Source organism: Microplitis mediator, chromosome 1 (assembly GCF_029852145.1).
Source record: "Microplitis mediator isolate UGA2020A chromosome 1, iyMicMedi2.1, whole genome shotgun sequence".
Classification (NCBI taxonomy): domain Eukaryota; kingdom Metazoa; phylum Arthropoda; class Insecta; order Hymenoptera; family Braconidae; genus Microplitis; species Microplitis mediator.
This window is the reverse complement of record NC_079969.1, coordinates 8415921-8473740: the sequence shown is the minus strand read 5'-3', so window position 1 is coordinate 8473740 and position 57820 is coordinate 8415921. Positions and strand designations below refer to the sequence as shown.

The following is a 57820-nucleotide window of genomic DNA, read 5'->3' as shown; positions in this document are numbered from 1 at the left end:
GCATTTATCTAAATATGCATTTTTGAATTTATACTTTACTTACATTTTATTCATTTATTTAAAAATTTGAAAAATTTACTATCGTCTGCTACATTCACACTCATAATTAATGACAATCAAGTTAGCAGTCATTTAACAATATTTAGATTTTTTTAACAAAAAAATGAGTATTCAAAAAAATATTTTGAAAAATTGTAAGTTTAGAGTATCAAATTTTCTACATGTGCATTTTTTTAGAAATATTTTTTTTTTATTCTTATCTGTTAAAAAATTTATTTAAATTTCAAATGTCTGCTAACTTTACTGTCATCGCTATCGCTAATTATGGTCTTAAAGTCAACAGACAATTTAGTATTTTTATATAACAAATCATTTATAAAAAAAAAAAAAAAAAATAAAAATATGCACATGTAGAAAATTTAAAAAACTTCAGGTGCAATTTTTTCAAATATTTTTTTTTTTCATAATTTATTGATTAAAAAACATCTTTAAATTATTGGACGTCGGCTAAATTCAGTATCATGACTAATTTTATTATAATTTTTTAAAAATTAATTTAATAGTTTAAAAAAAAACTTTAATTAATTCATTTGTATTGAAAAATCAATCGATTAATTAATGAGTTTATTGAGTAATTATTTTCTCAAGTCATTTATTTACTTATTTTTTAAATGACTAATAGCAAATTAATTATTGACTATATTTAATTTTAAAATAAAAATTAACAAGATGGTCGTTCGCGCGCTTTTTCACCAGAGTCAAAATGGCGGATCTGAGAATTATTCCCGCGAAAAACGTGGAGAGACGCTTTGTTATTCTATTGAATTGAGGTTCTGTACAGTTTACTTGTTGATTGTGTCGTCTTACTTGTGCCTTTTTAAAATTAATTTATCGATTATTAATAATATAAGTAACATTTAAATTATAAAAGTAATCAATTATTTAAAGTATTTAAAATAAAATGGATTTAGCTGATTTGCAAGTCCGTCAAAACCGCGTTAAAGATGAAATCGGTGTTCAATGTCAAAAATTATTCCAAACATTCCTCGAAGAGTAAGTTTTGATACATAATATAAATATTTGAAAATTTTAAATTTAGTTTTTTTTTCCTTACTGATTTAAATATATAGTTAATTCAAAAATTTTTTAATATCGATTATTAATCGTTAAAGCTCGGGAAATATGATATTCAAATAGCAGACATTAATTAATTTTATTTCTTTTATAGAAATATTTATAGAAAAAACTTTTAAAAATTTCATATAGAAAGCTTTAAAAGATCTTTGTGTACACAAATTGAAAATTATATTTTGTTTACGAGTTACCGGATTATGAAAATGAATAAATCCACATCACGATATTTCAGTTTTCCAAAAATACTTATCATAAATTTTCAAAATCTACTTTATTTAAATTTTTTATCAGAAATTCTTAGTGCTCTTGAAATTTCCTCTTCAACGAGTACCAACATCACGATATTTCAATTTTCAAAATATCCTTTTTGTAAATTGTCAAAATCTACTTTTTTTAAAAATTCTCATCGAAAATTCTTAATGCTCTTGAAATTTTCTCGTCAACGAGTACCCACATCACGATATTTCTGTTTTCCAAAAATACTTATTATAAATTTTCAAAATTTTCACTAGAAATTCTTCATGCTCTTAAAATTTCCTCTTCAACGAGTACCCACATGACAATATTTAAGTTTTCCAAAAATACTTATTATCAATTTTCAAAATCTACTTTTATCAAAATTTTCATTAGAAATTCTTCATGCTCTTAAAATTTCCTTTTCCACGAGTACCCACATCACGATATTTTAGTTTTCAAAAAATCCTTTTTGTAAATTGTCAAAATCGATTTTTTTCAAAATTTTCATCAAAAATTCTTACTGTTCTTAAAATTTCCTTTTCAACGAGTACCCACATCATTAATTTTTTTTTTTGACAAAAAACACCATTTGCAAACTCAAATAATTTTTTTCAAAAATTAAATTAAAAAAAAAATGAATTTCTTTAAATTTAAATTTCTGATTCTTCAATCTCTTACAATTCACTTTCAAACGAGTACCCACATCGTACATTTCTCCAAAAAAAAATCTTTCAAAAACACCTTCTGCAAATTTTTCAAAAAATTGAAACTTCTTTCAAACTCCGTCATGTGAGTACTCATTCCACCGGAAATTTTCTCAGCTTTCAAAATATCTTATCAAAATTTTAAAAATCCTTCCAGAACTTCCTCATTATCGTGCAACTCATAATCAATTAATTTATTTCTATGTCCAGATTTAAAGAAGATGACGAACTTAAGTATCTAGAAGCAGCTAAAGAACTAGTGAGTCCAGAAAGAAGTACTTTGGTCGTATCATTTGATGATGTTGAAAAATATAATCAAGTATTAGCTACGACAATTATTGAAGAATACTATCGGTAATTAATTAATTAATACATAATAATTTTTTTTTTTATTATTAAGTCGTTTAATTTTTTTTTTTTTTTTTTATAGAATTTATCCATATTTATGTCAAGCTGTTTGTAATTACGTTAAAGATACTGGTGAATTAAGAAAAGAAAAAGAATGTTACGTTAGTTTAGTTGATGTACCAACGAGACATAAATTACGTGAATTGACGACTTCGAAAATTGGTACATTAATTAGAATATCTGGACAAGTTGTAAGAACACATCCAGTTCATCCTGAATTAATTCTTGGTACATTCGTTTGCGTTGATTGTAATGCGACTATTAAAAATGTTGAACAGCAATTTAAGGTAATTATTATTTATAATTATTTTGGAATGGGGGAATAATTTTCTTTTATTTGATGGGATGACTATGGGTTTAATTTATTTTTTCTTACAGTTTACCAACCCGACAATTTGCCACAATCCCGTGTGTGCTAACAGACGGAGGTTTGTGCTGGACATCGATAATTCGGTCTTTGTTGACTTCCAAAAAGTCAGGATTCAAGAGACGCAGTCTGAGTTACCTAGAGGATGTATTCCGAGATCGTTGGAAGTTATTCTGAGGGCTGAGACTGTGGAAACTGTTCAGGCTGGTGATAGGTAATCATTTTTTTTAAATTTTCAATTGTAGACTTTTGTAGCTTTTTAAATTTGCTTTCGAATGAGTACCAACATCGATATATTTAAATTTCTAAAAAATTTCAAAATTACATTTTTTCATTTTTCAAAAAAGAAAATTTTTTTTAAATTTGACGGTGAATTCTTGAAGCCTTTAAAATTCTCTTTCAAACGAGTACCCACATCCACTCACTTGGAAAATTTTTCAAATTTTGATTTTGTCAAAAATTCACAAAATTTTTTATGGACTCAAACCCTGTCATGTGGGTACTCATTTTACCGGAAATTTTCTCACTTTGTCAAATTTCCTACTAATAAATCTCTCAAATCAACTCCGTAGACCCAATCGCTAATAATCACTTCCGCCATTTTCCAGATATGACTTCACTGGTACCCTAATCGTCGTCCCTGACGTCGGTCAACTAAACTTACCCGGCGCGAAAGCAGAAATAGGATCTCGGCATAAATCCGGTGACCAAGGTGAAGGAGTTCGAGGTCTAAAATCTCTAGGAGTCCGTGATCTGAATTACAAATTAGCGTTTCTGGCCTGCAGTGTCACCGCGACCAGTCTCCGCGTAAGTAAAATAATTATTTATTTCAAAATTACTCACATCCTTTATTTCCCGCGTAAAATATAAATAATTATAATAAAGAAAATTTTTAAAGTTCGGTGGAACCGAAATGGCCATGGAGGACATCTCCCAGGAAATGATGAAACGTCAAATGACGGAAACCGAATGGAACAAAGTATACGAAATGTCACGTGATAAAAATTTATACCAAAATTTAGTGTCCTCCCTCTTCCCCTCAATCCACGGCAACGACGAGGTAAAAAAAGGCGTGACCCTGATGCTCTTCGGTGGCGTAGCCAAGACTACCCTCGAAGGCACGACCCTCCGTGGTGACATAAATTGTTGCATCGTCGGGGATCCCAGTACCGCAAAATCCCAACTTCTTAAACAAATTACCGACATTTCTCCCCGCGCGGTCTATACTTCCGGTAAAGCTTCCAGTGCCGCGGGTTTGACTGCTGCCGTAGTCCGTGACGAGGAATCATCAGATTTTGTAATCGAAGCTGGCGCCCTGATGTTGGCAGACAACGGAATCTGTTGCATTGACGAGTTCGACAAAATGGATCCCAAAGATCAGGTGGCGATTCACGAAGCCATGGAACAGCAAACAATTTCTATAGCAAAGGCCGGAGTCAGAGCGACTTTGAATGCTCGTACTTCAATTTTAGCTGCCGCTAATCCCGTCGGAGGTCGTTACGATAGATCGAAATCGCTTCAACAAAATGTCCAACTTACTGCTCCGATTATGTCGAGATTCGATTTGTTCTTTATTTTAGTTGACGAGTGCAACGAAGTCGTAGATAACGCGATTGCCAAAAAAATTGTTGACCTTCACAGCAACAATGTCGTCACTATCGATACGATTTATGATCAGGCGGAAATAATTCGTTACATTAATTTCGCGAAGCACTTCAAGCCGACGCTTACCGTCGAAGCTGCTGAGCTATTGGTCGAAAGTTACACGTCGCTACGTCAGAGAGAGGGCGTTGGTAGCAGCAAATCAACATGGAGGATCACAGTCAGGCAACTTGAGAGCTTGATCAGATTGTCCGAAGCACTTGCTAAGCTAGAGTGTGCCGACAAGGTCACGGTAAAACATGTCCAGGAAGCCAGGAGGTTGCTGAGTAAAAGTATCGTCAGAGTTGAGCAGCCGGATATTGATTTGGACGAAGACAACGTTGAGGAAGGGATGGATTTGGATGAAGCTCCGCCTCTTATGGAAGCTCTCAATGCCTTGGGTGGTAGTGGGGATACTGCGCAAAATGGGGATCAGAATAGTGGGGAGAACGGCCATGGTGGGGATGGAAATGAAGTATTTGAGCAGAAGAAGAAGTTGACGATGTCCTTTGAGGAGTATAAAAATTTGTCTAATATGTTGGTGTTGTACATGAGAAATGAGGAGGAGAGATTAGAGATTGAGGGTAAGGAAGGAATTAGAAAAACGGAATTGGTTGCTTGGTATCTTGATAAAATTCAGGATCAAATTGACTCGGAGGAGGAATTGCTGGAGAGGAAGGCGCTTGTGGAGAAAATTATTGACAGGCTAATTTATCATGACCAAATTATTATTCCGTTGACTACCGGCGCTTTGGGAAATAGAGATGAGGAAGAAGATCCGATGCTGGTTGTTCATCCTAATTATGTTGTTGATGGATAGATTAGGTGGCTTTGTAATGATTTTTTTAAATAAACTTAAAAGACATTTTTTTAATGAGAATTTTTTTTTTTAACTTTGTTGGGTTTTTTTTTTTTATCCTAAACACAGTTTGCTTAGCAAAAGTTTACTTTCAAAAGTTACCTTGAATTTTTCGTCAAATGTCCGTCAACTTCGGGCTTTTCTGTTTTTGACGACGGTTTGTATAAAACTTGCTATACAATCTGACGTAAATTTACTACCCGAGTTAGAATGCGAATTCACTTCAAAAGTTGTATGAGGTACCCGTGGGTAATAAGGCCTGTCGGGTAGTAAGTCCTAAGTGACAGAAATGATATTTAAAATAACCGCCTCCGCTAAAGGCTACTCCAGTAGAAGGGTCTTGCATCTAGATGTTACGACAAGTTAATAGAGTCCCGATACCACGTTCCCTGTCTTCTATATTTCATCATCCGGCATATGATGTCGTAGCGCAGAAGAAATCATAAAAAATATTCTAGTCTTCTGACTCTTAAAAAGTATTGTCGCTAAATTTAAGTAATGATTCATCTCTAATACCAATTTTATTAAGTATAATTAAACTATTCCAGTTTGTTTAACCCGTAGGCCTTATTACCCTACCGTAGTAAAATAAGGCCTATTCGTATCGTTTTTGTAAAAACTTACAAATTGTCGTCAAAAACGGAAAAGCCTGAAGTTGACGAAAAATTCGAGGAAACTTTGATTAGTTTTTTTTTAGTAAAAAAAAGTTACCTCTAAATTGAAGAAAAATTAACCGCAAATTTTTCTTTACAATTTTTGCTGTCAAATTGTCGGCTAATTCGGGCAGCAAATTTCGGTAATTTCAATTATCAAATTGATGTCAATTTCAAGCTAAAGTAGTTAATAGGGTAAGAAGTATGAGGTTGTGATTTTAAATTATTGAATAAAGAAAATTGAGTATTTTTGAAAAATTTGACGGTTAATAAGTTGTAAGTTAATTGGATGACTTGAATTCGATGAGCACTGATATTTATTTGGAGTGTGACAAAAGTTTACAAAAGTATTTTAAATTTTTAAAAAATTTTTGAATTTTTATTAAGATAGTAGCTTTTGAAATTTCTTCTCGAATAAGTACCAACAACAATATATTTAAAGCATAAAGAGACGTTCTAAAAGACCATTTTGTAGTTTTTTTAAAAATCGCAATTTACTAGTCATCATTTTATTGATTCTCCTTGCGGTTATTACAATTTACTTTTATCCTACTTTGTATTTTCTTTTCTATTATCTGCGTATCCTACTTTTTTTACCTAATAAAGTGCGACTGCGGTCCGACTTGTGTCTATGGTACTGCCTCACTACGTGATACCAAATAGAAAACCTATGCCAGGGCAGTCGGTACGAGCGAAGCTCCTGTGGTCGATAAAATCCTGATTTTACCGATCACTAGATCTTCTCAACACGCGCGTAGGAGATCTCCGCTCAAGATCAATGCATGGTTACCCTGATAGTCAGACTTCCTGGTCAGAAAGTTGGTGACAATTAGTTGTGATTAAGTTGACGACAACTTGTAAATAACTTTCAGCTTTTGTAAAAGTTTACAAGTTGTTACGAACTTTCTGAGAAAATTGAAGGCAACTTTTCATCTACTAATGAGATGCCAACTTTTGCCAACTTGACGACAAGTTGCTGCCAGTCTGTCACAAACTAGACTATCAGGGTAAGAGATCACCCAACCAATTAGTAACCGTGCAAATTTATTTACCCCGATAGCCAAGTTGGCAGCAGACTGGCGACAATCTACTGCAGCAACTTGTCGTCAAGTTGGCCGCAAAAATTGCCATTTCCACAAGTTGATGGCAACTTTCTGAGAAAGTTGGTAACAACTTGTAGTCAGCAGTTGCTAAAGCTAAAAGTTGTCGACAACTTGTTGTCAAGTTGGTCACAACTAATGTACATCAAATTTCTGATCAGAAAGTCTGACTATCAGAGTATTTAAATATATTTTAGTAGCTTCTAAAATTTCTTTTTAAATGGGTATCAACTATTATATAATTAAAGCGCAACGTTAAAAATCACCATTTAGCAGTTTTTCAAAAAATTGAAATTTGGAATAGAAATTTTATTTTTTAAAATCTTAAGGGGATACGGTACCGGATCTCTTTCTCACACTCAAAAAAATAAACGGGACTGTCTTTGTTGCACTCGTAGAGTAAATGAGAATTTTAAAACAATTTTTCTCGGAGACGAATTAGAATTTTTGAAAATACGAAATTTCTAGTTCTTGGTAATTGTTGACAATAGCGACTCCACGCATTTTCCAAAGTTCCAAGTGCTTACACATCAAAGATCTATAATTAAACTTTTTCCACGTGTTCTGCTACACAGCGGAAAGAATTTTCTGTATGTATTCATGTCTTTAACACAAGATATCTATCCGGGCCTTGTAACTAAAGTGTGCAAAATTGATAAAAAATGACATAAATTATGCTAATTTTCCAAAATAAATTTAATAAATTTCTAATAAATACAAATAATTAATTTTATTAATACCGTAAGATGGACGGTGGCGATAGAAAGGTCTAACTAAGAGTTACAAATATTTTTTGAGCTTTTGTATAGTGAAAATTGGCATATTTCTGTTATTTCAATACACTAACGGTGTACAACAGCTCACCTAGCACTTAGTTGCAAGTAGTTTGGACGGTATCCGCCTTCCTTTGCTAGTATAGTGTCTGGCTGAAGCCCGCAACACAGTTTCACGCCGGCTCGTACTAGTAAGAGATGTAGTCTAAGGCAAGAGTGCGTTAACATAGCCTTACTGACGAGTCCGTTAACGTACTTAGGACGAAACTACAGAAATTATGGCAAATAGGCATATATCTTAAGTTTTGATGGTTGACTTAAGAGTCAATACATAGAATTAAAAGAAAAATATGTCAAATGGTGCAGTGTAGCACGGAACAGAAAAATTTCAAACTAAATCTGTAAATCAAGCTAATTTTATACCTTTGGTATACACGTACTATTTATTAATGCTTAAATAACACCTAAATAAGCAAGTACATCTTTAATCCGCCGACAAATGCCAGAGAATGAAACAAGTCTCTTGGCAATTTGAATATTTTTGGATTTTTGCTTGATATAAACAGGTGGAGCCGCGATTCTAAACAGTTACCTAGCTCTTTGTTAAGGCTTTAAAAAACGCTAAAGACTCTCTATTTTAGGTTTCTAATGTTTGTCCGTAAATTAAATTGAATTGAAAGTCGGTTACCGTTACCCCTTAATAGCTTTCAAAATTACCTCTCAAATGAGTACCCACATCATGATCATTGCAATACTTTTCATAATATGTAATCATAAAAAATACAGTGTGTGACACAGAATAAAACACGATTTCAGACTGCGGTCGTTTGGAAATCAATTGGTTTCATCCCTCATCACAACATTATTAATCACAAAAAAAAAAATTAATTTTTTAATAATTTAATTACCAACAAAATTTTGAGAAAATAATTAAGAACATGAATCACAAAATTACGATTCACTTTGCCACTTGATACGTATATATATCTTACATCTAGTATTAGCAAATAAGTCGTAGTACTTCCAAATATTTTTGTTCACTTATATGATATTCATTGTTACGAAAATAATCAGTGTTTTTTATCTCTGCATAAAGTTGATCATCAGCTTTTATTTTTATTTCAATAAGTTCATCATGATTTTTATCAAATTTCGACCACTTGGATCGAAGTATCTCAATCAATATTTTACACAGAACTGGTGAATCAGACACATATCTTGTTCTATCCCATAGTGCATCTATATTACATATTGATTTGTATATTTCATCCTGGCATTCTATTAAAACTTTATAGTTTGACATCTTGGTTTTTTTTTTGCAAGATTCTTATTTTATTATATAATTTATCTGGCTATTAAAATATATATATGCTATAATTATCAGATATCAATAAGTAAATTAATAAAATTAAAAATACCTTCAATATAAGTATAAATGTAATGATCTTGATGAAAATCAAATGTCGTTATATCGTTATGTACATATATAGCTTGTCATATATTTTAGCTTAATAACTAAAAGACAATTGAATTAATTATACATGAAGTTAGTTAGTAATATTTTCTTAAATTTAGCTTTTTAAATTCTCATTAAAATTAGTACTTATACTCATATATTTATTTTTAATAAAATTCTTATAAATATGAAGTTTAAATAAATAAATATAAAGGGTACATACACGGAAAAAAAAAATAGTAGTGGCTACTCTCTGGGATAGTACTGAGTACTTTCTGTAAAAAAAAAATTTTAGACAGTACTGTATGCTATCTAGACTGTATCCACTACTGTCTAGACTATATCCACTACTGTCCGGGATAGTACTCAGTACTTTCCAGAGAGTAGTGGATACAGTCTAGATAGCATACAGTACTGTCTAAAATTTTTTTTTTACAGAAAGTACTCAGTACTATCCCAGAGAGTAGCCACTACTATTTTTTTTTTTCCGTGTATGAAAATGAAATATTTACTAATTAGAAAAAATATTAACGATTTATTATTTCAAATATGAATAATTATTTGTTATTTTAATGATTAATCGTAAATATGTATATATATATATATATATATATATATTTTTAAAAAAATTTAAATAATGATTTTTGAGCATGCAAATTAAAAGAAAATTGGAAACTCTTTAAAATGGGTACCAACAAGCCCCACTTATTTTAAATATTCCAAACGATATAAATTTCATATATACTAATTAATATGTATATTTTTTTGATTGTTTTAAATAAATATGGCATGTTGGTACTCATTTTAAAGGTCTTTTAATTTCCTATCGATAAAACTGTATATTTATAATCGACATTGAAATTTATTATAAAAAATTCGAAAAATAGCGAGTAGACTGTAAATAATCACCAAATTCTTTATCAGCTTTATTTTTAAATTAAAAAAAAATAAAATAATTGATCTACTTAACAATTTTTTTTCCATGTGCTTTTTGAAAAGTGGAGCCATATGATATGCTTCAAAATCATCCAAATTTTATATAGACCATATATCTATACATATATGCATGGAATTATTCAACATGATTTAATCTTGGAACGCTGCCTTTATAAAATAGAAGGTCATTCGCCTCCTTTCTCTCCTTCTATCTTCTAATAATGATATGAATAAAGAGATTTAAATATGTAACATTGTTAAATCATACTTTAACGTCCGAAATGATCATTAGTGTAAAAAGTTATAATTAATCCGATTAAAAATGCTTGTACAATATATACTTTAGTAGCTTTAGATTATAGTCAAAGGGTTGATTAATTAAATCAACCCTTTGTAACAAAACTAAATTTTTGAACTTAAATAAAATGTCTTTTTTTTTGTGAGAATTAAATTTTTTTACGTAAAATCGCCTCCATCTATCGGATAGATGTCACTTGATGGTTAATAAAGAAAATTTTAATTGTTTTAAGTCACTTTAAAATACGTAATCAAGCAAAATAACGAGGGTGAATTTAATAGACAATGATCTAAAGCAAAATCTTCATATGTGCTCACCCTAATCGCTAATCTGTATAATCTTTCCCCCAAATGAAATAGTTACAATTCTTTTCTCTCTTTATATGTAAGCAGCTGGATTACACGGTCTTTGAATACGAGGCACTTGACCTGGGGGAAAATTGTCATTGACATCAAGGATGATATGCGCATCAATACAATAATACACACAAGGGTGACTTACACTTGTATTTAATTCAACTTCCCCTTTTAAATTTACTATATCACATATTTTTTATATTATTTATACTAAATATTTGTCTCAAATAATTATTTATTGAATTTTATGTCAATGTTTTGTCCTTTTTTACTAGAAAAAAAATCATTCTTGTTTTTTCAATATCTAGCCCACCCCCAAAAGTTGGCAATAAAAATTTTAGTGTTTATGGTAAACTATTTTTCATGAACTGCAAAAACAACTAACTCGAATCAAGAAGAATTTACCTGAGTCAAGAATATCATCATGAAGAAAAATTTTTTTTTGGTTCAAGAATATTTTTAACTTCCCGCTAAGAAAATCGACGATTTTCGAAAAATTGTGAAGTTATTGTTTTCACCCCGATTTGCGAAAATCGAAATTTCATCAGATGTCGACGTTTTGAGGTCCTAGGAAGCTATTCTGACTATTTTCAGAATCATGTCCGAGTGTCTGTATGTATGTATGTGTGTATGTGTGTGACCGGTCTATAACTTTTTAACTAATGAACCGATTTGGATGGTTAAGGCGGCAATCGAAAGAGCTTGTTGGCCATCAACTTTTCTGAAAATTTCAGATCATTTGATTGAGTAGACTCGAAAATATTGGTGAATTACGGAAAAAATTTTTTTTTTTTTAGTTTTTTATTGATTTCTCAGAACTATCGACTTCAAAATCTAATCAGATCTAAAACTCAATAAAACACGTCGATTGCCGCCTCAACCATCAAAATCGGTTGATTCGTTCGTGAGATATCGTGGGAGAAATAAATGCTAAAAACGGTTTTTTTCGAAAACAATGGAATACAAAAGTATTTTCGAGCTCGAAGAGCTCGAAAATGTATTTACAACAATGTTTTCGAGCTCAAGGAGCTAGAAAACAGCGGGAAGTTTTGGGGCTGGCCCACAGGGTCAACCAATAGACAGATTTTTTTCTTAAAATTGATATCCTCGATTCAAGAAAAAATTTATTCGATTGATAAATTTAAATTCTTGACTCAAGTATAATTTAAATTAAATTATTTTTTGTAATCAACTGTGTAACTTCCGTTTTCTACAGTTTTTACACTTTACATATTTTACATTACATAGTCTTTAGGTTTCATTGCAAGCAATTCAAGTTACTATTATCTTGGGTAAATATTTCCCTATATTTCTACCAAACTACTAAACTTTTCGGATTATGTTTCCTGGCCATCTTTTCTTTTTATTGCCTTTTTCTATTTCAGACCTCATTATTAGATATCTGTTCTCATATATTTTTTTTTTCATATTTTTTTGCAAACAAGGAGTGTGTTAGTGGGCAAGATTGCAGACAGGTGGCAGACTGGCGGCTATATGGAACGAACTCCACAAGACAATGCATTATATCAACTTGTGAAAAATAATTCATTTGCTCTCTGTTGGATTCGAACCTAAGCCTGGCCAGTACTTGAGTTCGAAGACAAGAGTGTTATCCACTCGATAACAAGTACTGGTTGACTCGAGTATAATTTTGTTGAATTGAAAAAAAAAAAAATATAGTTGTGATTAGGGAACCTCAAACTCTTGCTTAAAATGTATCACCGATTTGTAGACAGAGTGGTAAGAACTAAATCCAAGCATATGTTTCTTGGTTCTAAAATATACCCCTACTTGACTATCCAAATTATGGAAAATATAGACTTCTGTTTCGTTTCCATAGTATTTATAGTTAAAATTTGATGTCCAATATCTCGGAACCATGTTAGCCTAGTGGATAGCAGACAAGTTTTCTAACTCAAAGGACGCGAGTTCAATTCCGTTCGAAGTTAGTGTTTTCACAAAATAAAGTTGGAACTATAGGGTCCTCTAAGAGATTTTTATTCTTGCAATAAGAATATCGCGCCATTGATTAAAGATTCAAATAACTTGGTTCAAAATATTATAATTATTGATTTCATAATAAATTTTCTTTAACTAAGATTGAAGTACTTAAATGATTAATTTTCTCATTGTTTATGCAAGAGTTCATTTTCTCAAACTAAGAAAACAGAATAACTTGAAACAAGAATTAAATTTTGAATGAAGAAAAATCCTGATTCAAGTTGAATTTTTTATTTGTATGGAATCACTAATGATAAATTTGTCCGAGTCAAGGCTTAAGTCAAAAAAAAAAAATTTTTATTAAAATTTCTCAAGCGTCATAAAACCTTTAAATATAAATATTTATAAACATATATACATGATAAAATTCACTTTATATATATCTGATTTTACATATTTTCAAAGCATTCCAATATTTCGTCGAAATACCGCGAATATTAAAAAATAAATAAATAAATGAAAAAATATATATAATAACGTTAAAAAAAAAGGTATAAATTCTCCACAATATCCTCTCTCGTTTTCCTTTGTGACTCAACTCAATATAAATATACATGAATATATATATATATATATTGTTTGATTCGCTGTGTGCTTTTTTTTATTGCATTTGCAGGAAACAAATAAAAAAAATTTTTTTTATCAATGTTAAAAGTCACTTGCACCAATGAAAATTGGTTATTCGATAAAAATAGAATTTGCGCTTTTAACGCTTGACAATATAACCATCCCCCTACTGAACAGCAATTTTTATTTATTTTTTATTTTATTTTTTTTTATCGTTGTGTTGGTTGTTGGCATTCAAACACTCTCTCTCATCTCTACTGTCGCTTTTAGATTTTCCGGTACTCTCTTTTTCACCCACCAACCAGCATATCATCACCCTTCTACACGTTCTTTTAGTACGTGACACTGGTAGGGGTAACAAGGATAACAAGGGGAGAAAGAGGATGTCGGATGACTTTTATTGCCTTATCTGATGTTATGAATGCGATCAACGCCCAACAAACTATGTAACAGAGATCCTTTTATCCTGTACAAGTGGTTATGGTTTTATTTATTATTATATTTTTTTTTATCTTTTCTAACCATAAATCGATTTATCAACATCAATTATAAACCACCGTTAAATTTTTTTCTATCACAAATACTTAAGGACTCATACAGCAAATATCTAGTATACTTAATTAATTCATTTATTACTTAAAAAAAAAAAATTACTAAAAAAACTCAAGACGGGATTCGAACCGCTAACTTCAAGTTCCCAAGCTATCGCAGGCTGATGACTTTTAAAAGACCGTAACTTTTTAACAGTTGATTTTACGAAAAATTTCAATAGGATAAAATTTGTAGAAAATTTAATAAGCTAAAAAATATGTATCTATACATTTAATCATATTTTTGATATTTAAGAAGACATTAATCATCAAAGGCAGAAGTATTAAATTAAATAATTTTCTTTGAATCAAAACTTGTGTTTAATAATGAAAAATCATAATAACATTACAGTTGCAATAAATAAGAGTGGTTTTAAATGAAAGACACGAATATTGGTCACAGCCAAATTGACGTTAATAAAAATTTTCATTTATATTTGGCTAAATATTATTATTACAAAACTTATGATGATATAGTCAAAGGATTTTAATAAAATTTTATTTATTTATTACTTAACATAATTGTTTTTCTTTTACAATTCAATTTATAAAGTTATATAAATTAATATATTTGATATAAAAGGTATTTGATAATACTATATAAATATCAAAAGAGCAACCGCAATTAAAGTCTTTATTAAATATATAAGAAGATATAATAATTGAGAAAATTTTTTTTAAGTCGAGGGTCAAGAGAGTTAAGATAAATTGTAGTAAATATATATATGTATGTATATATATATATATATATATATATATATATATATTTGAAGATAAGGTAAAAGTAAAGTCAGAGCTTTAGAAAATAGCTTGAGCTTTCATAACGCAAGTTACGCTATATATATATATATATATATATATATATATATATATATATATATATATATATATATATATATATATATATATATATATATATATAGTGTTAAGCTCCGCCCGTTTACGTTTTCAAAAGGTATAGAGTATATACAAGACTGGAGGACTTCTACGACGGGTAATATTTACCCTCTATATATATATATATATATATATGTATATATATATAGCATCGTTGGCATCCACGGCATTCCAATTAGCTCGCGAATCAAAAGAGCCCCACTGCCTTTGTGGGGTAACTCACCCTCCTCTTCTATCTCATATATATATATTCATCTCTCTTGTACTATTTGTCTCACTCTACTTATATACACATATATATGAAGCCAATATTCAATTTGATCTTTTTTCTAATTTTGTTATAATTATCATAAATTTTTGTTATCTAATTTAAATTAATAAACTTTGAAGGTCTTACATAATAAAAATAGGGTTTAATTTTATACATATATATTTTATTTTTTTTTTATACATTGACATAATTATACAATTTAATAAATAAATTATTTATATTACTTTTTATATACATTGATAAATTAATTTTAAAAAAACATTTGGTCTTTAGTAATATACAATTATTATTATTACTATTAAAGTATTTTTTATTTATTGTAAGTTAGTATTCAAGTATATATTTAATAATTTTTTTTTATTATAATTATTATACATCGATATTATTTGTTTATCAATCAATTAACGTTATATGAACGGAGATAAAAAATTACGACTGAGAGTTTTTTTAAATTAAAGAATTGAATTAGCAACTTTTTTTATTTTGATGTAAATATATTGCAAAATATTTAAAGTATATGAAAAGTTGTTGAGACATATCATGATGGTGATTAAATTATCTACAAATTTTATTTGACAAAATTTTTTGTAAACTCAACAGTTTAAAAGTTATTGCGTGTTAAATGTACCGGCAGTTCATGAACTTGAAAGTCGCGGTTCGAATCTCGTTCTAAGTTTGAAAAAAAATTTTTTTTTATCTTATGACTGAATCAATTGAATGATCTTTTGAATTATAAACATTTAAATGAACAAATTTCAAAACAAAAATTATTATTATTGAAAAAAAAAAAAATAGCAAAATTTTAACTTCGTAATTTTTCATAAACATCAATAATTTTATATGACTATAATATTTACAATTTCTAACGTATTTATTTATATATATGTATATATATATTAGGGTGTTTCATATTTAGGCGATATTTTTTTTTTGCTGTCCCACCTGAAAAACTAACAATTTATAGAACAAAAAAAATATTCCCACTTAAAAAAAAATTCTAAGTCAATTAGGGGCTTAGCGCATCGAAAAATTCGATTTCCCATTTAAATAACATGGGAAAAAAATTTTTTTTTAATTTGGAACTTTTTACCGCGGCAACGGCCCATTATACGAATAAGCCCAGCATTTATTTTTGTAGGGAATTTAACGCTCTACAAAAAAAGTCTCTTATCATTTTTTGATAAATCCATCTGTTCAAAAGTTATTGGACCTCGAAGTCAAGTTAAAGTAAATGTCGAGATCTTTTTACTTTTTCGGCGAAACTATCGGACTTATCATAAAATGTCATAGAATCTTTTTTGTAGACAATTTTATTTCCTACAAATTATCTCTGATAAATTTTTTTTAAATTCTGCATTTTTTTCTAGTTATATCCATTTTAATGCCAAGCTCTTAAAAAAATAGTGTTCTGATCGATTTTAAGAGCTTGGCATTAAAATGGAAATAACTAGAAAACAATGCAGAATTTAAAAAAAATTTATCAGAGATAATTTGTAGGAAATAAAATTGTCTACAAAAAAGATTCTATGACATTTTATGATAAATCCGATAGTTTCGCCGAAAAAGTAAAAAGATCTCGACATTTACTTTAACTTGACTTCGAGGTCCAATAACTTTTGAACAGATGGATTTATCAAAAAATGATAAGAGACTTTTTTTGTAGAGCGATAAATTCCCTACAAAAATGAATGCTGGGCTTATTCGTATAATGGGCCGTTGCCGCGGTAAAAAGTTCTAAATTAAAAAAATTTTTTTTTCCCATGTTATTTAAATGGGAAATCGAATTTTTCGATGCGCTAAGCCCCTAATTGACTTAAAATTTTTTTTCAAGCGGGAATATTTTTTTTGTTTTATAAATTGTTAGTTTTTCAGGTAGGACATAAAAAAAAAAATATCGCCTAAATATGAAACACCCTAATATACACCCTAATAAATATGTATTTATATATATACATATTTATTTATTTTTCATAAATATTATACTATAAAGTATTAAAAAAATATATATATTATGAATAATGATGATTATGAATTTCATTGTACACTAAAAACTGTTAAATATACATCATAATTAATAATGATAATTTTTAGAATCTTCTTGAAATTACAAAATTTAGATTAAAAAAAAAAAAATAATAACTTTTCGAATCAGTAAATTTAATTACAATAAAAATTATTTTTTTCCAGGATAGAAATTGAAAATTTCCATAATTAATTTTATATTTGTTAGCTTGTCAATACTGTTATACAAATAAATCATACATATACATATATATATATATATATATATATATATATATATATATATATATATATATTTACAGATATACTCAAGGCAAAATGAGGCACAATTTTTTAAAGCCGAAAAACATTTTTATGTTAAAATCGACCCGGATTTTGTATTCATTTTGAAATTTTGAAGTCAATACGAAAAACTGCTTTGGTAGCGTAGAAATTATACTTATGTGAGCATGGTTAAAATTCCTAATATGACACAGTAAATATTCCTATGTTGACATATAAGAATTATCTATTTTAACATTGGAAAAATTAGTATAATAGCATAGGAATTATTCTTATGTGAATATAGTAATAATTCTTATGTTTTTACAAGAACTTTTTCCCATGATAATCAGAAAAAATTCCTTATATAAATAAAATGAACACTACAAGTATTACTATTAGTATTAAGTATTAGACTTTTATGTACATATATATGTATGCATGCCTATAGGCATTATTCCTATAATGACATAGTAAAATTCTTGGTCAATGACGTACGGATTTTTCCTTTGTTATAAAGTTATTTTTATGATCTCAGTACAGGAATGATCACTATATCAACATTATAATAATTCCTATGTGATCATAGGCATTTTTACTACACTGTAAAAAAACACTGGGGTAAGTCCAAACGGTGTAGGTGTTAAAATTATCGGTGTTAAATTTACCCCCGAAAGCGGTGTGAAAATAACGTTGCCACCGGTGTAAAAATTCTAGTCCGGTGTTAAAATAACGCCGCCACCGGTGTAAATATTCTAGACCGGTGTTAAAATAACGCCGCCGCCGGTGTAGACATTCTTTACCAGTGTTAAAATATTTTATTTTGTGAATATTTTACTTACTCGATCAGTATACTTGTTAATAAATGATATTTTTTATTAATTTTCATAAAGAACTGACATTTTTTGTGTTTTATAATCTTTAAAGTTAATAATCCAAGCGGACGCAGTTTACCCTGCTTTTACACCGGTATTACTCCGCTTTTACGCCGGTTACCCCGCTTTTACACCGATGTTACTCCGTTTTTACACCGGTTACCCCGCCTTTACACCGATTTTACTCCGCTTTTACACCGGTTACCCCGCTTTAACATCGGTATTTTTAACACCGGTGTAATTTTATTTTAACACCGGGCGGAGTTAAAATGAGTCCATTTTTAACACCGCTCTTTTTACAGTGCACTGTAAATCGAAGTGTTTTAATTTAAAACACCTAAGTGTTTAATTGTCATTTAAATACATTGTAGTCACTTTCTACACACTTGCAAACGTGTAGAAAGTGACTACAATGTATTTAAATGGCAACAAAACACTTAGGTGTTTAAAGTTTAAACACTTCGATTTACAGTGTGTATGTCAACCTACGGATAATTGTACTATTTTAACATTGTGAAATTTTATGTCAACATTGGAAAATTACCCATACGAAAATAGGAAAAAACATGTACTTGAAAATCGGAACGTTTTTCGTGGAACGAAAATAAAAAAACGAAATGAAAAGTGAAAATCTACGGGATCTAGATTTCTGAAATGTTTCGCACGTCAGCCGATAATTACAGGCCACCCTCAACTACCCCTAAAGTCACCTTTAGATTCAAATTACATAAATTATTTTCATTTTCATTGCATGAAAGACGTTCTGATCTTCAGGTTCATGAAAAAGTAGCCTTTTTTTCCGTGTACCATTACTATAAACCGGAAAGCTGACTCTGAGGTAAGATGGGCAATGATTGTAAAAACAACTGATTCTAATGCATTGCACAATAAAAAACGAATCTTCAAAGCGTAAAAAAATGCGTGTGTTAAAATTCTGAGCATTGAATTTTTAACACTTTTGTGTGTTAATTTAACACATAGTATTTATCTTGTTGGAACTGCCGCAACCGATTGATTTTTTAACACACAAAAATGTTATTTTATTCGAAAGTAACACTTTTTATATGTTACTGTCAAAATAACACACAAAATATGTTAACAATAATGTCGACCATCACAAAAGAATCCTTAGAAAATTTGTTACCTTTAACATATTCGATGTGCCTGAAGATCAGAACGTTTTCGCGCAACGAAAATGAAAAAAATTTTTGTAATTTGACTGCTTAAAAGTGACTTAAGGGGTAATTGGAAGTGACTGCAATTTTCGGCTGGCATACCAGCATCTAATGCCGTAAGAAGGATGGTGTTTGAATTTGATATTTGCTATTTGCTATTTGCTACTCGCGGTTTCCAAAATTTCGATGTCGAAAAAACTCGATATCAGAAAATAATCATGGAAATGGATATGATTTTCTATGATTATATTCTCTACCACCATAGCATTCTTAGCAACAGTAAATATTTATTTCATTTGTTTAAAATATTAATCTATATGCGAAACATTTCAGAAATCTAGTCATCCAGTAGATTCTTTACTTTCCAATTTTTTTTTTTGTTCCGCAAAAAACGTTCCTATCTTCAGTTACATCATATTCGCGTGTAACTTTTCCAACACTCACGACATGTTAAAATAACATATAAATAAGTGTAAAACGTTCGTTTCACACACAAATGTGTTGATTTTGACGAATTCTTTTCTACTGTGTATACTCACTGTTCGGACTGATCAACTTGCCTAATCTTTTTCTACAAACCGTTATTAAGAATTTAAATAAAAATTGTCTTGTCCTAAAAATTGTGTCTTATTTTGCCCGTGTTTTATTATTCGCTTATGATAAGTTACATTTTTTTAAAATTATATTATTTATGAATAATCTATAAATATAATTACATTATTAAAAAATTTATTTATTCTAAAACAAATGAAATTCCACAGCCATTTGGGCGCATATATTTTATTGATAGTTAATTATATATTTATTATTTTATACACAATTTTAAATAATCACAGTTTTTAAATATATATTATAAAATTAATTTCAGCCCATTGCACATTTTTATAATCAAATTTTCTTGAATAAAACTTAAGAGAAAATTAAACAAATAATATATTAATATTTAAAATTTTAATTGTTTTTAATTGATTAATTTAATATTATTATTGGTTACGATTTCTCACCACTCACCAGCTTCAGAAGGTTCTTTACAATCATCGTCTTCTAATGAGGACAATGAACGTTGTCTTAATTCATTAACACGTTGCGTTTGCTGTTCATGATGAACTTTACGCCACTTAATGCGACGATTTTGAAACCAAACTTTAACTTGAGCTTCAGTTAAACGCAATGAGTGAGCTAAATAAAGTCTTTCTGGACCAACCATATACTGAGTACGAGCGAATTCTCCTTCAAGTCGTTCTAATTGTTCAGCGGTGAATATTGTCCGTACACGTTTCGTTTTTCCAGGATTATTTAAATTTAAATCATTGACAACTCGTGAGCATGACGATACTGGATTATTTTTTAACTCTTGATGGCCTATAATATAATTAGAATTTATTAGATTCTTATCATATGGAAAAAAAAAATTATTGTGATTGGAAGTATGTAAAGTTACCCCCCCCCCCCCCCCCTCCCACTTCTCATTTCTTACAAAACAGTAGGAAAAGTCTTCGTCTACTTCCGTATATTCTGTAGCCTTGATCCCAGAAATTTTAAGCCCTTCTTTTTCAATACTGAAGACTATATTGTGTTGTCACACGAAACTCATTAGAAGAGAGAAAAGGAGATTAGATTAGATTAGATTGGTTGTTTATTGTTCAATTGGTTAAACAAAAATTTACATTAGACCCTGGTTAAAAATATTGATTGAAAAAAATTGAGAAGCGGTCACTCCATGCAAACTGTATATCTATATATACAAACAAACAAATTGAAATCAATTGAAATTATTGAAAAGAATTCGAATTTCATCACTTTTAATTTTTTTCAATCAATATTTTTAAGGAGGGGAAGCTTTGCAGTATTAATAATAAGAAGCCCATTTTTTTTTTTACATTATAGCATGTTGAAAGAATTTTACTACAATAATAGGGATAAGTGAATTAATACACTGTAAAAAATCACCGGGGTAAGTCCAAGCGGTGTAGGTGTTAAAATTAGCGGTGTTAAATTTACCCCCAAAAGCGGCGTGAAAATAACGCCGCCGCCGGTGTAAATATTCTGTACCTGTGTTAAAAAAAATTCTCCGGTGTTAAAATAAAGCCGCCGCCGATGTAGATATTCATTACCGGTGTTAAAATATTTTACTTTGTGAATATTTTTACTTACTCGATCACTATACTTGTTAATAAATGATATTTTTTATTAATTTTCATAAAGAACTGACATTTTTTGTGTTTTATAATCTTTAAAGTTAATACTTCAAGCGGACGCAGTTTACTCCGCTTTTACACCGATATTACTCCGCTTTTACACCTGTTACCCCGCTTTTACACCGGTTACCCTGCTTTAACATCGGTATCTTTAACACCGGTGAATTATTCCTCCTACACCGGTGTAATTTCATTTTTACACCAGGCGGAGTTAAAATGAGTCCATTTTTAACACCGCTCTTTTTACAGTGTACGTATAAATAAATAAATGTGTTGCAGTTTTAAGTAGTAATAGGGTAATAAGATTTGCCTGTATGATTAAGACACACTGGCTAATCGGTAACTCAAGTCACTAAATAGTCATCGTCTGAATTTAAAAGCCAAACAATCAGTTTTGATTTGAAAGTAGTAGAATCACTAGTAGAATCACGGAGAGAGAGAGAGAGAGAGAGAGTTTTGTATATTAACTCTAGTAAAAATCTGTGTAACTACCGTAGCGAGCCACTCGAGCCATGAGTGCGATATTATTGCTGCTACCGCAATACCCTAACCTAACTAACCTCAAAATAGCTAACGGTGTATTGTGACGGTGAGAAAATTAGAGGCAGAAATTACAGTTGGATTAGCGAGACGTTGCGTATCGGATATGTTCGATTTTTTACCCCCAACATCAAGGCGCATGCCTTAGGTATTAAATTTAGATGGTGGGGGTAAAAACCGAAAATATCCGAAACGCAGAGTCTCGCTATTCCAACTATAATTAGAGACAAAACTACGACCGATTAAATGTCTATCAAATTTCAATCTATGCTTTGATTTCAAGGTCCAATTGAAACTCAATCGGATTTAGTCGATCAATTGTAATGCTCAGGAGCGTTTTAATTATTGACTGATAGGATTTCAATTGGAAAATAATAATATTTTTTTTTTCGATTATTTTCCAATTGAAGTTTTTCGATCGGATATAATTTGAATTTTTAATCAGAATTAAATATGTATCAAAATATTTTAGTGATCAGTGTGTCTCGAGCAGTATTTTGTAATGGAGATTACATGGATAGTGTCCATTGTTGTTGTAAATTTCTATTTTTACATATAAGAAAATAGTCATGGTAAAAATTGCGCAAAACACAGCTTTTACATAAAATTAGGGACATATTGATAGTATTGAAAATCCTGTGATAAATGATGTCCCCGGTGGATTCGAATTACGGTAAACTACGGTATTTTACGGTAAAAGTGCGGTGTTTTGACTGTAAATTTGCGGTAAAAGAACTGAAATTTACCGTAAAATAGCGGCGAGCTTGCGGTATTTCACCGTAAAGAAAAGTATTGCACTGCAAAAAATGTAAAAATAAAAAATTATACGGCGCTTACGGTACACAAGCCGAAAATTACGGTAACTTGACATATTGTACCGTACTTCGCCGTAAAATACCGCATATCACCATAAATTACCGCAATGTGCGGCAAATTTATCGTATAAATCCCGTATTTTACGGTAAATTACGGAAATTTACGGTGATTCTGATATGCCAAAGGTGGTAAAAAAAATTTTTCCCTATAATGTTTGAACAAACAATTTTTCAAAATTTAATAATCATAAATCCCTCTTGATTGTCGCTAAAATAAACTAAAATCTAGATAACTAATAAAGGTCTATTTTTACAAATCGAACTGATAGTAATAATTAGCCAACTATTTTTCAAATATTGGCATGTTTAATTTAATAAATAGCCAAAATTGATGATCTTCAAAAAAATAATAATGAAAATTAAATTATTCGAAAATAATCATTAGTCAAAATTAATTGATAAGAATTATTATGTGAACCTAATTTAATATTAACGCGTTAATCAATAGCTTGCATGAACACAGAGCAGTTCATGTAAGCTATTGGCGCATAATTAATCAAACACATGTTTCACAAAAGTGTCATTACAGTAATTATTGAATAACCGATTAGTAATCTCGATCAGAACATTTAATTAATTACAAATTAATTGAATTCATTTGAGCATTGATTGTCTAGTTTGTCTGTGTAAACCAAAAACATGAAATTTTTTGTATTGACAAAAAAGGTGGGAATGTCAATGCAATCGTTTAACTTAGTTTATTTCTAATTGAAAAAAAGGTTTATAATTCAAACTATAATAAAGACTATTTAAAATTACCGATAGCAATTATTTCCATTAAATACTTCATGATTATTTTAATGTAAATCTAATTGAATTTTTTAAATTTGATATCGTTTTGGTTGTTTTCTATTTAAATATATATTTTTGATGTTAATTTGTTATTTAAAATAAATTTGAATTTCGCGCTATTCCAACAAAATATGAAAAACTTTTTTTTTAGGATATTGTCGTACTGGACTTAGAGAGAAGGGTTTTAAAAAAATCTTAAAATTCAGTCCGGAGAAATACTTTTTCTATAAAAAGTTAAAGCAACAAATAATTCAAAAATTTAATGAATTGGGTTGTTATACTGCCGAAGAATAGATTAACTGCGAATTAGTGAATATGCACTGGGAATCAGCTCTAAGTATATCACTGGTTAAATTAGTGGTATATTTATGGCTGGAGAAATAGTGACTATTTCCTGATTTGCGGTGAATTTCACTAATTCATTTTTAGATAGTATAATTCTATACTCTCTAAAAATGAGATTGTATTTTCACTGAGTCACATTGAATATGTACTATTTTTTCATGCATAGGGGAGGGTGGGGCAGAGCGGCCCCCCTAAGCCAATCATTACTTTTTGTGGCTTTCAACCATAAGATCACTTTACTTTTGTCCTATTTCGAACAAATTTATGGACATTTTGCCAAAATTCTGAAAAAAAATTTTTTTTTTTTGTGGGGCAGAGCGGCCCCCTCTAAAAAATGATAAAAAATTTTTTTTTTTTCGTTTTTTTTTTTTTTTAAATTTTTTTCATCATTAAGGATGTATTTCTTTCTCTTGACAACTATCTTTGGTTTTATATTACTCGAAAAAAATTTTTTAAGGTGTAATAAATCGTTCACTCTCGATTACCTTAATTACTAATTGTTATTGAATAAAAAAAAAAAAACAATTCTATAGTTTTACTTTATTTCAAAAATTTATCAACTAAAAAAAAAATTTTTTTTTTTTATATTTTTAGTGACCAAATTTGCCTCTTACATAGAGAAACGGCCGAAAAAAATGAAAAAATAATTTTTTCAAAATTTTGGGCTTGTCCATTTTGCCCTAAATGTCATGCGTAGGGCTAAAAATGCGCAAGTATATCGGATTTATAGTAATTAGGCGAAAAAAAAAAAATTTTTTTTGATCAAAATTTCAGGGGGGCCGTTCTGCTCCACCCTCCCCTATATACCACTAAGAATTAGTGAATACTCATTAGAAAAATAAGTAAGATTTTATCACTGATTGAATCAGTGAAATTCTATCACTAGTTTAATTAGTAAAAATCACTGTTTGTATCTATGAATTGATAACTAAGTGACCAGTGAAATTCACTGGTAATACTGACTGATAATTTACTGACAGTATCAGTGAAATAAGACTTTTTTTTTTATTTTTTGACGGGACTCGAACACGAAACCTTAAGGTCACTGAGCAACCGCTTTCTTTACTGTGCTATTGAAGTTATAAGTTATAATTATTTTTTTCAATTAATTATCATTTAATTGATGAAATAAGTATTATAATAAATTATAGTATTTTAAAATTATTAATATAAACAAATTAATGAACCAAAATATTCAAATGAATGATGAATTATTAGGAAATATTTTAATTATAAATTAAAAATAGTTGGTAAATAAATTGATAATTTTCACAAATTCAATATGACAAAATTAAGTCACTTAGTAAATCAGTTTATTTTTTACTGGTTGATTGTTCAAAATACAAATTTATCAGTGAGAAGGTGAGCCATCGACAAAATAGTTGCTTATTAGTGTGAAACACTCTTTAACCAGTGGAAATTAAAATTACTGATTCAAAGGGTGATATTTTCACTAATTAATTTTTAAAACTACTAATTTAGCAGTGAAAAAGTAAGGCATTGCCTGTATCAGTAAAAATTTTACCAATTCATTTTTAGAGAGGATACCCGAGTCAAAAAACAAATTCGGATTCAAGTCTCAAAGTTCTCAATGAAGTTTTTGAGGATCAATTTAGAATTTCAAGATTGACAACAGTATAGAAAGTTATCCTAGTTTAGTTCTCAAGGTAGTAGTTACGACCAATTTTACCACTTTGAGGACTAAACTGGAATAACATAATCTGGATTAGAGCCTCAAAATACTCAAAACATACAGGAATAATTTTATCCACATTTGAAACTCAAAAGTCTCATTCGACGTATTCTCTCCCCTCCCGTTTCTATCTATAATTTTTCAAAGTCCGAAATATAAATTTTAATTCGTTGAGAATTTTGAGGTCTTAGTTATAATTTAAAATCGATAAATTATTCGCATTTAGACCTCATAGTTCTCATTGAGGATTTTGAGTATCAAAGGAGAGTTACTTTCTGAGCGGGAAATAAAATATCAAAAGAATTGAGGCTTTTGAGGACTAAAATAGAATTTGTTCTTTGACTCGGGATATCTCTAAATATATAAGATTATATATTTTTGAATTCATAAAGTTTTCTTCTACATCCATAATTCCAATCAGTCTCAAAAATTTTTTTAATCATTATTAAAAACAAAAAAAACTAAACAAAGTACGTACACTCTTGTCTAGAATTTTTCCTCATCGTCGTCGAGCATCTCTGATATTTTTCCCTCTGGTTATTTTTGCCCAAAATAGCATCAATAGTAAACGAAGTTGTTTGTTGTTGCTGTTGTGGCTGTTGCTGATGTATATTAATTTGCAATCGATTAGGAAGCGCCGAAATATTTTGCGTCAAATCAATCGAATTCAATAAATGCCGTCTGCCATCAACGGCAATATTATTGATATTAGCTTCAACATTTGGACTTGTACGTTGTACAGTTCCTAAACTAGGATTCCTAAACTCACTTGACTCCATAATTCTATTACCCGTTAATAAACCAACATTACCCAATCGTTCACTTGCCAAATTAACAATTCCATCTCTATGATGCTGATTATGATCATTCATAAAATTGAATTCCTTCATCAAATTATAGTTTTTAGTCAATCCATATTCTTTAAATTCTCTATCCATATTACCATTAAATCTTTCTATTCCCATTAACTTTTGTTGTCTTCTTGTTTTTGATAAATTACTATAAACACTATCTTTATCCAAATCACGATTAATGCACAATGATAATGATTCAACAGCCGTCGGTTCTAAATTTAACTCATTGGTATTATGACCAACACGTTCTAAAAATGTTAAATTTTTAGATTTAATTAGTGACAAATCACGTGAATTAAAATCATCAAATTGAGAATAATTTGTCGGTAAATATTTTTGTCCAGATCCAGGTCCATGTCCATGTCCAAGACCATGAGAATCTCTTATATCCAGATGACTATCTCTTACATCCTTATTTCTAGTAATATTTGAATCTGTTTTACGGCAAACAGACAAATTCAAACCAGTAAGTGGTTTGGGATCTAAATTAGGACTATAATTATATATTTGATGGTTATTTGATGAATCAAAATTACTACTTTCACTGCGATCTGATGAATCATCATAAGTATGAGTCGATGGATCGCAAGTATCCATCATGGTTTATAATGTTTTTTTTTATTTTTATATTTTATGACTAGTGTTCAAGACATTACACTTAAAAAAACCGGTGATAAAATGAACTCACATCGGGGTTGCGGTGTTACTTAGTGGTGTTAATCAACCGGTGTTCGTGCAGAGTAAATTAACTCCGATCGGAGAAGAAATAATAAAAATATTTCGTTAAAATTACGAAATTATCGTTAATTGAAATGAACAAAAATTTGATTACCTACAAAATAAGCAATGTCACTTTTATTAAACAGAATAAATTGCTGGAATTATTGATCACTTATCAAATTAAATGTTTAAGAAAAATATAATAATTATTTTTATTATAACTCAGATGTTTTTCATAAGAAAATAACTGATTTAAAGATGATAAATTAATCATTGATAATTTTATTTTATCTTTCTCGCAGATTTAGTTTGCAAAGAGACTAGAACCGTAAAAATCTCTCATATTTTACACAATAACATTAACATGCAATTGTGGATAAAAATTAGTTCGATTTCGCCATAAGTTATTAAATCTGTCGTATCATTAATTTTCGAAACAATAATCAATTCTTTTTTGTATTGGACATACAATTCGACTTCTGATACTTCGAAAATAACACTACCTTTTTTTAACACCGGGAAAAATTTTAACACCGGGATAACGTGGACGTACACCGGTTTTTATTTTACAAAATATTAATACGAGAGGGTTTAAATATTACTTGTTAATAAACACAGCACGAAAATTTTTTTTTTTATGGAAAATGTCACTCACTATAAGATAAGATAATGATGTCGAATCACTGCTCACTGTTCGGTACTAAGGATAAAGGTCTAATGATCCCGTACGTGAGGGGGCTATTTAGTTACCCCGTTTTGGGGGTAGAAGGGATTTTTTTAGTAGTAAGGTTGAACAGTATCAGGCATGTACATAGAACCAGACTACATCCACCTTTCATCTCTACAACCCCCAAATGGACCGCACGGATATCCGTGCGGTCAATATTTTTTCCGTATAACGGCGTTTAAGGACGCGCGACGTCACCGCGGATTGGACGGTATAACGCAAGTCGTGTCTATCCAACTGCCACGCCCCCATGACGCTTTACGGTGGAATGAGATACTTTAATATTATTATTTTTTTTATAGAATATTAATATTTCTATTGAATAATATACGGTTAATATGATAAAGTTTTTTTTAAAAAGAATTTTTTCAAGGATTTTTGTTATATCAAACTGTACACTGAAAAAAATAATCGCTAGCTGCTAGCGATTTTTTTCGCTAGCAGCTAGCGATTTTTAATCGTTAGCTGCAAGCGATTATTTCGCTAGCGGCTAGCGATTTTTTCTTTAGCAGCTAGCGATTTTTAATCGTTAGCTGCAAGCGATTATTTCGCTAGCGGCTAGCGATTTTTTCTTTAGCAGCTAGCGATTAAAAATCGCTTGCTGGAAGCGATTTTTTCGCTAGCTGGAAGCGATTTTTTCTTTAGCAGGGAGCGATTAAAAATCGCTTGCTGGAAGCGATTTTTTCGCTAGTGGGTAGCGATTAAAAATCGCTTGCTGGAAGCGATTTTTTCTTTAGCAGGGAGCGATTAAAAATACTGTTTTTATCATTAAAATATATATATATATATGAATATATATATATATATATATATATATATATATATATATATATATATATATATATATATATATATATATATATATATATATATATATATAAATATATATATATAAATATATATATATTTAAATATATATATATAAATATATATATATATATATATATATATATATATATATATATATATATATATATATATATATATATATGAATATATAAATATATATTTATATATGAATATGTATATTTATAAATTTATTTAACTGATAAAAATAGTATTTTTAATCGCTCCCTGCTAAAGAAAAAATCGCTTCCAGCTAGCGAAAAAATCGCTTCCAGCAAGCGATTTTTAATCGCTACCTGCTAGCGAAAAAATCGCTAGCAGCTAGCGAAATAATCGCTTGCAGCAAGCGATTTTTAATCGCTAGCTGCTGAAGAAAAAATCGCTAGCCGCTAGCGAAATAATCGCTTGCAGCTAACGATTAAAAATCGCTAGCTGCTAAAGAAAAAATCGCTAGCCGCTAGCGAAATAATCGCTTGCAGCTAACGATTAAAAATCGCTAGCTGCTAACGAAAAAAATCGCTAGCAGCTAGCGATTATTTTTTTCAGTGTAATTAATACCCGCAATTATAAATATTCACGGTAATTTTTTAATAGAAAAATTTTTTAAATATAAATGGATAATTTCTTAAATACATCATTCAAAAATTTTTTTAAATAATTTTATTTAAATTAAAATTTTTATTTACAGAAAATTTATGCCAGGGAATAAGCCGTTTTTTTTTTTTCAAATATAAGGCTTTTAGGGTAACCCAAAAAAAAATTATTGGTTTTCAGTATAAAATTATAGATCTAATAAGATCTATGTAGATCTCTTGATTTAAATATTTTTGCTGACATTTTTAGAAATTTACTGAAAATTTAAATTAAAAATTTTTAATAAAAAAAAAGTTCAAGTTTTAAATTAAGAATCACCTGTCAATTTACCCATTGTTTTATTTTGTTTTTTATAATATACATGAGTTTATACAGTGACCTTGCAAACATTATTGTTACATACATTACAGTTTGAGGCAAATTGAGTGGGTTTAATATCAGCCGCAAGTATAGTATAAGATTAGGTTCTCATGTCAAAAGTTGACGGCATAATTCGCTCATTAAATGTCGACGAGGGAATTTATACTTGCTAAGATAACCTCTAAGAAGCTTGTTCCCTAAAGTACGAGCTTAATTATTACCAACATACCTCTTATTTAGCATAACTTATACACAACACACACACATTCCCTAAATATCTTAAAAAAAAAAAAAATACCAAATCCGTAATTATAATCACAATTATTGGTTTATTCAACTAAGATATGTATTGAGAGGTCGTTCATCGCAACTTTCTATTTCCCATTTAAATGACATATGGGAAAAAAAAATGATTCTGAAGTTAGTAGACAATTAACAATTTTCGGATTATTTTTCAACAGATCAATTAAAAAAAAAAAAAAAACTAAAAAAATGCACATGTAGAAAATTTAAAAAGCTATAAGTGCAATTTTTTTAAATATTTTTTTTTTTATAATTTCTCGCTTAAAAAAAATCCAAAAATTATTAAACGTCGGCTAACTTAAGTATCATAAAAAAAAATTTTAAGCTTTTGGCAATTTTTATCTCGGCAATGGCTCATTGTATCACTGAGAAAAAAATTTTCTTCTGACAACTAAATTTTTGTTATGACAACAAAATGATTTGATTGCCCATTGCCAATCATATATTTGGTAGTTTTAACTGAATATTTTATAATCCACCAACAAAACAAATTATTAGAAACTATAATATATTTAGTAAAGAAAATTACGCGTTAACTAGCAAGCATAAAATCAAATTGATTACCTGTAGAGCTTATAAAGTAGTCATAATGAAATATATGAGTGATCTTTAGAGAATGTGTTATTAATAATAATTGAATATTATTTTAAAATGACAGAATATTTATTTAACAGTTAAATAAATGCATATTCAAAAGAATAATTTATTTCCTTGCCACTTAATTTTTTTCGTACTGTGACAAAAATTGTTCAGGAAAAACATTAATATTAAACATTAATGTCATAATGTGATATCTCTCTGCCAATTAATAGCGGCTAACTCGTCTCATAATTTTTTTTTTCATTTTTAAATCTCTTCATTTATCAGCTTAAAGATTAACATACAAGTTTTACATTTGTGATTGCATATTAGTGTTCCCAATTAAGAAAATTTTACACTTTGAGTTTATTTGTCATGATATATAGTTTATACGTATAATTGTACTTGTTTGTTTTATATGAAGTTAAAGGAAAAAGTTGAAAAAGCCTTATTAGATCGTCTCATAAATGCTTCAAGTTCGGAATATAAAACTTCTGAACTAAGTTTCTTACCTGAGACACTACAAGTGGTGGGCGCGATCTAGTGGCGAACACCGAACTACACCCGTTGCTGTTGGCTAGCATATAATGACAACTATGGAGACTATATACATATATATACTATATACTTGTATATAGTCTTCATTGTGACAACTGGCTTTTCTGATGGTAAATATTTATTAGGTTCAAATATATATTTATTAATTTCGAACAAATATATTTATTTATTCTAAATGAATATATTTTTTTGTGTCTAAGTAATATTTATTAGAGTTAATATAATGAAACTTTGCTTTAATATTTGGGTTTGTTGGCACTATTAAATAATTTAGTTGTCTATCAAATAAATATTTTCTTAACTTTACCAAATGATTTTATTATCTTAGAGAGAGAGAGAGAGAGAAATATTAACGTCACCCAAATAGAGTCTATTAGATAATTTGTTAAAAATGACAAAATAGATTATGTTGACGTAATAAAATTTAGTGGTCCCAAATAAATTTTAGTTTAACAGAATTTAACAAAACCGATCTAATTGTCCGAACAGAAATTTTTTCTCAGTGTACAGATAAGCTCAGGATATAATTTCGTCGGGAATTGAACGTTCTACAAAAAAAGTCGCTTATTATTTTTTAATAAATCCATCTGTTCAAAAGTTATTGGAGCTTGGTCAAATTTATATACGAAATTTCTAGATATTTTTACTTTCTGGCAAAACTATCAGACTTATCACAAAATGCCATAGGATCTTTTTTGTGGACAATTTTATTCTTTACAAATTATTTTTGATAAAGTCTTTTAAAATTCTGCATTGTTTTCTACTTATTTCCATTTTAATGACAATGTCTTGAAATCGATCATAACATTATTTTTTTAAGAGCTAAAAACTGAGAAATTTTGGGGTTGGCCCACAGGGTCAATGTTTTTCAGATTTTATTTTATTGTAAAATGTTCAACTGCTTGTATTTTATGAACAATACATTTTAGCAATATAAAAGTGACAAAAAATTTTGAAGAGATCAAAATTTCCTAAAAAATTGGTCCTTTGCATTTATTTCGTTCGGAGTTGATACAATCGACATGGTTCGAGTTAGAGAAAAATCGTTACAAACTTTCAAAAAGCAACAAATACTATACAAATGAGGACTTGTTTCAAAATGATAGTCTAAAATCGGGCTAAGATAGCAATGTAAAAAAAAACTTATTCAATTTACATGCTTTTTAAATGGAAAAAGTTAAAAATTGAAAAGGAAGTATTTGAAATTAATAAGTGCTCGAACTCAGAGGGAATTTTTTTTTTTTTGATATATACAACAATATTGAGGTGTGTCAGCGAAGATAAAAAATAGTTGGATTTTTCGAAACACCCTAATACATATATGAACATGCACAAATATTTATTCCTGGTAAAGGTAAAGTCGCAAAACCTCAAGACTATTATGAAGTCAAGATTAAGCTATAAATTTGAAAATTTACTTGAGGATTTAATTTAAGCTCATGTATATATTAAAGGAATGCTTACAACGAATATACTTATATATTTCAACAGTAATTACTTCATAAATTAATAAAATTTTGACGTATATATATATATATATATATATATATATATATATATATATTCCGCTTAGTTATATAAGATAAAGTTACGCAATAAACTAAAAAGTTTTCCTCTCAAGAAATTATATTCAAACCCCTCTTGTACTCTTTTAACTTATTATTATTTATAATTATAAATATTTGTATAGGCATATATATATAGATATATAAGTAACAAGAGGCAAGAAAATTTAAGCGAAAACAGTACAAAATAGCTAGACAATATTGTATTGTAGAGAATGTTACGAGCGACAAATGTTTAAATTAAATAAGTAGGGATATATATTTGTAGAAATTTGTTAGAGGTATGTATATACATATATATATAGATAGATATATGTAGAAAGTCTTTATAAGGCTTAAAGAATTTCTATTGAAGCTCAATATCTACAGTTGCCGTTCTCTCCCAAATGACTCGAGTCACCCTTATTACGACGCTGCAAATTTATCACGGCAAAATTTTTCACTCGAGTATTTTATATACGTATAATTGCTTATATACAGTTATATATAGGGTATATAAAAGTGGAATAGATAAGGCAGAAAAGATGTCAGAGTTCCATCTCGAATAAGTGAAGGAATGTTTATTAATAAATGAGGCGTTTTTGCCATCGGATTCCGGAAAAATTACTGAATTACTTTAGATTGATGGTACTTAGCGTGCTGGAAAGGTTTTTGTGTCTTATTTTACAACTATTTGTATAAATTCCGTCGGTTTTTGGATCCAAACATGTTTCTAGACTTTATATGATTCACATACGGTCATATATGGAAGTATCATCTTATATTTAAACTTTTCATTGATCAAATATAGATCACACATGACTCAAAGTATCAAATAATGTTTGTGTGGTACGAAAATCAGATATGGTTACAGCAATTTAATTATATGTGACTCATATTAAATTATTATGTGATTGCAATTTCATACTTGAACTGTTCGTTAATCAGATATGTTTCATATATGGCTGAAGAACAACAAATCATACTTGTGCGGTAATATATGAATCAGATATGGTTTGCAATTCAATCATATCTGACTCACAAATGATTATATGATCGTACTTTTATATTTGATTTGTTTATTGATCATATATACTTCATTTATGACTAAAAATTATAAGGAATCATATTTAGAAAATATATGAATCAGATATGGTTCATGTTTATCAATCACATACAATTCATATATGATTCATATGCACTAAAAATAAAATATACCAGTAAGTATATGAATCAGATATGTTTTAAAAACTAAAAATAATTAGTTTAAAACAATCGTTCTAGATGGCCCATTTTACCCCGCATTGAAATTTTTTTGCTTCATATCTAGACCATGTTGACACTTAATATTTATTTGATGACTAAAATGAACTAGGATTAGTGACAAAAAATTCTTAAAGAGTTTACCCCCTCCCCCCTTCTTTTCTGTCTATTTTATCCGGTTACTGCAAAAAATTAAATTAATAATAAAATTTTGCTCGGATTTTAATATTGTAAAGAATGTTACGGTATGAAAAGCGATGCGTTGGTTTTGTATAGTATAGTAATTTAATGTGAGATGTATATTGAAACTGAAGCAATTATAGTCCACACAATTGAGGATATACGAATAGAAGGAGAGGATATGCAAGGATATAAAGGAAGTGAAGGGAGTAAAATAAGCTAAGCAAGAGAACCGTCATTTTAAGGGGATTCACAGGATCTGAAACGGTAGTGGGGCCATCTTGAATATGATTGGTTGTCATGGAATTAATCCTGGCACGAGCCACACCCCAGTAAACGGCTCAATCTACCCTTGTATTTGTGATTAAATTCTACAGCACTCACTACCCGCTTGTCTATGTACACTCACTACTTTACCGAATCTCAAGTTTATACATGGATCTATGTATTTAAACATATATGCCTAAGAAATTGTTTAGATTACGCTAATTTTAATCTTTAATTACATACTAATTTTCTCTAAATTAACTTGTTTATAATTTGCTTTCTAAATATCAATTATATGGACAATATTTTTTATACAACAAATTTATAAGTTTACATCAATCGTTTTTTATTTTTTATGTATCATAAAAAATAGCAATTTATTGTTCAATCCATTTTTTTTGTCAACTCAATATTTGTAAAATTCTCGTTTAAAATTTTGATTGAATTTTCAGAATTAGATTTTATGGTTTTTTTTTCTTTCTTTCTATTAATGCTTCGAAAAAGTTTTTTGTCTACCTACGAAACTGAATATTTAATATTCCAAAGAAGTCTATAATGAATTTGAGCTGATTTTTTTTTTTTTCAAGAGTACTTTTGTAAAAAATTAATAATGAATAATAATTTATTCCCAATAGCAGCGGAATAGCAAACTGACATCAAATTGCGGACCAGCTTGGCGTGAACTTAGAAGTGAAAATAAACATTAGATATAGTTAGCAAAAACTTTAAAGTAAAAGTTACTGTTCGTCTGCTGCTAATCTTACCCCTAAGTAACAAAGAAAACGTTTCGGTCAATGTGCCGTCAAGTTGGGGGTAACATTTGATTATTCAACCATTGGCTACAAGCTGGCTTCAGCTTTTCCAGAAAGCTGACAACAATCTGAGGCCGAAATATGAACACAACTTGATATAGAAGGTTTTTTTAAATGTTGTTGGTAACTTTTTTCCCGTCCAACTTCCCCGATGACCAGTTGAGCTCAATTTTACGTCAAACAATACATAACATGTATTGGTTTACGTAAAATTGAGCTCAACTGGTCATCAGGGATTGTTGCATTCAACTTTGCAACAAGTTACCATCAACTGTTGTGCAGTTGCAAGAATTTTGGCGTCAAGTTTCAGCTGCAAGTTTACGTCAAGTTACGGACGAAATGCATATCTGGGAGATTGCATTTACACATGGTTAGAAAAATCGCTAAAAGTTGATATATACTGGAATACCAACTGACAGTAACTTTTTGATTTTAAATTTTGGCTGTCGAACTGATCAGTCGACGTTCACTTGCGACCACATGTTAACACCAAACTGCCTTTGTAGTCAAATTGATGTCAAAAGGACAACAATTTTTGCCTTGCAACTCTGGTTTTAGGGGATCGTATTATGGGATTATGAATTTTTAAGGAGAGCCAATAGTAGGTTTCGTCCAAGCTTGTCTCTTAAAGAAAAACCTCTAAACACTAAATTAGGACGAGGCTTGATGCATCACTTTATAATCTAGCAACCTACGTTTTCATTTTTCAAAAATGTTCATTCGTTTGAGATAAAAACGCGGACAAACTTTCCATTTACTGCGCAAATGCAATAAGGGTAGTACCGTTCGTCGCCTTGAGTGTGATAGATAATAAAGAGCCGACCCCTCTTAAGTATCGAGTAATGATAAGGTATGTTACATTTGAAATTTAGTTTGTTGGTACTTGGACAATATCCTCCAATCGATAAGGGCATGCAGCATCCCTATAATTAAAGACATAAAAAATATGTGAAGCCAAACTATTCAACGTGGTTAACTAAGAGCTCAAAACAGCATTAAAATATACACAATTAATTCATACTAGATTCCCATATGGATTTGGCATGGTGTGGATTCTCATACACGGAAAAAAATAATCGGTAGCCGCTACCGATTAACTTTCGGTAACAGCAACCGATTAATTTTCGGTAACAGCTACCGATGAATTCGGTAGCTATTACCGATTTTTTGGTATGAGTCACGTACACACACACACACACACACACACGCGCGCGCGCACGCACACGCATACTCGTACATACATCCCGTGTAACATCCCTCAAAAATAGTTTTTTTATGTCCACTGAAATTTGTCAGTAGAACCGAAATAATTGGTTGCAGTTACTGAAATAATCGGTTGCAGTTACCGATTTAAATCGGTAACGGCTACCGAAATAATCGGTAGCGCCTGCTAATTGACAATCGGTAGCTGCTACCGATTATTTTTCCGTGTAGGAACCCATGTGAGAATCTATATTGAAATCTATGCTGGATTCCTATAGGAAACCATATGGGAATCCATCCGAAAATGCCGTGTGGAAAACCACATAGGAATCTAGGCGGGATTCCCATATGGATTTTTCATAGGACTATTTTTATACGGAATGCTTATAGGTAACAAAGCAACATGTGTTAGCCTATAAATCAAAGTTGAGTATATTTGCCCACCCTAGTGGCAGCCTTCTTAATACAACGTAAAAACAAAGACGGATTTAATTTCTGAAATGACTCAAAATCGTCTTGATAATTATACGACCGTCATAGGCTCGAACTGCCGACTTTCGGGTCAGATACAGACCGCGTATCCTATAGCCTACTTGGCTATTCTCTTGAACTATTGCAATTAATTAAGAAATAATAGTTTTTACTGTCATTTTTTACTTAAAATATTATTCAATATTCCACAATTATTTTTTTTTATTCATTAAACCTTCTTATTCCACTATTAGAGTCAAATCGGACAAGTGTGCGCAGTGGATAAGTGTGCGCAAACCCATGCATTTCAATCCGAAATAAATGGGTTTGCGCCCACTTGCCCCACATGACTCTATGCTCTATTTTTACCTAACATTTATAATCAACGGCAACACAATTTGCCTCAGGGTAATAACTTTGCCTAATCACCTTGTATGACGATGTTACTTATTTTTTTGATGACATTGCTATAATAGTATTGACTAAAAATTATCTACTTATACAGTGAATCGTATAAATAAAAAATGGTCGTGTTTGCATTTAATTGGTTATTTTTTAATGATTTTATTACTCAATAAATGTTAAAAATAAATTGACTCTACAGAGAAATGTAAGTGAAAAAAAACTTATTGTCATCGATCACTGTATAACTTAGATAGTTTTTACTATATGTGCAAATTTATTTGAGTCAAATTTTATAAATTTTTTATTTAAATTATTCTGTAAGCCAGATTAGGAAAAATGCCCTCAAAATTACCTATTGTAATTGAAATTGGATTATTTATTTTGATCACTGGATTTATTTCTTCAACTTCCATCGAGAATGATAAAAATCGAAGTCAATGTATCGAATACAAACAGCTGGTAATAACTTGTTACTTAAATAAACAATATATATTAAAAAAGTTTTTAATTAAAATGTGCACGCTTCAATGCGTTCGACTCGAGGTGTGCAGTTATAAAAAAAAATTTTATTTTAATTTCGTACTTTTTAACATTTATCGATTAGTGTCTTCCCGAAATGGCGACTAAATGCTGTAGCTCAAATATGACGTGCAGATCACATGGCTTGAATAATTTATTTACTTGCAGGGAAAAAGGTTTTTGATCTAATCAATTATGTTGATTATGTTAACCATACGTTAATTGATTAACTGATATAATTTTTTTTATAGCCTACTTAGGAGAATTTTGTAACATTCATGATGATTGCCATGAACTTAAATACGCAGAATGTTCAAAAAATAAAAAATGTGTTTGTTCTGTTGATTATTTTAAAATAAATAATACAACATGCGCCCCGTTCTTGAATGCATACTGCGACAATCACGATGAATGTGTTACTGAAAATTCTATTTGTTTTAATAATCATTGTCAATGCATGGATGAATATTTTGCTCATTCTTATAATTCGTGTTTACCTAGTAAGTTTTAATGTACCCAGATAACCACGTCACCGGCGACTTGACGTTATCTTGTAGTTGAAACGTGACAGCAACGTTGCTACAACTGCGCAATAGTTGATGGCAACTTGTTGCTAAGTTTAATGCAAACTGTGGCGAGTAAGAAATTGATAACTTAACGGAAACTTTCTCTGTTAAGTTGCTTTCAATTGCAACCTCAAATTGTCGCCAACTTTCTGGGAAAGTTGAAGCCAATTTGTAGCTAACAGTTAAATAATCAAATGCTACCCCCAATTTGACGGCACACTGACCGAAACTGTTTCTTTGTGACTTGCGGATAAACTGTGGTTATCTAGGTATAAATGTGGTCATTCATACCTGGTACACTAAACATAGCATTGCTATATACTTACTGTACCAGGCGTTAATGACCACATCTGTACATAATAGCTATTTATGAAATAACCCTGCTTAGAAAATCTCATAGAATCCAATAGATTCTCATGAATTCCTATAGAGATTTTATAAGAATGAATGAGTTCTATGAGAAGTGTTATAGTTAAGTATAGGGCCTTATACATACAGCTATGAGAATCTATCGGATTTTTCAAGCAGGGAACTCTGGTGAGTGAAAAATTATGGTAGAGGTTAGTTCCAGATGAGCCGACAGGCTACGCTGTATCACAAAAGAACGAGTGGGAATATTAGTATCTGAATGTAGCGAGAATGACGAAATTCTTACTGGTTTTTTGTGACAAAACACAACCAGAGGCGAAGTCTGAAAAGAACCCATATTAGATTTGTCACTTATCAGACTAATAACATAAATCTTTTATGTAATCCATGATTCAGAAGTTTAACTTTTAAAAAAAATTACCACTAACATTGTTGAAGCAAGGATTGCATGAAGTATTATTATAATTTTATATGATGTCTATGTATAATTTTTTCATGTAGTTAAAGATAAAAAAAAGTATACTATCAACTCAACCCTGTGTGCACCCGCGTTAGATGGATTTTGTATTACCGATACCGAATGTACTGTATTAAATTCTGAATGCATTGATAATGAATGTAAATGCAAGTCTGGCTATATATCTAGATCTGTCACAGAATGCTATAAACGTAAGTATGGTTTCTGTACGATCAACAATTTGTCAATTCATTAAAAAAATTTAAATATAAATATTTATTTTTCTATAGCTTACTTAAGTATGCCATGCGAAAGTCACGATCAATGCAGTCAAACAATAAAAAATTCAGAATGTTCTACATCGAAAAATTGCATTTGTACTGTAAGTTATTATCTGAAAGATGGTGCATGTTTACCAGGTTTAAATCAACAATGTGAGAATGGTGAACCATGTGAGATTGAAAATTCTCATTGTATGAATAATACATGTCAATGTCTACCTGGATATTTTTACAATCATATCGAATGCATGCCAAGTAAAGACAAAATATAGTTTAACGATTACTATATTATTATAAAAATATATCTTGTTTATTGTCTTTCAGTGTTTCTAAATAGAGCCTGTAAAACTGACTATGACTGTCTTGTGGCCGAGAATTCAAAATGCTCTCGAGATAAAAAATGTGAATGTAAAGAAAATTATAGACCGAGAGAAGGAATATTTTGTGAGCTGGTTCTTGGAAAATTTTGTTATACAAATCAAGATTGTGCGGTTATTAATTCTGAGTGCATTAATAATGAATGTAAATGCATGTCTAAATCTTTATCGTCAGCCGCTGATTTATGTTTACCGAGTTTGTATAAGCAATTTATGATTTTATAAGTAAAATTTAAGTAAGATTTGCTCGAAAAAAAAAAAAAAAAAAAAAAAAAAAATAGTATAGTAACGGCATAATTATTGGAGATTTTTTCTTGCAATTCTGTTATTAAGTAACGAAAAATTAACCCATTACTATTGTTCAGGTATAATTGGACAATCATGTCTTCATGAAAGTGATTGTCAACTCCTAACCAACGTACATTGTTCAATAAAAAATAAATGTACATGTAAACCAGGTTATGTACAATTTAATTCTACTTCATGTAAATCATTATTAGATGTTTTCTGTTCGGAAAGTGATCAATGTATGCCGATTAATTCACTTTGTGTCGATAATAGGTGTCAATGTAAGCCTGGATATATAGGGCAATATAGAGAAAGATGCATATCTGGTAATGATTGGGAAATGCTATATTGCATAGTTAGGTTACTAAGATAGCTTTTATGTGGTGAGGGCAACGTTTTCAGCACGAGTCGTAGGATCACACACACGGGCGGGAGTTGAATAAAATGAAAAAAATGGCCCGTGCATGTGACCCTACGACTCATGCTGAAAACATTGCCCTCATCACATAAAGACTACCTTAGTAACCTAACTATGCAATATACTATTATGACACTTATACCCGAAGGATACGCTGTTAAAAGCCTAAAATCCCTAGTAGCATAGTCTTAAGTAAGTTACTTGACGAAAGTCTTTCAAAAAATCTCTTACGGAAAATTTAGATAAGACTTGAAGAAGATGTATTTCGTAAGTATACTTTCACATTTCATCAAGGCTTACTTGATTCATCCTAAAGATTTCCGTAAGTCTGTAGAAACTGTCCGCAGCAAGTAACCAAGATAGTTACTGTAACAACAGTAAGTAAGAGTTGCTGCAGAATTCCCTAGGATACTGGGTTTATTTTTTAAATTATTTTTCGTTTTTATAATTCAGTACCTTACGCAAATATCTTAGTTAAGTATTATAGCAGATTTGCTTAAGATATCTTAAAGAAATATCTTGCCTTAGACTTGTCCAAGACTGATTATGCAGACTTCCTTAAGACTTAAGATACATATTTGCGCAAAACTTCCTTAAGAATGCTGCTAGGGTAATGTCCCCGAATATTATACTCAATGCCATGAGATACCAATCTGTTAGTTTACAAAATTTCAGAACATTTATATAAAACTTGCAACAACAAAACTTTCGAAGAGGTATTCAATGTAAAAAACACCACACTACTTGTATATTTTTTGGGTAGTTATTGTATGAATAATGCCTACTGTGCAATTCCCGACTCTCTTTGTATTGATTTTAGTTGTCAATGTAAATCTAATTTTGTTCAATCTAGTGATCAGTGCGTATTAGGTGGGTAAATTTATTTTTAAGTAGTCGTCTTGTTATAAAAACAAATATAAAATATCATATTTTAATTTACAGCATCATTGGGTAAATCATGCAAAGATAATTACGATTGTCGTGACATAAAAAATGGTCTGTGTTCAAGAGATAAATTTTGCGCTTGCAAAGATGATTATCTTGAACTATATGGCTATGAATGTACACCAAAATTAGGTGGTTATTGTGCCACTAATGCTGATTGCCATTTTTATTCATCTCTTTGTTTTGATAATAAGTGTCAATGTAAATCAAATTTTACAGCTGTATCTACCAGTCAGTGTGTACTATGTAAGAAAAATTGATTCTTTATTTTAAGATGTATTTTAGGCATAAACTTGTCCATAAATCACTGAAACGTAATTTTTTTTTTTTTAATTTAGCATCAACAGTAAATTCGTGTAATCAGGATTTAGATTGTGGTGAGCCATGGCATTCAATTTGTTCGGACGATAAAAAATGTATTTGTAAATCAAATAGTATTGCATCAAATCGTTGGACATGTTTACCAACTTTGGGTGGATATTGTTGGAAGGACGATCAATGTGTTACCAAAAATGCTGTTTGCATTGATTTTCATTGTGAATGCAATTTTCCATTCGTACGAATATCGAATACTAGATGCACACATTACAAATAAAGTAAAAAAAAAAAAGAAAAATTGGTACAAACTACAAGAATAAATATACTTGATCTAAAAAAAAAACTGTATTTTTCATATTCCATATGTACATGGAGAGAATTATCTAATGAATTCACTTGTTAATCGTGAGTTAAACTCAACCGAAATGAATAATTACTCTTCTGTTTTTAGATATTATTTTGTTATGGGATAAAAAAGCTCAATGTCGAGTAATGTTTTAATCAAAACATCGTATGGAATAAAACACAATGTATTAGTATTTATTCTTTCCGTATTTATTTATTTTTCGGCTCAGGTTTACTCTAAATTTTAGGGTAAATTTTATTAAAAATTCTCCCTTTGTATTTTTATTAGACTTTCAACTAACGTTCTGCCCAAAAAATACGTTCATATTTTTGAAGAAAAAGAATTTCTTTCAAGTTTAAGCTCAATCGAATAAGTTTAACCTACTCCCAAAAACGATTGTAAATTAAAGGGGGACCTCTGGTGTGACCACCTAAAAAAAAAAAAGATAATTTTTATGAATTTTTTAAAGAAAACTACTCCATGAAGTGTTTTAATGTTTTAAGGATATATTTGTGGATATATAATAAACACAAGATAAAATTTTCAGACCAAAAAATTCAAAATTCAGCGAGTTATGCACAATCTCCCAACGCTCCAAAAAAAAGTCCCACCACTGCTGTGATAGCGACCATCACATTGCCTGAATTATTTAAAAAAACCAAAAAGTTTATTAAGCTAGAAGGTACTTCTCGTACCATGAACCTCGGGCTAAGAAAATAATTAAAATTTAACAAAATGGTGGAGTTTCTTTTTTAAATTTCAAATTTCGCGCGAAAATTTCATGATTTTTAGCCTGCCACAATTACATTCTTGATTCGATCGGAAAACTGAAGGTTCATGGTACGTAAAATAGTATATATAGGGATGAAACAAGACGATTTCAGACTATGGTGAGGTTGGCTGCCCGAGTCGCAGGCGAGGGCTGACATCACCCGCAGTCTGAAATCGTGTTTTATCCTGAGCCACACACTATATTTTTCACGATTACCTGCATTGGAACTTCAAGATTCAGTGTCAGCAGCCAGTAAGAAACAAGTTAATTTCAAGCCGATGATGCGGAGAACTGTTAGAGAATGAGAAATATGTGATTTACAGTCACTCATTAAATACACGGAAAGAAAATTATAGCAGCGGTTCCCATAATTTTGTGAAATTTTTTCCTATACCATCATAGGAATTACGACCATAAATTATGGGAGCGGTTCCTATAATTATAGGAATGTTTCCCATAATTATAGGAATAGTTCCTATAATTATGGGAATGATACCCATAATACTACAGGAATGATTCCTATAATTATAGGAATGGTTCCTATAATTTATAGGAATGGTTCCTATAATATTATGGGAATCATTCCTATAATTTATGGGAATGGTTCCTATAATTTATAGGAACCATTCCCATAAGTTATAGGAACCATTCCCATAATATTATGGGAATGGTTCCTATAATAGTATGGGAACTATTCCCATAACATTATGGGAATGATTCCCATAATGCAATTGGAATGGTTCCTATACCATTATGGGAATCATTCCCATAATATTATGGGAATAGTTCCCATACTATTATAGGAACCATTCCTATAATATTATGGGAATGGTTCCCATATTATCATGAAAAAATTATTTTAAAGAAGTGTGGTAATCACTTCTACAATACACAGAAATATTATTAAACATAAAAACAAAAATTCAAACATTGAAAAAAAAAATCGTATTTGGCAAAAAAACATTAAAATTTTTAACAAGAATTTTTTGTCAGCACAAAACATTGAAGAAAATTAAAATTTTAGGAAATTTCTACACTATTGTGCAAAAAAAAAATTTTATGATATTATAGGGATGGTTCCCATAACATTATGGGTTAATATGGCTAATCATTGATTATACTACCGATTAGTAAAAAAGTTATAAACATTCAATGAAATCTGTCTCACAATTTCAAATGAGAAAAAGCGAGTAAGCGATATCAAGTAAAAAAGGAAGCAATAGCGAGTAAAAGAGTAAGCAATAGCACACACTATAGGTCCCGAGTGAACTACCTTAAAACTGTCACTTAAAAAATGAAATGAGTAAACTGAAGTGACAAGTAAACAAATGAGAGTAATAAGGCTGCAAATGAACATTAAATATAACTGATACTGGGCAGAAACAATCGTGTTTCTTCTTAAGGGAAAAAAAACGTATGTTTCTGCCCGCTATATGAAGGTATTTTTGGAATTACGAATTTGCTAGCAATTGTTTGCAGCATCGGCTTGAAATTAGCTTGTTTCGACGGGCTGTAGAGACACTGACACTTCAAGTTTCAATGCTAGTAGCACAAAAACATGTATGAAAGAAGCTGCAAATCGAATCAAATAAATCGGATGATTTGTCTTCGAGTTATAACTCCAGCAATTTTGAAAAATGTATTTTCGAGAACCAATAAGCGGCTGCTTTTCAGATAGCTGTAACTCAAAAAAACTAATCGAGATATGCAATTAAAATTTTACTATATTATTTTTGAAGGTATAGACTATCGAAATATGCCAAAAATTGACTTTTTCAAAATTTCACACTAGTGGCCGCCCTTAACTCGTCAGCACTCCGGTTATGAGCATTTTGCTCACAGGACGCTATTCAAATTATAGGATGTTGTTGTAGTGCAAGCGAGACATTAAAAAACTTGGGAGTGCTGAAGGGTTGAACGCAAAATGCATGAATTTTTTCAATTTTTTTAAAAGGAAATTTTTCAACTTCCCGCCATGAAAATTGATGATTTTCAAAATTTCGACAAGTCGTTGATTTCACTCTGATTTTAAAAATCGAGTTTTTATCAGATGTCGAAGTTTTGAGACCCTGGTGAGCTATTCTGACTATTTTCGGAGTAATGTCCTTGTGTCTGGTTGCATTAGTAGTTCAAATCGATTAAAAAAAATTTTTTTTTATTTTTATGATCAATTTTTATATCAAGTTGTAATAAAAAAAAATATTTATAGCATAGAAAATAATCCTAAACTTGATTTTAACTATATCAACTGTTTCTTTATAATAATATCGATAATTGCTATCATAAAAAAAATAACATTAAAATAAAAAAAAATCCCACGGTGAAGAAAAACAAAACGTTTAAAAAGTTTTAATTAGCTATGACATATTGTTATTATATTTTTATCCAGGCTTGAGCTTATTAAGTTTGATAACTTCTAAAATTTTTAATTCTCATTTTGATCTAATAGAAAATTTTTTTATACAATTACCAGATTTTATTTATCGAATAAAATCTTTCAAAAATAATGTCAGCCGGAGTTTTTTCCTCGGATTTAACTATCATGAGTGTAATATTTATTTTAGTAATGGTATTGGTCAATTCTGTTGATGGGAATAAAAATAACACCACCATCAATCGTTGTGCTGATTATAAAGATCCAGTAAGTATCGATTATTTTATAAATAAAAATAACTTAGATAATTTCCAATTCGTGATTGGAGATTAGGCTGGTTGCAGATACTTGAAGTAATTTTACTAAAGAATTTATTAAACATAGTAAATTAATTCATTTTTATTAGTGTAACCCGACATCTTCGCAACCTTGTTGCAATCGAAATTATCTGTGTAAAGCAATGGGACTAGATTCATTTGTCTGTGCGGAAAGAGGTTGTGTATTAAAACATGAAATATCTAAGCTATCTAAAGTCTAATTCTGCATATACAGTAAAATCAAAACGCTATTGGCTACTAGATTTGATAGAACTCACATTAGTAAAACGTACGGTTACTCACCGTAGAAATGCAGTAAAGTTACGGTTAATTACGATGTTATTGCGGTAGTACTATCTAGCAGTGTATATATAAGATGTTATTGAGTACTATTTTACATAGAACTGAATACAATCTAGAGAGTGTTACGTCCGATTAATTTTTATAATTTTCAAAATAATTTTTTTTTAATTTATTAAAATTTATAACATACAATGAGCCACGCGAACAGCAAAATACCTGTTAAGAGAAATCTTAGTGGGGAGAATAATGCGTGCGCCGACCAAAATGGAAAATATGGAGGGGCCGATAAGAAAATTTAGGGCCCAAAAACAAAAGGAAACTCTCGCTCTCTTCTGGCTGCAATCATCAAAGTGTGAACAAGTTTTTTTTTACAATGAAGAAAAAGAAAAGAAAAAGAGTTAGTTAAACGAGTGTAAGTACTACATCATGTATTTCACACAGGGAAACCAGGTATAATTAAAATATTAACTAATTATAAGTCTTCAATTTAGATATATTCGAATTACAAAATTAAAATTCGAACACGTGTAGTTTCAAATTAAAATGTTGAATGAAAGTTTGAAATATTCAGTTAATTATATCAAAATTACAAAATGAAAATTCGAACACGTGTAGCTTAAAATTAAAATGTTAAATAAAAGTTTGAAATGTTCCGTTAGTTATATCAGAATTACGAAGTTAAAATTCAAGCATATGTAATCAAAAGTTAAAATAGTAAATATAAGTTTTAATCTTGTAAATTAGAGTCAGCTGACTAGCCACCTAATAATTTATTTTCATAATTTTTGATGTAAATTAGAGTCGGCTGACTAGCCACCTGTCTGGATTAGAATTGAAATTTATTTGAATCAGGAGGTAATTCCAACATTGTAATTAGAAGCATAATATCTAAACCTCAACATTTTTGTAATCGAGTTGATAATATAGTTAGAATTAAAATTTAAATATCGTTTTAGTAATAAAAAAATAAACCTATCCTCCTTAATAAAAGATCTCTGGGGTTTCCGGTCTATTGGCAGGGAGCCTAGTATATGGTGGGGACAACTGAATCGATCACAGCGCTCGCTGTGAGCATAATTACGTTGAATCATGCTCTCGTTGAAATTAAACACGTGAAAATTAAGTTTGAAAATGGTTCATAATATTTATTGTGTCGCTAATATTTGCCTTTGCTTATCGTTTGCGGTTAAAACAATATTTTATAATTTATTGATTCAAATCCGGTTTGGATAATGATTTTTATCATTGCCTAAAAATTATTTTTTAAAAAAACATTAGGAGTTAGTACTTTCTTAGTTGCGATTCAAAAGCAAATTATCATGAGTTAAAATAAAATTATTTACTTCAATTTTGTTAAAAAACTCAATTGACTATTCTACTATTTTTTATTATTGTAGTTGTCATGTATTATTTGTTTTGATTTTATCGGTTAATCTTATTCTATTCTAAAATAATAGCATTTATTATTTATTAAAATTTTTTATACTAACTTTCTTTATCGAAATAAATTTAATTTAATTTTCTCTATCAAAAATACAGTTGCACTTTTTTATTTATGTCATTATAAATTTTTATATTTTGATTTTATAACGAATTTGTATTTTTTACACTGATTTTATATATCTCTTATAATTCTCGAGCATGATTTTTTGTAAACATCAGATGTCATTTTCGTCGCGCTCCCTGCCAATAGGCTTCGGCTTGGGCCAAATACCCACAAAAACATTAATTTATGTCAATTCCTGACATAACAAGAGTAATCAGACGGCACTGATGTGAGTACTTTTCGATACAGTAGCCATTAGCGTTCTGTTTTTTCTGTGTAATGGCTAAATATTGATTATAATTTTTGACTTCCTTTAGTACAGTTAGGAAAATCTTGTATGGTAGATAATGATTGTGATGTTAAATGGCATGCGAAATGTTCAAGAGATAATGAATGCGTTTGTCAACCAAATACTATGGTACTAGATAATGCAGCATGTGGACCCATAGTAGGTGAACCATGTTGGGGTAATGAACTTTGTGCAACTGAAAATTCTGATTGCATTGATAATGTATGTCACTGCAAACAAAATTATCTAAAACAATCCGATAATCAATGTTTACTCAGTAAGTTTCAAATTTATCATCGTCTAGTTAAATTGACAAGGTTCTTATTAATAAATTATTATTTTTATTTAAAGTGCTTTTGGGAACACCATGCGATGACGATACAAATTGTAAGAAAATTAGATTCGCATCGTGTACGGATAACAAAATTTGTGGCTGTGTATTAAATACCATTGAATTGAATCCATCAAAATGTGCTCCACTTCTCAATGGTTATTGTTGGTCAGACAATGAATGTGTAATTATAAATTCTTATTGTAATAACAATAAATGTAAATGCAAGCCTAAATTTTTTATTCGATCCAATGTTGAGTGCATACCAGGTATTATTTATTATAAAACGAATTTATATTCTCTAAGTTTCGAAGTATCTTTCAGCTGTTCGAGTTCGACAGCCATTTTTGCAACCGCGTTTGTTTAAAAAAATCTGTTTGGAACAAGAATTTTAGAGTCAAGATAAACACAGACCCTGCTCCAAAATATTATAATTCCGATTCGTTTTTGATATTTCAGGATATATAAATATGACTTGTTATACTGATATACAATGCAGTCTTGGGATTAAATATTCGAAATGTGTTAAAAATAAATTTATTTGCGAATCAAATTATGCATCCATAAATGGAACACAATGCGGAGCATTTTTCAACATGAAGTGTTTGCATAATGAACCATGTGCAACTCCAAATGCTATTTGCATTGATAACAGGTGTCAATGTTCACCTAAATATACTTATCGAGCCGAAAAATGTGTACCAAGTAAATTTTTGAAGTAATTTTTATAATAATAAATGTAAAGATATATTTTTAAAAAATATGAATGTTTCTAATTATATATTACTAGCACATTTAAAGGAACCTTGTGAACACGATGAAGACTGCAATGAAATAAAGAACGCCAAGTGTTCGATTGAGAATAAATGTGTTTGTAAAGAAGGTAACAAACAATTAGATATTAACCTATGTGCATCTCAATTAGGTGACTTTTGTTCAACATACAATGAGTGTATTACCAAGGATTCTGTTTGTGTCAATGATGTGTCAATGCAAGCCCAATTATGTTTCGAAATCGACTGATCAATGTATCGCAGGTTTTTAAGTTCATATTTTTGGGCGCTTCAGAGTTAAGTTATAGAATCAACAGTTGTCTAAGATATTTTAATTTTTTAACTTATTATTGACAGCTTTTTTGGGACGAGTATGTTCCGAGGATGAAGATTGCATCGAGGTAATGTACGCGAAATGTTCTAAAAACAATCAATGTATTTGTAAGTCAAATTTCGATCAAATCAATCAAACAGCATGTGCACCATTATTGGGTGAATATTGTTGGAATGATAATTTATGTGGATCGGACAATACTGTCTGCATTAATCACATTTGTCGATGCAAGCCTGATTTCATTGAATTCGATAATGAATGTATTCTCAGTAAGTTTAAACATTTGCAGTAACTCTTGAATGACACCGGGTGCCATTTTGACCCCAGAAATCACCCCGTTTAAGAGTTAACTCATGAGAATCATTTTGCATTTTTGTATTTTAGATTATTTAGGTTCATTTTGTAAACACAATGAAGATTGTGACGCAATACGGCATGCGAAGTGTTCGGAAGATAATAAATGTGTTTGTCGATCAAACAATGTTCAACTAAATAAAACGATTTGTGCACCGCTATTAAATGAATTCTGTTGGATGAATGAACAATGTGCACCTGATAATTCCCATTGTATTAACAATCGGTGTCAATGCAAAACTAACTATTCACCCAAATCTCATAATCAATGTCTGCCTGGTACATTTAGTTCTAATATATAATTTTCATTAAGTAGTTTATCAATTTATTCATTTTTTTACTTTTTTTAAAAGTATATTTAGAACAATCCTGTCGAAGCAATGAAGATTGCAAAGGAATAATATATTCAGAGTGCTCTGAAAATAATCAATGCATTTGCAAACCGAATTACGTTGCCGAATTTGATCATAAAATATGTAAAGCACTTTTGAACGAATATTGCGAAAATACAATTGATTGCTCTCTTTTCAATGCTGTTTGTATTGATCATAAATGTAAATGCTTAGAAAGCTTTTCACCTCAAACAAATAAAGAATGCTCTACACGTACGTTTAACTGTTTTTTTTCTATTTTAAAGATTATATTTTAAACCAATAAATAATAAAAAGTAAATACTTTAATCTAGGTTACTTGCAAATATCATGCATAGAAAATATAGATTGTAATGCAGCTCTACATGCAACTTGTTCAATATATGGCAAATGTATTTGTAACGAAAATTACGTATTATTAAATGACACAATTTGCGCACCACTTTTATATGAGTACTGTCGAGATGATGAATCATGTGCTACCACTAACGCGATTTGTATTTCTAATAGGTGTCAATGTAAATCTTACTATGTATCGCAATATAATAATTATTGCAAACCAAGTAAGTAACAACTAAGTTTTTCTACAGTTGCTACGCCGAAATGATTATATTTAATTATTTTAATAAATCTTTAGCACGTTTAGAAATTGCTTGCATGCATGATACTGACTGTGATGGGATACAACATTCACGATGTTTAATGGATAAAATATGTGTTTGTGAAAGCAATTACGTTAGAATTAATGAAAGAAAGTGTGCACCACTTCTAGGAGGGTATTGTTCGACAGATGAACACTGTGTAACAGATAATGCAGTTTGTGTTGATAATAAATGTCAATGCAAGTTAGATTTTATTCCTATATCGAATAAACAATGTATACTTGGTAAGTTTTATCACCTAACATGTCTGTAGTACCGTAGGTCATTCATTGTGATGAAATAATTTGATTATATATTAATAGCAGATTGTATAACGCGTGTTCAAGGAGAGGGATATCTGACGAGCGTCAAGTTACTGCATAAACTGATAGATTATGGTGCATTTAGATGAGTTCGAGGGTGAATAACGTACGAGCCGTAGGCTATTTGCTTGAGTGCTCATGTGTGAATGCAGTATAAGCAGAAGTAAATGTAGTGACCACGCTCGTCAGGTGTGCCTATTATTGCACACACGATATACACTATATTTTTTGTAAGACTCGCTGAGAAAGTTTAATTTGAGAAGAATATTCTATCGTTGTATGATATCCTATCATGTAGGAATGATGCATGATGGTATTATTATATCATTTCCGTAAATTACAATGATTTATTTCATTCATTTAAATTAAGCTTTTAATTATTTATTTGTTTGATTTTTATTTTTTTAATTTATTTCATTTTAAAATGAATGGATCAAAATAGTATATTTCACCATACCTTCACTGTAAGTTTAAATTCCTGTCCTGTTTAGAAGGAAGAAAGTCGTTTTTTCCTTTTATGAGAAAACGAATGATAAAAATTTGCGCATACGCTATTTTTCCTCCAAACGGAGACAAAATTTTAAACTTTGAAGAGCAGATCTGGTGAAAAATAGTATACACATCACGGAGAAGGTAGGGCGTTCGAATCCGCATCGTTACCACCCTTGCCTTCAGCTCGTGTAGACATTTATAGACGTGGGTCGGAATGTCCTATTTTACTCCCTGGATGTGTAATATACTATTATACTATTGGTCAGAAATAAGCCTGTTTTCACTGATTCGAGACAGTAAAATATTCCGGTATCAATACCGATGATTAGTGATGTGAAGCTGACCGTCAGGTCATTTTTTGACCGTCACGTCGTGGTCACAATACCGTCAGTGGACCGATCATAAAATGACGGACCGTCACAATTGTGGCGACATCTTACAAACGCATTTATAACTTTTATCCAAATTCAAATTTTGAAACCGTCATTTTCTTAAAAATACCACGAGATAAGAATACGAAGGGAAAACTAAATTTTTCAATCTTTTACAAAAAAGATTGCGGCCAATCATCCTGCTGGTTGTAACTGACAAAATTCTTGATTAAGCGTTAATTTGTGACCAAAAATTTGATGACGGTTACAAATCATCTACCTAGATGCGACTGACCGAATTGGTGACAAAAAATTTTTTGACGGTCCGAAATGACGGACTCGGACCGAAAAATTTGTGACGGTCATTTCGCATTAGAACACGTTCGTCATTTAGGTCTGTCGGTCACAAACCGTCAGCGGACCGTCTTGTGACCAAAACTCACAATGACGGTCATCCCGCATCACTACAGGTGATATAAAAGTTATAGTCTGTGGCATAGGATAACACAATTTCAGACTTTAGACAATGTCAGCCCGCCGACAGTTAACTCCAACGTTGTCTGCAATTATCTCGATTCATCTTTTGACTGGCAATATACGTTTTTTTTTTTTTTTTTTCGTAGAATTTGTGGAAAAATATTGCCGCACAAACGACGACTGTGAGGAAATAAGTAATGCTGAATGTACAACAGCCAACAAATGTATGTGTAAACCACATCATTTTGCAATAAACAGAACAATTTGTAAACCCTTTTTAGGAAGGTCTTGTTTAGATGATAAAGATTGTAATGAAATTACTGTTTGTAATGTCAATAAATGTCAATGTAAGCATAACTATGCACCTAAATCGAATTATGAATGTATACCACCCGTGTAAAAAAAATTCGTTCCAAAAAGATTCCAAAAAAGTTCCGCACGTGGAACTTCTAAACATGAGACAGATTAGAACTTCAAATGGAACTTTTTTGGAACGTTAGTAATTTTGATGGTAAAAAAAAAGTTTTTATGAGCAAATTTAGAGTCAAAAAAGGACGTTCTTGGAATTTTTGTTGGAATTTTTTATGGATGTTAATTTTTGTTGTATAAAAAATTTAAAAGTAGTGATTTTTGAACTATTTTGGCATGTTTTTGGAACGTCTTTAGTCTCTAAAAGATGCAAAAGTAGTGATTTTGGAATCTCTTAGAATGCCTTTTTAGTCCATAAAAGAGTCAAAAGTGGTGATTCTGGAACTTTTTTGGAATGTCTGTATAAATTTCTAAAAAAGTTCCAAGAACGTCTTTTTTTGACTCTAAATTTGCTCATACAAACTTTTTTTTTACCATCAAAATTACTATCGTTCCAAAAAAGTTCCATTCGAAGTTCTAATCTGTCTCATGTTTAGAAGTTCCACATGCAGAACTTTTTTGGAACCTTTTCGGAACGAATTTTTTTTACACGGGCACGTAAGTATAATTTATTTTGTAGTATTAATAATTTTTAGAATAAATGTTAACGTCAGTAGGATAGTTTAAATAATGATTAACTTTTTTTATAAAGTTTCCATGGGAGGAAAATGTAATGAGAATGAAGATTGTGTAAAAATAATAAATGCTATATGTTCACCTTCTGAAGATTGTGTTTGTGATCATAATAATATTGCAATATCTGAAAAAAAATGTTCACCAACTCTTGGTGGATCCTGTTCAAATGACAATCCTTGTTATTCTGAAACAATGGTTTGTATGAAAAATAGGTGTCAATGCAAAGTTGGTTTTTCATCTGTTTCAGAAAGTCAATGCGTAGCAGGTAATTCTTACACAAATTTTTAAATTCACAGTTCATTAATAATAAAAATATTTTTCTTAATGACAGCTCATTTGTTGTATGATTGTCTTGTAAATGAAGACTGTAGTGATCCGTGGCATGCTCAATGTTCTAAGGATAATAAATGTGTTTGTAGGCTTCACAACATTGAATTAAATAGATCAACATGCTTACCGTTATTGAGTGGAAGATGTTGGAAGGATGATCAATGCATGGCTTCAAGTTCTATCTGCATTGATTTTCATTGTAAATGCAAATCTAATTTTATCGCAGTATCCAATAACTTATGTTTATTGATGGAATAGAAGTATGAGTGATATATCTATAGCGGTTCCAAATTACGGTAAATTACCAAAGTTTACCGCAATTTACTGTAGATACCATAAATTACAGTCCCTATCATAATTTACGGTCACTTGTGGTATTGAGAAAAATTACGGTACAATATCATACTTTACACTACCATAAAGTACGGTATTGTAACGGACGGAATTTTTACGGTAACATATGGTAAAATTTCAGTGTTATATGGTTTCTTACGGTACTATGTCCTAAAGATGCAATATTGTGTCATTCTGGGACAAACTCATTTTTACCGTCAAGTACGTCGTTATATTGTAAAGCCCGGCATTTACGATAAAACGCGGTATTTTACGGTAAGATCACGTACTTTATGGTCAAATTCGAAGATTACAATATTTATCAAAATATATAAATGCTTTTATTATAATAATAATATATGGTTAAGTTTGCACAAGAATAGGTTTTTCTCCCACTACTTGGCTATGATGAAGTCCATGACTTCGCAATGACGCGCATGTGCAGTAATAACTTCCCGTTCGGCATCCATGTCAGAAAGGCATCATTATGTTATCTGCACAAAAATATCTTTTAGAGGCCAGACAAATGTTATCTTTTCGACAACTTTTTACAGATATCAGTTTATCGAGATCTAAAAGATAACTTTATGATAACTTCTGTAGATGCCCTTATGAGGTCAAAAAAAAATCTTTTTATTAGCATTTGATCATAACCTACATTTATTAGCTGACGTTTGGTATTCATATATTTTAAGTTTAGTTTAATCTAACCTACAAAATAGATATACGTGCAAAAAGTGTTTGATATAAAATGTCCTTCAGAAAAACATTTAAAGAATTATCTACGAGCCAAAAAATGGACGTTCACGAAAATTCTTAAATAATTCAATAAACAATTCTAATCTCTAGAAACCTCATATTATTGAGCTTCAATCATTACCCTGAATAAGAAAAGTGATTTAGTCCATGCTAAGTGTATATCTACATATTAGTCGATTAAAATTGTTTTAAATTATTTCAAATTGTTTTGAATCATTTCAAATAATTTTTCTCAATTAGGGTACCAAACTTTGAAGTTAATGGTAAATGTCAATTTGATTATACTAAAAATGATAGTATAAATAATAACAGCGATAATAGTAGTGACAATAATGATCATGGTGATAAACAATTTGAAGTGAATTTGACGATTATTATTATTGATATTATTATTATTATTATGAGTATTATTTTCAAAACTAAATTATTATTATTAATTATATTTAAATTATTATATAATTTTGAATGAATTACTTTCTTATGAATAATAAACAATAAAAACCAAAAAATTCTGAAATATTAATTATTATTAAGTACCCTCAAAATCATATCTAATTAGAGATAACTTTATTATATCATTGATGCGCTATCTTTAAGACATCAGAAAAACGTTATTTTTCTGATACCTTCCCGAGTCGAAGTTTAAATCGTAGATTTAACGTAGTAGACGTTGAAAACGTAAATTCAACCTTTGAAGACGTAAATGGCCATAAAAACGTATTAAAGACGTAGTTGACGTACGAAAACGTATTAAAGACGTAGATGACGTACAAAAACGTAAATAAGAGCCTTATAGGAAAAAACTCTACTGACAGCTGCTTCCTCGGGCTTCTTTGGGTCTTACAGACTACCTACCAGCTTGGGAGACAAAAATAAGAATTCTTCGCCTTTAATACGTTTTCGTACGTCAACTACGTCTTTAATACGTTTTTACGGCCATTTACGTCTTCAAAGGTTGAATTTACGTTTTTAACGTCTACTAAGTTCAATCTACGATTTAAATTTCGACTCGGGTTTTCAAAGAGATCTAAAAGATGTCAGTAGGTAGTGCATCAGATATCTTTCTGATATCTTTATGTTATTTTTAAGATGAGTCTTGAAGTTATCAGATCCAGAAAATGTTATCTTTATGATAACTTTTTGCCGACCGGATTAGTTGTTGAAAAATGGTGGAAGAAAAGCCTATTCTTTTGCAGACTTAATTATAGTTTATCTTTTATTCTATTCTAAAACATAATTTTTAACCTATATTTAAAGATAAGTGGCGGGTAAGGTGAAGTACCTAATACTCGATCAAGGGCCAGTACTCGATCACTCCATGTATTTGTATTTCTATATCTAGTAGAATTTAGTAAATATAGATATATAAATGGATCGAAAGATCGGGTACCAGTCCCTGATCGGGTATTTGGTCTTTTTCCTCATATGATACTATATTAAGGCATAATTATCTGTATAGCGTTATATTTTTTTTATTTTTTATTCGGGACGACGTGTATAAGGCACAAATTATAATTGTGTCTAGTTATTTTTAGAATTCGATGATAACGGAATGTTTAACGACTTACATAAAAACAATATATTATTTATTAAAAAAAAAAAAAAACAGTATCATTATATTTATCACAAATATCTCGGAAGTTACAAAAATAAAAATTACCTCAACAAAAAAAAAAAAAAAGAAAAATAAAATTGTAATAGTTTTTGAAATATTAATCCAGTGATTAACAGAGTATTGAATGTTAAAACAAATATATGGATGAAAATTTATTCCATTTTTTTTATAACGAGATCAATAGTAAGTAAAATGTACTCCAGAATTTCGTTTGCTCAATCGAGCTTACTTGTAACTTTGGTTGTATTATCGATCAACACGACAACCGTTGAAAATAATAACAGTCATCAATGTGCTAATAACGGGGATCCAGTGAGTTTTTATAAATATAACCATATTTAATTTTTTTTCTTTGCTGATTTTCTTTGCTTCAGCCTATTGGCCTAGAAACCGATTATCCTCCTATTTTCTTTTTACCCCACTTTATCTATCGTGCCAATGTAAACTGACTTGTGCTTCTGTACTGCATCATTACGTGATTCTCTACACCTAATCTTGCGGCAGAAGTGTAGCGGTATGGGGAAACCACAGAGAAAACCCATTCGTCAGCACGGGCAAAGCTCTAATGATCTATGGCATTCCCATTTTACCGGTCACTAGATCTTCATTCCACACCTAGCTTTCAGAGACCTCTGTTCAAACTCGATGCATGGTTAAGCAGTCACCCAGTCAAGCAACATTCATGCTCGATGTTTTTTAACTTAGCGATCTCCAGATCTGGCTCGGGCCACACTTGAACCAAACGGCTGCCTTTGCCGCTTTATTTAATTATTATAAATGATTAAATAATTTTTTTTAATAGTGTGATCAGAATCATTGGAAACCCTGCTGCAGTGAAAATTTGACATGCCAAAAAAATGAATCAGTTGACTCATTTATCTGCAAAGAATACAGTAGTTATAAAATTATTTAATTAATTTAAAAGAATTTTTTTTTTGCTATTAGAAATATCAATTTATTCATTTATTTATTTCAACTTTAGCATTTTTGGGAATGCCTTGTAGTATAAATAAAGATTGTGATGAAATATGGGATGCTAAATGTTCAGCCGAAAAAAAATGTGTTTGTAGATTAAAT

At 30.1% G+C, this 57820-nt stretch overlaps 5 protein-coding genes across 5 annotated transcripts; 4 read left to right on the top strand and 1 right to left on the bottom strand.

Annotated features, from left to right (window-relative positions):
• Positions 1-790: 790 nt before the first annotated feature.
• On the top strand, positions 791-5370 carry LOC130670733 (DNA replication licensing factor Mcm6). The gene is made up of 6 exons (XM_057474199.1): positions 791-1053; positions 2286-2429; positions 2506-2770; positions 2862-3064; positions 3459-3657; positions 3749-5370. Exons 1-6 carry the CDS (start codon positions 962-964, stop codon positions 5309-5311), a joined length of 2466 nt encoding a protein of 821 aa, XP_057330182.1. The 5' UTR covers positions 791-961; the 3' UTR covers positions 5312-5370.
• Positions 5371-20565: 15195 nt separating this feature from the next.
• LOC130670145 (homeobox even-skipped homolog protein 2-like) lies at positions 20566-26910 on the bottom strand. Its single transcript, XM_057473365.1, has 2 exons — positions 26503-26910; positions 20566-20943 (listed from the first exon to the last, which is right to left on the bottom strand). Exons 1-2 carry the CDS (start codon positions 26894-26896, stop codon positions 20582-20584), a joined length of 756 nt encoding a protein of 251 aa, XP_057329348.1. The 5' UTR covers positions 26897-26910; the 3' UTR covers positions 20566-20581.
• Positions 26911-39633: 12723 nt separating this feature from the next.
• LOC130663145 (prion-like-(Q/N-rich) domain-bearing protein 25) lies at positions 39634-40940 on the top strand. Its single transcript, XM_057462249.1, has 4 exons — positions 39634-39833; positions 39912-40157; positions 40227-40475; positions 40645-40940. The coding sequence occupies exons 2-4, from the start codon at positions 39923-39925 to the stop codon at positions 40938-40940; spliced, it is 780 nt and encodes a 259-aa protein (XP_057318232.1). The 5' UTR covers positions 39634-39833; positions 39912-39922.
• A 725-nt stretch (positions 40941-41665) lies between these two features.
• On the top strand, positions 41666-42663 carry LOC130675735 (rh5-interacting protein-like). Its single transcript, XM_057481575.1, has 3 exons — positions 41666-41855; positions 41928-42176; positions 42269-42663. The coding sequence occupies exons 1-3, from the start codon at positions 41756-41758 to the stop codon at positions 42523-42525; spliced, it is 606 nt and encodes a 201-aa protein (XP_057337558.1). The 5' UTR covers positions 41666-41755; the 3' UTR covers positions 42526-42663.
• A 3943-nt stretch (positions 42664-46606) lies between these two features.
• Positions 46607-54294, top strand: LOC130663137 (prion-like-(Q/N-rich) domain-bearing protein 25). The gene is made up of 13 exons (XM_057462238.1): positions 46607-46757; positions 48224-48472; positions 48547-48684; positions 48986-49231; positions 49317-49532; positions 49657-49902; positions 50018-50266; positions 50341-50592; positions 50673-50921; positions 50996-51244; positions 52809-53009; positions 53723-53971; positions 54038-54294. Exons 1-13 carry the CDS (start codon positions 46607-46609, stop codon positions 54292-54294), a joined length of 2952 nt encoding a protein of 983 aa, XP_057318221.1.
• The last annotated feature ends 3526 nt before the right edge of the window (positions 54295-57820 follow it).

Excerpts from the sequence above, each read along its gene's own strand:
- LOC130670733 (XM_057474199.1), top strand. The coding sequence starts at position 962 with ATGGATTTAGCTGATTTGCAAGTCCGTCAAAACCGCGTTAAAGATGAA. Across the intron at positions 3,065-3,458 it reads ACTGTTCAGGCTGGTGATAG|ATATGACTTCACTGGTACCC; the intron begins GTAATCATTTTT and ends GCCATTTTCCAG. Across the intron at positions 3,658-3,748 it reads TCACCGCGACCAGTCTCCGC|TTCGGTGGAACCGAAATGGC; the intron begins GTAAGTAAAATA and ends AAATTTTTAAAG.
- LOC130670145 (XM_057473365.1), bottom strand. The coding sequence starts at position 26,896 with ATGAATGATCATAATCAGCATCATAGAGATGGAATTGTTAATTTGGCA. Across the intron at positions 20,944-26,502 it reads GAAAAATTCTAGACAAGAGT|GCCATCAAGAGTTAAAAAAT; the intron begins GTACGTACTTTG and ends ATTATATTATAG.
- LOC130663145 (XM_057462249.1), top strand. The coding sequence starts at position 39,923 with ATGCCATGCGAAAGTCACGATCAATGCAGTCAAACAATAAAAAATTCA. Across the intron at positions 40,158-40,226 it reads TCATATCGAATGCATGCCAA|TGTTTCTAAATAGAGCCTGT; the intron begins GTAAAGACAAAA and ends ATTGTCTTTCAG. Across the intron at positions 40,476-40,644 it reads CGCTGATTTATGTTTACCGA|GTATAATTGGACAATCATGT; the intron begins GTTTGTATAAGC and ends ACTATTGTTCAG.
- LOC130675735 (XM_057481575.1), top strand. The coding sequence starts at position 41,756 with ATGAATAATGCCTACTGTGCAATTCCCGACTCTCTTTGTATTGATTTT. Across the intron at positions 41,856-41,927 it reads TAGTGATCAGTGCGTATTAG|CATCATTGGGTAAATCATGC; the intron begins GTGGGTAAATTT and ends TTTAATTTACAG. Across the intron at positions 42,177-42,268 it reads TACCAGTCAGTGTGTACTAT|CATCAACAGTAAATTCGTGT; the intron begins GTAAGAAAAATT and ends TTTTTAATTTAG.
- LOC130663137 (XM_057462238.1), top strand. The coding sequence starts at position 46,607 with ATGCGTGCGCCGACCAAAATGGAAAATATGGAGGGGCCGATAAGAAAA. Across the intron at positions 50,267-50,340 it reads TCATAATCAATGTCTGCCTG|TATATTTAGAACAATCCTGT; the intron begins GTACATTTAGTT and ends TTTTTTTAAAAG. Across the intron at positions 50,593-50,672 it reads AAATAAAGAATGCTCTACAC|GTTACTTGCAAATATCATGC; the intron begins GTACGTTTAACT and ends ACTTTAATCTAG.